This window comes from Myripristis murdjan, chromosome 3 (assembly GCF_902150065.1).
Source record: "Myripristis murdjan chromosome 3, fMyrMur1.1, whole genome shotgun sequence".
NCBI lineage: Eukaryota > Metazoa > Chordata > Actinopteri > Holocentriformes > Holocentridae > Myripristis > Myripristis murdjan.
In genome coordinates this window covers 27,657,634-27,725,425 of record NC_043982.1, presented here as the reverse complement: position 1 = coordinate 27,725,425, position 67,792 = coordinate 27,657,634, and the positions used below count along the sequence as shown (strand labels likewise).

The 67,792-nt window shown below is 39.1% G+C and overlaps 2 protein-coding genes across 2 annotated transcripts; one reads left to right on the top strand and one right to left on the bottom strand.

Annotated features, from left to right (window-relative positions):
• Window positions 1-2,592: 2,592 nt before the first annotated feature.
• tacr2 (tachykinin receptor 2) lies at window positions 2,593-8,829 on the bottom strand. Its single transcript, XM_030048288.1, has 7 exons — window positions 8,813-8,829; window positions 7,867-8,027; window positions 7,319-7,614; window positions 4,538-4,732; window positions 3,084-3,234; window positions 2,776-2,895; window positions 2,593-2,673 (listed from the first exon to the last, which is right to left on the bottom strand). The coding sequence occupies exons 2-7, from the start codon at window positions 7,999-8,001 to the stop codon at window positions 2,593-2,595; spliced, it is 978 nt and encodes a 325-aa protein (XP_029904148.1). The 5' UTR covers window positions 8,002-8,027; window positions 8,813-8,829.
• A 7,199-nt stretch (window positions 8,830-16,028) lies between these two features.
• Window positions 16,029-59,773, top strand: tspan15 (tetraspanin 15). Its single transcript, XM_030048713.1, has 8 exons — window positions 16,029-16,165; window positions 26,948-27,133; window positions 27,599-27,673; window positions 36,497-36,592; window positions 49,089-49,205; window positions 54,682-54,732; window positions 56,722-56,838; window positions 57,875-59,773. The coding sequence occupies exons 1-8, from the start codon at window positions 16,076-16,078 to the stop codon at window positions 58,040-58,042; spliced, it is 900 nt and encodes a 299-aa protein (XP_029904573.1). The 5' UTR covers window positions 16,029-16,075; the 3' UTR covers window positions 58,043-59,773.
• The last annotated feature ends 8,019 nt before the right edge of the window (window positions 59,774-67,792 follow it).

The following is a 67,792-nucleotide window of genomic DNA, read 5'->3' as shown; positions in this document are numbered from 1 at the left end:
CCAATACAAATATATTAGATCAAGATGATCAAATTGTTCTGAAAAAGCAACACAGGTTGCTGTATTTACATCATGACTCTATTGTATATACATGTAACCATGACACAAGGCCTGCTTTTTGCTGTTTACCAAAGCACACTGCCAGTATATCAGCATATTTCACATCAATAGATCGCAATGTTCAATTTCACAGCAGATTTATCTAAGTAGCAGCACTTTGACTTCATTTTAACTCAACTGTACTGTACACTGAGTGTCAAAAATATCACACCATACATGAATCAAAGAATATGAGCAACATATGAACGCACACCAGTATATGGAGGGAGAATATAACAGTACAGCATTACAAACAACCAAACTATTACAATAATAACAATTAATTTCAAAACCAGGTTGACCAAGTCACTGACTCCATGGGATGAGATTCTTACCAAACTTAAGGCCACTCATTTTGTTGAAACCAAATTGTCAGTTGGTGTATAGTTTGACTCGGCCTGGGATGGACTGGCGACTAGAGTGTTTCTCTGTCTTCTGCTCTGCGCTGGGTTAGGCTCCAGCCCCTTCGCAACCCTAATTAAGATAAGCGACTATATAAAACTGATTTGTGGATGAATGTATAGTGTCACACAATATATTTTATATCTTGTGTTCAGTCAGTGTTGAGTAAGCCCTGGCGAGAGAAGGCCACTCTTGGTCCTCTTGTGAAAAAATGAGAACTCTTCCTCCAGACATGTTTTACAGTCATAAAAGCAACAAATAAGCCATCTGGTGGCAAATACAAGCCAGAGCTTTCCAAATAGTTTACTCTGTTGTAGTAATTTATAATCTGCAGTTCAGTGGAGCTGGTGCCTTAAGGTGACATTTCATCAATTATTCTCCCCAGTCATATTACACTCAAAGTTTGAGCTATAAGCCTATTACATGTGGCTGATTACTCATTTTAATTAAAGTAATGATGGTGTACCTTCTGATAATCAGAGTAGTGACATTTACTGTAGCTGGACACTCATAAAAAAGGACTACTCCTTGTTTAATTTCAAGAACTAAAGTACCGATTGTTTTCACTTGGTTGTCAGATACATAAAAGTAATTTTGGTTAAAAAACTTGTTATGTCAGGATGTTTTGAAAAAAGGCATTGCTTTGGCTGACCCTGGACGAACTAATGGCACACTTGGCTCTAACTTGTAATCTCTTACAAGGGTAACAAACCTTTTTTTTCTCAGTAAACTAAACAACCAATGAATACCTTAAATTCCCCACCTGGTGATACATACTTGTTAAATGAATAAATACTAACTAAAATAGAAAATATCCCTTTAAATGCGAACCCAGACAGGATAAAATATTTATCTAAAAAGACTCTGAGTCCTGTGTCCAGGTTTGTGAGAGGAAGGAGACATAAAGAAACAAAACAAAACAAAAAAATCAATAATGTTAAGGCTTGGTGCTGATGCCAAAGGACTATTTCTTCCATTCTCTGCTTTGAGTTATAGTTACAGTTACACAGTTATAGTTGTACTACTGGATGACAATATCCACAATTTATAGTTCTCCTCCAGAGGACAGAAGGAAGTGGGCATGAATAATGGAAAGGAAAGGACAAAGAAAAAGCTAGATGAAATAATGAAGGACAGAAATTCAATGTAAAGACTGAGAGAGAGAGGAATGATGGATGGAGGTGTGTTTTGAATCTTCACTGTCTTCATATGTCCGTACCTCCAAATCTGCCCATTAGCAGCACACAGTAACAGCACCAGATTTGTTTCTCTTGTTGTCTCTTGGCACACAGGTGCAGCCAGTTACCACTGACTTTCTTCCATTAATAAAACAGGATGATCATGACTGGATTACTCTGAATTCTCTGCATGTCCGGTCAGGACGACATGAAAGGAGAAAAGATAAACATCCATCATGTCATGTCATAGTCATCCTCACAGTTTCGTTGAAATAAAATTAACTTCTGGTCCCAAGACAGGACATATGGATGATGAATTTCCTCCTGGATTTCCACATGAACGGGTGACACCGTGGTTTACTGAACTCTGGTTGGCTGTCAGCAGGGTTTGCTCTTTCTTCATTTGCTTCTGTCATACATACAATTAGTTGTTAACAGCTATGCAACAGACTCAGTAAGTCTGACTGCTGGGGATTTTGTGTCCTCTTCCCTCTCCGGTGTGTGGTTGTTGTGCGCATCATGGGCTTTTAACAACACCTGTTTTGTGAGCTGTATGCTTGTGTCTCTCTTTGTGTTTGGCTGAATGCTGAGTGCTGTGTTTTCACTGATGGTAGTGTTTGTTTTGATGGAGGCGTGCGTGTGCGTGCTTTCGGTGCGGTAGCTGCGTGTCATGGTGACCCGGAAGGTGTGTGTGTGCTGCAGTTCCATCTTGTCCTCCTGTGACACACTGATGAAGGGACACCACGCGAATGCATGACGAAACCCAGCACGAAACCTAGAGAGAGAGAGAGAGAGAGAGAGAGAGAGAGAGAGAGAGAGAGAGAGAGAGAGAGAGAGAGAAAGAGAGAGAGAGTTTACTAAAGAATTTATTAAAAGGGAAAAAAAAGAATGTATACATATATAAATCTTTCCTTTACCTTTGGTTTAGACAGCAGTAAATGATAGGATTATACATCGTTGAACTCATAGCTAACCAGAATATGGCCAGGTATACCTGACAAGGAAAGTAAAGATTACACGCTGTTAACAAACAAACAAACAAACACTTTGGTGTAAAAGTATTCAACGGCATAAACAGACAGAAAGACGGGCCAACCTGTTGAATGTAGTGTTGTTTATAAATGTCTTTGTTGAATGATCCTAATATAAAATAGATGTGGTACGGCAGCCAGCAAAGGGCAAAGGTCATCACCACGACGACCATCATCTTCACTACCTGTGTGATGTTGTACAGACAGCACATGTTAGCCTAACTAGTTCTACAGATTTGTTGTTACTGTAGCACAGCAGAGTTCAACTAAGCTCAGTTTAAGTCACTTGTACTCAGTGATCAGTGCATTTTAAAAATCATGGCAATGACTACAATGTCTTGTCAGTGACAGTTAAAGTATAAAAGTTTGTTACTTTTCTCTTAGCTGTTATCTGGCTGTGGTAATGGTCTTTTGCCTCTCCGGGAATGTGGCCACCCCACAGCGTTCGACCAACCAAACTGTAGGTCACCAGCATCACCAGCAGGGGGAGCAGGTAGATCAACAATATCACTGCCAGCTGGTAACTACACAGACAGAGAGAGAAAGTGAATCAAATAACCATTCACACAGATATTTGGAGCAGGTAAACTGCAGGCTAAGGTCATTTACCTGTCATATTAACATGAGTAACATGTCTTTGTGTTTATGTGTGCACTTGCTTTGCATGTCAGGGTGTAGTCACGTCTTCTGGTGTAGATATACCCATATGGGATTATGTATATGTATGTAGCCCAGGGGAGCACAGAGCAACTAATGAAGATTTGTCAGTGTGTGTCCATCTGTTTGTGTACATGTCTCTGCATCTTGAAGCAACTTCATAGTTCCCCCTCTATATTTAGTCAATTAGACAGTATAAGAGGGATGATTTTTTTTCTCCTTCTATTTTAATTGGAAAGGAGATCCAGCCAGTAGCATCTGCAAGAAACTTCAGCATACAGTAGTCGCCTTGCATCAGGAAGAAATTACCTAAAGAGCTTTATTAGTTCTTCCACGAACAATTGTACTACACAAAAAAGGGTACTGGGACTTTTTGTTTTCTATATGGGCATAATCTGCTTTGTTCATGTTTGTTCATATGGCAAAAGTGTTATTTTGTGAGCTGTTTGCTGCATGAAAGTAAAGTAGCCCAGGGAAGCACAGAGTAGCTAATGAGGCTATTTCACCATCATGTGGACTGCTGCCCAGGTATCTGTACAACCCAACACTGTGCCAAAGTAAAATTTTGCTGTAAGAATGATTCTTATTTGTTTGGAACAATGAAGTTCCATTTGAGTTTGTATATGACAATTTGATTCAATTTGATAGTGTGCCAAAATTTTTAAATTGTACATCCATTAAATTAACACATGCAATAAAAAAAGTGAAATACTGAAATGTAAAAATATTCAGACAATAAAATCAGATAACCATTACTTATTATCATACAAAGCTGCAAATCATGGTATTCTGTTAGATTAACACATGTTTTTTAAGAATCATGAATGATTAAATTAAGTGAATTTTATATGAATGACTAAATTAATTTCATGGTTGTGGGTGTCCACAAGTATGGATTGTATAAACAGTATTATATCTTTAAGTGTGTGTACATGTGAAAGTATCTGTGTATCCCATGTTAGTCGGTGTGCTAATCTTTAGTCAAAAGGCCAACCTACTCCACAGACAGTTGTATCTCTCTGAAAAACACCTTTGCTCCCTCAACTGTGGAAAATCAATCTACTGCACATGTAATTGTGTAGTGTTGGTACGTTGTTGCCCTGAATTACATGTCACACTGGCTTCTGTCTCTCTTTTGTCTTTTCCTTTGTATTTCCTTCTCTCTTGTACCTGAGTTGATGTGTTCCTCCATAATCATCTGGCCAGTCGACCATGCAGACAGTTCGAGGATAGTAGAACCTGGTCACACTGTAGTAGCACTGAGGGAAAGCCAATGCAAATGCTACAACCCAAATCACACCAATCACAACCTTGGTGGAGGTGGAGGAGAGGCGGGGCTTTAATGGATGGATGATGGCCATGTACCTGTAAAAGAAACAAAGGGGTTTATTCATTCACAAGTGGCTGTCTTCAGCAAAATAGTATGCTTACCTCTGTAGTAAAACAAGTGAATCAGATCAGATTTTCTTCCCTGTTTAGGCCTCTGTGCTGAAATCAACTTATTTTTTCCTTTGTTATAATTTCTATAGATCCAGCTCCTTCATTACCCATCTGTTCATTCATCCATTAGCAGAATATAATATTTAAAAAGTCATTGTTAAAATAAACAAGTTGAAATTGAAATGACTGAGAATCTTGTCACTTGAGGTAATTTAAATGATGATTTTATCTTCCTTAAACTACCTCGTGTTATGTAAATTACAATTTGAATGATTGCATTGAGTGGACAGTACATGAGACTAAGGAAGTTGCAATGTACAGCCAAAGTAATATACTCACTTTTCCTCCCTATAGCTGTGTGCGCGTGTGTGTGTGTGTGTGTGTGTGTGTGTGTGTGTGTGTTTGTGTGTGTGTGTGTGTGTGTGTGCATGTGTGTGTGTGTACTCAAATATATCTCCAAAGATTAGTTGTGGTTGGAATAGTGATATAGATCTTTATTATCTTTGTTATCAATTATATTTTTGTATGTGGACGATCTTCATGATGATGAATCTCGATAATCTAGATAAATGAACTGTGCAAATGCTAATCCAGTCACACTAGGCCATACAAACTGCGTAACTGATAATCAGTAAAAGTCACATATTGGTATCAGATACTCTCTGGTGCAGTTCTTCAATACATCTTCTGATGCTCCTGAACACATCTTCAGTGATGTTTCCTGGGGTCATAGGGTGTTTCGGGTCTTGCAACATCAGACACCCTCGCCCAGGCGACCCAGCCGCACAAGTGCACAAGTATAAGAAGCCAGAACATAAATAAGGTCAACTAGAGTGCATAGAAAGGAGCATCAAGTGGTCTCTTTTGTCCCCACTAACTTAGATAGCTGCTGTGTAAGATGTCATGCAAATGATCAAAATGTGTGGATACTGCTTGACACTAAGAAAGTTGCAGTGTTCAGCCAAGTGATGCCTTTGCCATGGCAACACATTGGCTTTCTGAATTTAATGCAGTGAGCTGATGCTTATTTGCATAATAGTGCTTCTCAGTATTCCAGTAATCTTAAATGTACCAGTCAAGTGACTACTCAAAAATGTTACTTTGAATAGATTAAATGGGAACAATCTTATTTTTAGCTCTTTTACTGACTGTGTGTGATCATGAGTAAAAAGAAACAAATCCTAATATCATTTTACTTTCTTTCTTTGATTTGTATTAGAAAAATTAAGAATGCCTACGTAAAGTCAGAGAGCCTTATAATGTCACAAACCGAGAACTAAAGCGGAAGAATTTTTCAGCTATTTTTAGCAGATGTTACACCTGTGCTGAATGGAGCGGACACCTCATCCATCACAAAATGTGCTCTGGGCCACATGTCCACATGTCATGTGTAATAGAATAATGAACTAGTGATAGCATGAACTCCTTCTTCTGGAAGAATTGCTTATCTTTAATGCATTAGAATGTGCTGTAGTGAAGCCAAAGTCCTTCTTAAGATGAATGACACCTGTAAGGCTGGTGTCTGCCGACACCCCCATATCATCTCCCACAAAAGTAAACTGTTGAAAATGATCGTTTTACACAACATTTCCTGTAATAGTAACCAGAAACTTTGAGGATTTTTTTTTTTTTTTTTTTTTTATTAACCGGGACGCTACAGACATTGGTATAGCCTTATATGATTAAAACCAACACTCAGTGGCCACTTTGTTATGTCCACCTATATAATCTAATGCAGTCCAATGCAACAGCTCTGCCATAAATTTTTAACTTTTAGTAAAGTTTCTTCTGTTCAGTCTTTGTTGACATTGTGGAGAATGTGTAAATTTAATTGTACATTTATCACTGAGGTTGTAGTTTGCTGAGATCTTGTTCTGGTCTACATTATATTGAGAGGTATTTCTAATTTTTTGCCCTCCTTATTTATATACATGAAGGGCACAGAATATTAGAAACACTTCACAATAAAATGTAGTCCAGTACAACAGCACCACTAACTATGAGCTCAGTGCCAAACATAAAATTGAATGAACACCTCTATTACTGTCACAAAAAGAAAACCTTAGCATTACAGGCATCATAAAGGTAAACTTTATGATAGATCAGTGTGTTGGATTGTATTAGACTGTACAGGTGTACCTAATAAAGTGTCCACTGAGAATCAGAACTTTAATTCATTATAAGATGACACTGTTATGATAGCAAAAGTGACATGACATGTCACCCACAGGTCTTATTTCAAAGTTAATCTTTTCATTTGCTTATAAAATGTGGTTTCTGTTCCCGTCTGGAGGGATGATCCATCTTTTCAACCTGATTGTTGGGATAACAAAGCAGGGTTCAGCAGGGTGTTACAAGTAAGGGGGATAATTTGTCCCATTAGCTGACACGGGACAGGTATGGAGTGCTGAAGGGGCCACTTTTATGCCACACTGGGTAGCCTATAAGGTCATATGAGACGTAGTAAAATGACGCACAGTTTGTGAAAGCGCTTGCCAGCCAGTCTCTTACCTGTCCACTGATATAGCAGCCATGGAGTAAATGGAAGAAAACATGGCAGTGATGGGGAAGAAGTTCTGAAACCGGCAGTAGCCCAAGCCGAAGTACCAGTCGTTGTGCAGCGCGTAGACGAAGTTAAAGAGCGTGTTGAAGGTTGCCATGGAAACATCAGAGAAGGCCAGGTTGACTATGAAGTAGTTGGTTACAGTTCTCATGCGTCGGTGAGCGAGGATAATCCAGATTACCGTTACATTCCCAGTGACAGAAATCAGAATAATCAGGGAGTAGGCTATAGCCCACAGAGCCACCTAGGAGAGGAGAGTTAAGCAGAAATACAAGCAAAAGAGATAGGCTTATTAGTCTTGTTTTGTATTGTAAATTTTCTTTTAATTAACTTTGATACATAGGTATCTATATATTTTCATTAATTCTTATTAGTGTTTCATTCTCATACATTTTTTCTAAGATACTTTCAAAGGTGAACTGGGGGAAAAGGCTCCCCTTAATTCCTCTCTCCCACTGCTCCCTCTGATTGTTTCAGGTTTGTTTATTTCTCCCACCTGCCAGTCGGGTTGCTGGAACTGATTCTCAGTCGTCTCGTTTCCGTCCTCCAGCCACTCGGTAGTCACTGATAACGGGAATGAAGTGGCCTCCATTTGTCGCTCACTGTTTTGCGCAACACTTTCAGCGTCCATTCTCTCACTGCTCACCTGCTGATGGTCTTTAGACCACCCAGAGACAACATTTTGCATTCTATTTCATTTTATTTTATTTTATTAACATATGCAGCTGAAGACTGTGAAGGGCGCTTCCATCTGATAATGATGTCTGAGAAAATTATAGGGTGTTTTCCGGTCCCAGATACAAGGTAAAAAAAAAAAAAAAAATCATAAAGGCATATTGTCCCTACTGTAGAATGCAGTAAGAGACTAAACTAGTATGCTATAGCTAAAATATTATTTGGCAACTCAAAACAAATAAATAAAGACAACAACATAAATAACAGTAACAATAATAAATTAATACAAATTAGACTTAATGTGAGGGTACTCTTGTGAGCTGCCTTGCTGAAGCTACTTTAAGTTTCAGATTCCTCTTAAGATTAAAATATGTATGTATGTATATATGTGTGAGTATTGCTGTGCAGGTTTATACATTTAGGCTGCGTGTAGGCTGCTGCTGGCATTTGGCTGAGCAACAACACAGCAAGCCAGTAATCACACACCTATCACAATTAATGACAAGTAGCCTAATAATTCTCTAACGACAGTCTGATGATGATTTTTACAGAATGTTTTTCCGGTCTGTCAAATGCATCTACAAAGTGCACTGTCAGTCTTGTTCGATCTAAACCCATGGGTATATTAGGTGCGCTGATCTCATTCATCAGCCTACATCTCAGGTATTACAAGAGCAGCAGTAATAGCGTGTAAATCAGCTGATGAACAAGTGGGTATAACTGGCCAATATCTTATTCATCTTATTCCCCTGTGTTATATGGCTTACCTCTGGGTTGGCGCGCCGGGCTCGGGAGTTTTAAAGTTATTTTAAATAGTCCAATCCATATCCGATTTCATTTCTGCGCAAGGACAACCACGAAAATTCACCAGTCCATCCGCAGGACATCTCTCTCTCTCTCTCTCTCTCTCTCTCTCTCTCTCTCTCTCTCTCTCTCTCCTGGAATGTGTAACTGGTCTAGTAATCGCTAAGAGTGACGGAGACAGACAGACAGACACGCGAGCGCTCCACTTAAGTGCGCGCGGTGCCGCTCCAACTCCATGGACAAGGGCTCGCGGGTAGGAGAGAGCGAGAGAGGGGGAGAGAGAGAGGGAGAGAGAGAGAGAGAGAGAGAGAGAGAGAGAGAGAGAGAGAGAGAGAGAGAGAGAGAGAGAGAGAGAGAGAGCGCACAACAAACAACAGCAAACATTCAAACTTAACTTTTAACAACAGCAACAACCTGATACCTAAAATACACCTGAAGAACTTAAGCAAATCATAGAAACAGAACACCAGCTGAGATCTCCAGTTATGTCTCTTAACAACCACTTTGTCACTTTGTTTATAGGCCTATTCTATAAAAGCAACAAGCACTAATGGTGGCGTGGCTGTACACTTTCAGTAATGATATGTAAAACATGGTAATGGCACTAGATGTGACGCTTTCAATGTTGAGGAAGTTTTTTTTTTATGACTGGTGCAGCATGCCCATTACTGCAGGCACAGGTGTTCTTTTTGAGTGCTGTGTGTGTGTGTTTGTGTTTGTGTGTGTCTGTACTCAGATATATCCAAAGACTAGTTGTCGATGAATGATTGCATATGGATAAGAGAGGCAAATAGAAAAAGAGAGCTAAGTAAAAGAAGACACCCAACAACAACCAAAAATTAAAAGTTAACCTGACAAAAAAGTTCATTTCTGAGTAATGCAGCAGCTGTGAAATCTGTGTGTATGAGCAAGGAACCAAGGAAAGAGGAGTGCAAAAGAGAGATCGATCAACAACAAGAGAGAGAGACAGAAGGTGAGAGAAAAACACAGACAGACTGAGTGAGATCAAGAGACAGACTGAGATCATGAATGTGGAGGGAGAAAGCAACACCAAGTAGAAGAACCAAAACAAAACACAGGAGAGATACCTTTAATCTTTGTAGCTTCCTTTAATCTTTTCAGTCACCAATTGCCTGCACTCCTGCAGTGTGCAACCAAAGAGCTTTTACGGTGGAACACATTCAAATAACCATTACACTTCATAACATGCTCATTTTCCCTGTCTCCTCTTCCCTTCTGTTGGAGAGTCAGAGAGTAATATACAACCGAGTTTTTCAGCCATGTAGATTTGAAGTAATGAATCATGATTACATGGTGTATCCCTTGGCCCTCTGGGACATCCGGATGACTCTCTCAAGAGAACTCTGATTGTCTCCACATTTTCACTCAGGTGCTTCCCAAGGGTGCTTTCTTAGAACTGCAAGTAGCTATACTGACATATTCTCATTGCTTGTTTGGGTTTTTGCATTAATATGCACTTCTTTATATATGTATTCACAAACTTACTATATGCTACATAAAGTATTCATTAGTGTGTAATGTATGCTGTGTAGTCAAGTGGTGATTGCGTACATTATTAACAGCAGACCATACAGAGTACAGTGTACTCAAACAGTAGGCTACACCTTCCATGGCTATACCATGCTGTAAATCAACACAGATGAAAATCAAAATTAGCTTAGTTTTATCTGTTCACAATTCTATGAGTCTAGTTATATACATTATGGGCTTATATATCAACCTGTAACATCATTTGCTGTGTCATTCCTGCTTATTATGCTTTATTTTTTTCATATTTCTGTAGCACATTATCCCCAGCCTTTATTAATTAATTAATCATAATCTGCCTGGTCAACCCATTTATCATACTAACTCACCAACACTACAGATAAATCCTTTTACTTTTTTAACTCTGCCATTTACTTTGCTGGGGTCTGAGAAAATATAGCGCAAAGACAAATCCACATGTTGGTGGATGTCATTGCTCCAGATCAGGCATGATTTAAAAATTGTCTTGTAGTATCGATAGCACTGCCCAACTAACTAGCCAGTCATATGGGCAAGGTGCCTCCCAGTCCCACCTTGTTATTTGAATTGGTGAGCTAGAAGTGCTGATGTAGATCTGTTAGGAATTTTCTCTCCTGTCTCACAAGACTTGAATGGTCTCCAACACATTTAGAAAAAACATATTTTCATGAAAAGACTATAGTACAGTGCATGATTGGATTAAAATGGACTTTTATACAGCAAATAAATACATATATGTTATGTCATCTTCAGATGTTTAGGCTGCTACACCACCGACATCCTCGGCCAAGGCCATCTGTCCTTAAGTGCTTTGCCCTCTAGCTCAGTTCTCTCTCAAGATGCTGATCAGTCACTGCATATTGGTGGTGGGTCTCCAGCTGCCACTCTCTTCTCATCCATACCCAACAGGATGCTCACTCTGCAGCCGCGGGGATCTTCTGTACTGCTGTTCTGTCACCCCTAGAGCACTGAACATCCGCCATGCGAATTATGCCAGAAAGCCTCAGCATCTCACCTCAACTGGGCATACCCATGTTGGCAAGCTTTTCTGTCGGCAGTCGGCCATCAAGGTGTAATTCTTTGATCTTCTCCCATGGGCTTCCTCATACCTCTCTTGGCATGGTAAGTTCTATGATGATGATTTTCTTGGTCCTGGGTATCTACAGGACAATGTCACGTCTCTGAGCTGTTAATATGAAGTCTGGGAATGTAATCTGCTCAGCAACTTGATCAGCCAGCATTCCCTAGTCTTTTGCATAGCACAGGATGCCCATGTTTTTCCCTTCCAGCTGTTTCCCTGGGTCGTGTCCTTCTCTCACCAACACCATGATCATAGGCTTCTGCTGGTTGCTTTGCCACTCTTCTTGCGTTGCATCGCCCGCACGATTGCAAATTCACTGAGGACCTGGTCATGCCTCTAAGTATATCTCCCTTGGTTTAGGACTAGTTGGCAGGATATTAGCACATGCTCCAGGTTACCTCTTTTATACACAGTTTGCAGTTGGGGTTGTCTGCAAGCAACCATCTGTGGAGGTTTACTGGGGATGGAAGGGTGTCATAGACAGACCAGAGGAGGAATTGGAGCTGCAATATAAACCTCCCGATATCAGCAAATGTGAGGGTGTGGCTTTTAGCCTGCCATCTTGTCCATGTGTCCTGGCACTACAAGCCTACTGCTTTGGACTGGCGCAGCTCCTCTTCCCTTGCTCTGATTGCTCTCTGCAGGAGGGTTCTTCTTTTAGCAGGGTTGGCCCCTTTCTTTGACTGGTGTTAAGAGCTCCCAAGCCCCTGTCAGCCCTGGCATCGGACGATCAAGCAATTTCTTTGTGCCTGAGAGTGCCTTCTGCTTGTGCCATGGCTCTGGTGCAGACCACTTCCTTCCTGGCTTGGCCTTGATTCCTGCCTTGTGGACTTTGCCATCCTTTGAGTCCTAGAAGGTCATGATTAATCTGGTCTTGGCCACTTTGTAATCCTCATCCACGGATGTTAATGGCAATTGGAGTTTTGATGAGTTGCTGCACAGCCCTAGACTTGTGAAGCTTGGTGGCACTCCATGCCATCTCTGTAGGCACCTGCTGAATAGTCTCCACTGCACTTAACCCTGTGTCATACAGTGTTAGTGGCCAGATGAGTCGTGGTAACAAACCATGTTGGTAAATCCACACTTTGAATGTCTCTGGAAGCCCCTACCAGTCAATATTCCACAGGCCTTCTCCCACCTGTTGCGTCACCTTTCTGATGTTATTTTGGCCCCCCAGCATGTCATCATACCACCTCCTGAGGCACTTGATTGGGTTCCTCATTATTAATGGTATTGGTTCCACCTGCACCATGAGCTGGAATTGTTGTGTCTCCTTCCCTCTCCTGATGAACAAAGCCCGGACTTGTGTGCTTTAAATGTCACCCTGGCTCATGTGGCTGCTTCCTAACGTGCTGTTAAAATTCATCTAGCTTGGATGTGTGTGATGTTTGTGATTGTTACATCATACATGGATCCTCTGCATGGTGGCTATCTAACTTTGAATGTCTATTAGCAGCCCTCTGATCTTACTTTCTCTGGCTTTTATGATTAATTTCACGACATTTTGCTTGATGAAGGTCTACAACCAAATTAAACCACATTAAATGTATCACTGCAAGTTTGACAGTGTGCGAGAGTTTATTTGCAATTTTTGTCCTACTACTTGTCCCTCTCTTACAAATCTGTCTCAAGAAAGAGTTATGCGTTTTTCTGTTCTGATTGGATGAATTCCATCAAAAAATATCTCAGAGATCTCTGAAGATCGGGCACTTATTTGGTTCATGCACTTATCTAGTAGATACAGAATTATTTTATTTGCTGAGTAAAATAAACATAGAGCAATTGCAATGGTGACACTTGTGCAATGACATATCAGCCAAGGATGCCGATACATATGAAAGGCAGTAAACTATAAAATCACTATATGCTTTCACAGTGTGCACAATGAAAATGTGTTGAGATGGGATTTTATAGTGACTAGTAGCTTTATTAAAATGTTTCTCCTTAAAACAAAAACAAAGTGTTTTAGAACAGTCAGGAGTTTTCAGTGTTGATATTAGCCTGGTGCTGTTGATAATCTCTTAGTTTGCTCTCTTTCTCGTAGCAAGAGAGAGAGTCTTTCCATCCATCAGTCCTCCTCTTGTTATATCTGTTCACCCTCCTGCTCTGTGAAAATCTCTCTCTCTCTCTCTCTCTCTCTTGCGGAAAATGCATGTGTGGATAAGCTTGTGTGTGTTCACACAGAAAAGAACGGATGGCAGCAAAACCTGCTGACTTCAGCTGAAAACAATCTGTATTTTTGCTCTGTTGTGTGTGTGGTCAGTAGGGGCCTGGGAAGGACACAGTGAAGGGCAATGGCAGGGAAGACGAGAAGGTTTCATCAAGTTGCTGTAACTTTTAGTAACAGATAAGTGTGCTCTCCCAAATGTGCTAGAAGATCCTCCATTCCTCCTCCATAGAGGAGGAATAGAGGTACTAACAGCCAGGGTCCCCAAATGGAATGAGTGCCCCGAATATGGTGAACTAAAATGCCTTTTGCAGTCCTCAGGTGTAAATTTATAAATGTTTTATATTTTTGTTACAAACTACTCAGGTTTTATAACAAGGTTTGGAGTGAATTACACCTCTTGATTGAGCGTGAATGTGGTACAACCCCCTTTTTGGACTTTTAACCTGCTCTTATCTACCAATAGTGGCAAAAACAGCGAGAGAGATAAGGAGAAAAAGAAAGAGAAACAGTGGCTTGGATCTAACTGCATGAGAAATGCCTCAAAACTCTGATAGGAAAGGCAGAATCTACAATCTGTTGATAAATACAAAGAAGACATGCACATTTGCCTAGTCAAATTTAGTTATATTTATTGTATAGATACATTATCTCTCAAAAAACAATGTGGAATTGTTTCACATTCATTCAGATGACAGTTGGTATCACATAAGGCTGGTGTTATATTGGTGGCCTGTCTGATCTGCTGTTCTCCTGCACCTTCGTCAGCTATTAACCATTAACCTGATTTTCTGTGCATGGATAGCACTACCGCTATCATTATTATCATTATTATCATTATTAGCTTTATATCATTATGATTAATCATGGAACAGACATGAACTGATACACTGAATCATTAGAATGGAACATGGGATACACATGTACTGATACATTGTATATAAAATGTATCAGTTCATGCATAGCCCATACAGCTAGAGAAAACCTGCCAAAGCCATTGACTACTGTGAGACAGCGAGAAAAAAAGAGAGTGCAGTACAGTCTTTTGGACATCAGGGGAAGTGCTGAGCACTTGCTAAACAGACTATTTACCAGTCATTGGGGCTAAATTCTCTAAAACAATGACTACATTTGATTCCAAAAATTTATGAGTAACTGGACTATGATTGTTATCCCTACATGGCCCAATATTCATTCATTCATTCATTCATCTTCTAAACCGCTTATCCTCACTAGGGTCACGGGGGGTGCTGGAGCCTATCCCAGCGCTCATAGGGCGAAGGCAGTGAAACACCCTGGACAGGTCGCCAGTCCATCACAGGGCATGGCCCAATATATCTTGGTAAATTAAACTAATTTGCATTAAGGTTGCCTGATCTGCTGACCACGTCCCTTAAACCACCCTGTCAAAACTCCATGCCACCCTTTGCCACTAAAGGTAAAAATTCTGGACATGCTACTCAGCAGCACCCTTAACTGGCCGGGAAGAGGCCATCTCTCTCTATGGTGCTTCTCAAGGGTTCTTCCTTTTTTTCTCTATTATCTGTGCTTTTCCCCTGCTATGAGGGTACCAGTCAGGGGCTGTTATCCTGTGTTTTTTTTTTTTTTTTTTTTTTTTTTTTGGAAATTGTGTGGCCACAAAGCCCTTTGAGACTGTAACACCTGTCCCCAACACCACAACCCCGTTCAGGAATAACTGGGTATGAACATGGGGAGGGTGAAAAAGCAGGAGAGAGGAGAGGTGCCTTGAATCACGAGTCACCCATGTGCCATGGATTCATAATCCCTAAGCTACAGTCCGAAAATGGGTTGACTGAGACAAACCCAGTCAGCTCTCGTGTGTCAACAGTTAAACACAATTTCTTCTTCAACTATAAATATTACAACGCATCAGTCATTCCACAGAAGTGCCAGGGGACCTATGTGCAACTCATAACAGCCTTGCTGTCTCGTTTCGCTCCAATTTCCGATTTAATTTCGCTGCAGATGCTTTATGCCCAAAGTTCAGCACAAGTCAGCAATACTGAAGCAGACGGCGACTTGGCAGCTACGGCGCTCTCCCCCCTCTCTCCTTTTCTCTTCCACCTCCGTACCCCTCTTGAACAACCCATCCGCTGTCTTTCATTTTATCCAGTCAATTTAACATGAAGAGAGCTATTTCTGAATCCCCTCAAGAGGCATTTTAAACTTCGTTATTGTTTTCAGGCCTAACCTTTTTTTTTTTTTTTTTTTTTTTTTTGGTTTGTTTGTTTTACGCGATGACCATACCCATCCACCTCACCTCACAGCCCCTACCCTCCTCCCCTTCCCCACCACCTCCTCCAGCAGCAGCCTCCATCCATCATCCCGGCCCTGCTCTTCCAGGTGTGGTGACGATGACAACGCGGAAGTGGGTTGTCAACAGCGCAGGGAGCCGCTGAGGTGAAACTGTCAGCGCCCAAAGCAAACGCAATGTCCAACCACGACGAAGTCCGATACTGTCACAGGTTTTCCTACTGTCTCCTCAAATTCATCCTGTTCGGCTATGCCATCGTCTGGTGGGTGAGTATCGTCTGTGTGTGCTGAGGTGAGAGGTTTTATATGGAGACGCGGCGCCGGATAGAGCTGCTGCTAGTCGGGCTACGAGGGGGGGAGGCTGTATGTGTGTGTGTGCATGTGTGTGTTTCTTCCAACGGGACAACTCACGTTTGCGACAACAAAACACACGGAAAAACGACGAAAAACATACGACGAGCCATTTCGTCGAGAAACAGCGTAAGAGCTGATAGCGCTCCAAACTTTATGATGTTGAGTTGTGTGACGCTGCGCAGTGAAGCCACAGGTGTTTGTGACTTGCATAAACACTGGAGTGTGCTGAGTAATAATATTCTGCTGGCTGGACTGCATTACACCACTGTGATAAGGGTCTGGCTACGTCCTGTGCGGCCACACCCTCTTCTGTGGAGTTTTAACTTGATTTACCTGTCCGAGATTGGGAAAATGGATGTAAAGAGGAAGGAGAATCAGTTGTTTACAGTCTTTTTCTCCAGGGGTTTTCCTCACCAACTTTATGTCAGTGACTGTGTCGGTCAGGCTGAATTACAGGATGAGTCATGGGTCTATTTGTGGCAGGACCACATAACAAGAACAAGAACAGCAACCAGCCTTTTTTTTTTTTCTTTTCTTTTTTCATAATAGAAAATGAAATGACATTAAATTGTGTATTTCAGATAGCTGATTTTTTTTTTTTTTTTTTTTTTTCAAGTTATGGTTTCATACCTATAGTAAACATTCAGTCCACAAGCCCTCTGTGTGCAGTGGAGCCCATTGGTGAAGACATGTCCTCTCAAAAGATGAAGATGATTGGATTTTGATCTTGTTAAACTAAAGATCTGGATCTTGTTAAACTGAAAAGTAACAAACAGCTTTACAGTGTAACCGTTTTGTTGGAATTTCTCTTTGACATCAGCTTCCAGTCAAGTGGTGGCCTTGGTAGTTTTGTCACTGTATCACCATTTACAGTTCAGCTACTGGAGCTGGTAGCATTACATTCAAAAGATACATCCAGATCTTCCAGTATTAAAGCATATAATAATAAAACTGGTTATTTCAGAAAAAAAGTTAGGTGGTGTGGAAATTTCTTCCTGCTTGCCCTTCAAGCATTTGTAATTATCAGTGCTTTATGTTATAGGATGTGTTCATCACTGTTTACTGTTGACACAGTGTGGTTTAATTTCTATTTGGTATCTTTTCATTGTTGTGGTGGTAAGACAGCTGTTGTGTCTTGTATGTTACACTCTGCCAGCCTCTTTCACAGGTAGTGAAGCCTCACTGGATTATTTCTATCTGCATGGATGGCCAAATAATTACAGTGAGCCACTAGACGACTCCGGGATCCATTATCCATTGTGCTGGGCATTGCTCTGTTTTACTGTTATAACACAATCTAATGTTTCTGTTCTACAGTATTAGAATACTTCTGCATGCATTTGCATTTGCTCCCACCATTTAGGCATTTAGCAGACACACTCACCCAGAGAAACTAAACAGCAGCCATTACTAAGGGGTGCAAGGGCTAAAACAACAGGCCTGCAGAATAACAGCAGAATATGCCAAAAAAAAAGTGTTTCCCCTGAATATTCGTAAATCATCAATAATATAAAAGCAGTAGTTAGAGAATAAGAGTCAAGCAGAGATGGTGTTTTATTTTTGTAAGACAGGAACAGTTGCCAGTAGAGGCTGAGGTGAAGCGTTCCCCTAATAGAACACTTATTCCAATTTATTTACTTGTTACATGAATTAGTGAGTAAATACAGGGTCAACCAAAAAGACCATTATCAGAGTCGTGGAAAGAACTCTATAACACTACCTAATAGGGTATGAAATTGCTTGGTAATGGACACTCTTGGCAGCCAAACAGACACTTAGCACACAGGCTCAGCTACAAGAAAGCAAAGTCTAATTGCTTAAAATGTCAACATTAAAAAGTGCTTTCATCCTGCATTTGGGCCTAACATCTAATTTAAAAATGTCATTATTATGAGGTCATTTTGTTTGTCTCAAAGGATTATTTTTTAGACAACAATAACTGAAATTAAGGAAAAACATTTGATTCAATGAGATGTCATTTGTTTCACCAAAGATCTTGAAAATCAAGTTCAGCATCACTCAAAGAAGACATGCTGCTGGCTCACATATTTCTGCTTGTGAAAAAAAGTAAAGATAGACATTCTTTGGCCAAGTAGCTGCAGCAGCTGCTCTCTCAGACAACATAGCAAATTCCATATTTCTGTAGACAGATGGCCGATTGACATGCCACTTAGAGCGCTAAGTATTATTTATTTGCTGCCTCTCAGAGACATTTGTGAGATGTTTATTCATAGAAAAAGAGGGAGAGAGTGGGAGGGGGTGCAGAGAGAGAGAGAGAGAGAGAGAGAGAGAGAGAGAGAGAGAGAGAGAGAGAGAGAGAGAGAGAGAGAGAGAGAGAGAGAGAGAGAGAGAGAGAGAGAGAGAGAGAGAGAGAGAGAGAGAGAGAGAGAGAGAGAGAGCAGTTAGTAATGGGTTTATTGTGAAGAATGAATGCTGCCTTGATGGTGCAGTAAGTGAGGTAAAACAGTTTACGCATTTCTATATCGCTCCTACAGTATGCCATTTGGATTCAGTCATGTTAAATAGGCTTTTTCTCCACATGCTGCCTCTGAGGAGAGTGGTTTGTCTCAGTGTGATCCTGTCAACAACACAGAGCAGTTGAGGGCATATTATCAACTCTGCCTTGGAATACAGACGGCATGCTCACCCTTACAGCATTAGACTTGTTGAATTCTGTTGCAACCATAAGCATCAATTCTTCAGTTTTTGATTCCACACTTTCGTTGTTTAGGCAACTTTTTTGTGATAGAAAACTGTCTTTAAACACTGACTCTGTTGCTGCTTGTGCTATGGAATAAATTTAAGCCAAGTTATTCTCATTCTTGGATTGTCTCATTTCCTTGCAGTGGATACATTAGTGGTAAAACAAACCTCAATCCCAGTTATAACAAAGGGCGATGATAAAGTGGGTAGCTTTTTTGGCAACAGCGTACAGCAGCATTAGCTGAGGAAATATCCCAGCACTCTTGCACTGATTTTTTTTTTTTTTTTTTTTTTTTTTTAGATAATGCTGCTTGAGGCTGAAGGGAATGTGGAGTGGTTTCAGGGTGTTCACCATTGGATGTGTTCAAATAATTGTTGTGTGCAATGTATGTGCAATATTTTTGTTATATGCAATATGGATTATGGGCTATTTATTGTTGTGATTGGTACAGCAGGTGCTGTTTTTTTGTTTGCATAAAGCTTTACTGTTTTACTGTAACTGTGGAGGTATTTATGCGTGCAGCATTGAGGCCAAGACAAATTTCCTCACAGGGACAATAAAGTATACTGTATTGTATTGCATGGTACTGATAAACATATTTTGTTCAACGTTTATCTCTGTCTCACTTCAGATCCCTCTGGTATGTCAGCTGTCCCTTTACATTTCCCTAATAATTGACATGTAGATTATTTTCTCAGACTCTCTTGTGGGTTTTTGTTTGTGCGTAATGGATCATCCTTCATTCTGCCTCAGTGTCACTAGACAGGATGTTGGTTTGTTAGAGCTAAACTGCTGATGGTGCAAACAGTCCAGCAAAACTTCCTGTGTGTTCAGTTGGAGGAAGTACAGAATGCAAAGGAGACAATAGGTTTTTCCTGCAAACAGTGGAAAATAATTTTCCATGTGCAAGGACAATGATTCTATGTAATTCATCTTGACTTTACCTTATATGACGCGTGTCAAACTCGATCACTAAAGGGACTGTATTTTAAAAACGACAGTCAATTTGAGGGTCAAACAGGGCCTATATTTATCGAATGCTTTTGACCCAGAGTGGTCATTATTTTGATCAAAATATGTCCTGTGTCAAAATAATGTTTTAGACACAAGTGTGACCTTTAAGTGAAACATTCCTCCTCAAAAATGTCTTGATATAACATAAAACAAGGATGTGTAAAACCAAACTGATTAGAGTGGGAAAGAGTCCACAGCGTCATTCTTTTTTTTCTGGCATGTTGTATCTGCAGGTGTATCCTGAATCCTTTCAAAGGACTGGCACAAATCCTGGCATCACTGGCACACAAATCCAGCTACAAATTAAATTAATATTTTTATATTAAACCAGTAACTTGGTTAAAGTATTTTAAAAGTCAGACATCAAAATAGAGGCATGTGACTTGTGATCGCAGAAAACAACCTCTGACCTGGCTGGAAAAACAACTGTTTACCACTTTTCATTGTGACATTGCTTTTGGCTGGCTTGTCAGTGAGCTAGCTAATAACTAATAACTGAGCTGCTGATGAGCTCATGAGGAGGAAGAGGTGGAGGAGGGGTGGGTTCACGCAGGTGTTTCATGGTGGTGATAGTGCAGGACGTTGCAGTGTATGCTGGGTTTTGTAGTATCTGTGTTGTATAAAGTAAAAGAAAAAGAAAGTCAAAAGTCATCTTGTGGCCCAGATATAATTGTGCCTGTGCCTGTATAGTGTTGGCTGTGACAGCTCTTATATGTTTACAACATGATGAAACATATTTTTGAATCAGTTTTGCCGCATAGTCATTTGCTCCCATAAAGTTCCAGACAGCATATAAAACAACTCAGGAACTTCTAATTTGGTGTGTAAAGGGAATCTGTCACTGTCATTGAGAGGCTGTTAATTTCAGGCTATAAACTTTTATAATTTACAGGAAGTGCCAGTTATCAGTTCATGGTAAAGCTCCCATTTGGGAACGCCACGAGAGTCCAGATGAGGTAGTCTTGACTCTGCTCTGTGTTTCTGTTTTTTCTCATTTCCTCTCCAAAGTAACCTTTTAACTAACAGTCAACCTTCTCTGCAGCTTTATTCCCTGTTAGTCACAACAAACCAAAGCAAGATGCTTCCATCAGGTATAGTCCATAAGGGAAGACAGAAAATTAGCTAAGGTCCAATCATGCTGGAATACAAAATAAACTACATGAAAAAACAAACTAAATCTGAGATAAAAGCAGTTGTCTGCTTACAGTTTCCTCGCTACAGTTTTACTGCATCCAAAAACTATTGAGAATTTTAAAATACCGGTAATACCTTCTCACAGAATAGTGTGTGGATTTTGGAGTCAAAGTAATTCAGATGTAACTGTACTGTAAGTTATTACATTTTAAAGAAACTGTTCCTAACTGTGAGTGCAGCTCTCAACTTCTTGTTTCACTTCAGTTCATGTGCATGCGGTTATCTCCCTTGTTTTAACCTTTATTTACCTGGAGGAGGTTGACTGAGCTGAGCACTTTTTTTTAAAACAATACTCCTACTGATACACTCTCATACGGTTATTCACGCCTGGCCAGAACAAATCTTTGACTACTGAGCAGTTGTAATTGGACTGTAACTGGGGGTTAGGTGCCTTGCTGAAGGGCACTTCAGCATTTTCTGTTGAGTGAATGAGCATTTACTCATTCATTTCCATGACCAGATTCTGCAAACTAGTGGCTTTCACTTGTATCATATGCTCTTATCAAATAAATGATGCCCTGTTTGGCAGCCTATAGTGGTCCTTTTCACACTTTGTTGTAGGGGAGCAGAAACTTTGGTTTGTTTTTCCTAGAATTTTTGTAAAAACATACTGTCTCAAGGCTAATAGTCTATCATGATTTATCTCAGCTTTAACTCGCACCACTTTACCAGAGCATTGCCATATTTTAAGTTGATTTGAAAGGGCTTTTTGCAGTATTTCCCAGGGTTCTTTATGTAATTCTCCAGAAGTTTTTAGAGACCCATCATATTTTTATATACCACTTTGAATAACATCATCTTATTGCTTTGTTCTCATTGGCTGTGCCAATCTATTGGAGATGACAGTGTTATATTAACCTATTCTATGTTTTGTTATTCAGTAAAAATGATGATTCAAACTGGTAATGAATGCTGAAGTGTCACTTAGTGGGGACATCCTCACTAAGTGACAAATCTATAGGGCTCTGTTATATTTTTCATAATTTGGGGAAAAGTCACTGATGACCCTCTGGTTTTATCTTACATTAAGTGTTTTGGGTCATCTAAGCCTGTTGTCAGAGCTGTGTCTCTTCTCAGGTACATGACCTGGTTTCAGAGCTGCATTTGAGTTTCAGCAGTGCTGCAGCAGCATTTAGTCAAAGCACACAGGCAAAGAAGTTGGACAAACAATGTAATAGGTTACATAATATCACTTAACCTTGGCCTAATCGCCTGGAATCGTCACTAAGAGCCAACTTTAGACTGAGTGCATGTTTGTAAAGCACAACTACCTGTGTCATTCCTATTATCACAGACATTTTGGCCAAGATTTGTGTAACAGAATCACATTGATTCATGAATCAACTCCCTGTGATAACTCATAAATGTCAACCTGTTTTATAGTTGGCAGATGTTGTGAGCTGCTTTGTTTTAAAATGTAAAGTAAATGATTTGAGGTGCTCCCCCACCCTCCTCTTGGCTGAATGAAAGTGTCTTAGGATGGGCGGGCAGACAGCCAGTAGCCAGATACCACAGCAGACAGCAAGCAAGCAGGGACATGTAAGGAAAGGCAGCATGGTGGAATATAAACAACACCAGGGCACTCAGAACTCACAGATAATTACTGTACACCACTTCCTTTTATTCTTCCTTCCTTTCCTCCTCTCCTCCTTTTCTCCTCTCTTTGCTGTCTGTCTGACTTTGGAAAGGCTGAAGAGAGATGGATTATGTTTTTAGTAGGCAGACAGCTCTTAGTAAAGAGAATGAATGCTATAGAGAGAGGTCTGTTTGCAGTAGCAACATGCTACAAGCATACTGCTCCGCCTCATGTGTGCAATGCATTTTGCCCCAGGACAGATCTCAGACGACTGAAGAGTAGACCGCTGTTTTCTCTGGGTAGCTCTTAGATAACTAGTAGGGAGGCACCAATCAGTTGACCACCGCTGGTAATTGTCCATTAAATGCTCTAAATGGATCATTTCTGATTGGCCAAGCATTATTTCAGCTGCGTGATCGCATTATAGATATTTATGTTCATGTTCCATTTGACACTAATAAATTCTGTTTTTTAATGGCCTAGTTTTAATTTTTGAATTGTTGGAAGTGTAGCAGAGAGAAAAATGATTTCCTTTCCTCCTTTCAGAATAAAATGCTTTGACTGTTTGATTATTGTAGTTATTCATGTTTTTCATGTTGATCATCACTGATAGTGCACATATTTTCATTTCTGACTCTGTATTATGGATTTTAGAGTCTGTATGATTAGTTTAACGCACAGCCTGTGGTACCTCAATGAAAACTGTTTCACCTGATGGCTGCTCATGGCCAGAGGTGAATGAGCACCTCAGTTATTGAGCACAAAATATTTGTGGTTGGATTGAAAACTATGATGATGATAGGCTATTGAAATTTTACTGTATGTAGTTTCTGTGCATTGTTCCATGATGTGCCAATGTAAGTGGAAGATTTGGGTAAAATGCATCCTGCTCAGTCGATGGCACTGTCACAAAATCAGAAAATGAAATTGATCCCAAAAACTGCTGTTATGAGCTCATAAGGTGTATATAGCTATACATATATATATATATATATATATATATATTTATTGTTGTAATATTTTGTAGGATTAATACACATATTGAGACTTAATGCACATTATGTACATACTTTTGGTACAATTTTATAAATAATACACACTCTTTAAAAAAGGGTTATTGTATTTCTGATTCTGATTCTGATAGATAAAGTAAATGTAAAGCATGTAAGTAAATACCAGGATATTTTCTTGAAACATTGGTGTAGTTAAAAATATAATAATGGTCATTCAAATAAAATACTAAAATGTAAGTACCTCAAAACTGTACCTGAGGACAGGGCATGAGTTACTTTGAACCCTTTGTAGGAAGGAAGGGAACTTTCCCTTTTGAAAGAAAATCAAAAGCAACAGTTAGTTTTTGGATTTTTACAGTTTTCTGAAGGATCGACACATTACATTGGGCACGTGTATAAATGATTTTGTTTGTTTTTTTTCTTAAGCTGCAATCTTCTTTTCCTCACTGGGTGTGCTGTAACTAGTTGAAATGTCAACTAAATCAATATTAAAACAAAATTATTACATTTTACTTATGTTATATTTAAGTTAAAATTACACTGCTGAGAAATTAAAAGTGCAGTTGTAAGCTTATTGAATTGACTTTCCGTGGGAGTATAATATTTAATTCAATAAAAAATCAAATTAGGTATTTAATTTTTCTTTTTCCAAGCTAATGTAATTTTTGGCCAAGTCCAGCCACTCTGTGTACTTAAATGTAATTAAATGAGGCTTGATGAGATATTTTCTAATATTTAACACTCAGTTACTTCATCATTATGTTCTTTGGTCATGTTTTGGATTTTTTTTTTTTAAGTAATTCTGCCATTTTTATCCAGCTTTCATTTGGGACCAGGACATATTCATGAGTAGCATCCGAAACTTCTTTATTGTTAGAGAGCCAGTCATGATTTAAGACCTTATTGGACGATTTATTGTCTGCTTTTGCTTGGCCTGTGTGTCCAGATCACAGGATTTTTAGATTGTGTTCCAGCTGATGGACTGTGCCGCTCTAAATGTCTCTTACTGTGCTTCTAGTTGATAGGTGGCTGTATCCTGGCCATAGGGATCTACGCTGAGGTGGAGAGACAACGCTATAAAACACTGGTCATGTGGCCTCAACTTTAGGTTTCTTAAATATTGTATTTCACTCTCTCTCTCATCAGAAACCTGGCTCAATAAAACATACCAGCACTCGTATCATATTTAGGCCCGAACTAAACCTGTAGCCTTGATGTTGGTTCATTTGTGATACTGACCTGTTTATGTTGGAGTGTATAATGTGTGATTAGCAGTGTGCTGCGGCCCTACAGTAATAACGATGTAATAAGGCCTATTGACTGTTAGAAACCGTTCCTCCATACAAGTGATTTGTCTTGCTTTTCAAACCTTGATGAGAGTATTTTGATGATATCGATAGGTGATAGTATCGATATCGTTAGTTCAATTCCAGTTTTTCCCCTTTTTTCCAACTCAATGCCTGGATTGAGTTTGTCTGTCACCCAGCCAGTGACCCTGTTTTGTGTCTGAGCTTTAGTTTCTAAATGTTTCTTTTGAGTACCACATTATCTTCTTACTTTGATATGACTGCAGGGGCTAAACCCTCATATGCTAGCTACATCTAAAACATGATTCAATGCAAGTGTTCTGACCTTTTTTCAAATCTCTTTATCTATAATTAAAAACAGGTAAGATTATTCCTTGAAACTTCTGACCTACAGCTCAAGCAGTAACTCAGAACCCAGAGTCCTGTGAAGTTTTGCATCTGTACGATAGAGATAACATGAGCTATGACCTGTGTGTTTAACCTTGCTTATGGATTTGATAAATCCAACATTGTGATCCTTCAGAATCCTAATGATGTCGCACAGGTTTCCAGGTAATTTCTGAACTGCAGTTTCTCACAAATTGGATTCGTGCACACAAGAACAGCTATTACTCTGTTAACGCCTGTCTTTACGCCAGACCCAAACTGTTTTAATGTTGGTTAGAGGTTGTTAATCAGATTAATGCAGCCCACACAAGACCTCTTCATCACAGTTCTAGACAAATTAGCTGGTAAATTAATTAATCAGAGTTATCAGAGCGCTTTAGTAATTAGTCTATATTGTTTTATCTCCACCAAGAACTTATTTTATAAATTGATTTCTGCTGCACCAAAACTAATTCTGAGCAGCTTTACTAAGTGGCAGTCAGTCAAGTGATTTAGTCATTTCATCTATAGACAAAGGCTTTCTTAATACAGAACAAGAACATAAACAGAAATTAAGAGGGGGGTGCGAAAAGTGTTAACAGGTGGGTTATTTGGAAGACAGATGCCCAGGTGGAGATAAAAAATGAGAGATTATTATAGCCTACAATATTAACAATTTGGCTTGCTGATGGCACGACTGGAAAAGTCACAGGGTCAGCAAAATTGACAGGTTTCATCAACAAGACAGCATGAGTATTGTCACCAGATTTCAGCTGCACCTGCATGCAGCTCATAAAAGACAAAGTCACATCACAATAGAAGATCCGCTCTCCTCTATTCAAGTCGATGTGATCATGCCTCGATTATAGACGGTTTATTATTAGAACCAGGCCATTCGTCTTTTGGCAGCCCACAGTGCCCAGTCCGCTCACTGCAAAAGTGACTGAATTTACCACCGCCTTGTAAAGAATTGTGCAGTCACAATTTATACAATCGCCTGTTTAAGTCTACTATACAGTTGCTACTATTACTGCTACTACTTGTACAGTTAGTATGGATACTGTTGATACTACTAGTACTATTTCCACTAACAGGAGTAGTTTTGTAAAATGATCTAAGCAGTTAAATATTGTTTGAGTAATGGCTTTTAAGGCTTTCATGTCTGTATCTTTATCCATGGCACTTTATCAGTGCACCACTACCTTCATTGTCTCTTGTTGGTAGTATTCTCTGTAATATTTTAGTAATTTTAATGATACTTCAGGCTATAAAATTTAGAAGTCAGATTTTTTTTTTTAAGTAATTCTGCCATTTTTATCCAGCTTTCATTTGGGACCAGGACATATTCATGAGTAGCATCCGAAACTTCTTTATTGTTAGAGAGCCAGTCATGATTTAAGACCTTATTGGACGATTTATTGTCTGCTTTTGCTTGGCCTGTGTGTCCAGATCACAGGATTTTTAGATTGTGTTCCAGCTGATGGACTGTGCCGCTCTAAATGTCTCTTACTGTGCTTCTAGTTGATAGGTGGCTGTATCCTGGCCATAGGGATCTACGCTGAGGTGGAGAGACAACGCTATAAAACACTGGAGGGAGTATTTCTGGCCCCAGCTGTTATCCTGATCCTTCTGGGAATCATCATGTTCATCGTTTCATTCATAGGAGTGTTGGCTTCGCTAAGGGATAATCTCACTCTGCTGAAAGTGGTGAGTTTCTATTCTATTCTGTTTTATTCCAAAGTATTCTGTTTTGTTCCATGCTGTCCCATTGTATTCTGTTGTATTTTCTTTTGTGTAACAGAAGTCAATACATTACTCACATTTGTGATCTGTTTCTATTACACACACACATACACAGACACACATACACATACTCAAAGTGTAATAGAAGACTGTGTGTGTGTCTGTGTGTGTGTGTCTGTGTGTAAATGAGAACTGATTCCTCTCCTTAGAGTTTGAGAAAATGAATGTTTTGTGAGTTATATAGATACCTGTTGATGATTATGAAGACAGTTTGGTTTGGGCCCTTGCTTGTCATTTTCACGTATGTGACGGTATTAATGTTGTACGGGGTATGCTTTTTGTATGAGCTTTGAATGAACTTGAGGGTGCCTGATTGTTGTGCTTGATTCATCAGATCCTCTTGCTATCTTTTCTGTGATTGTTCCTTAGTTCATGTACACCCTGACAGTGTGTCTGCTCCTGGAGCTGCTGGGAGGAATCATTGCGCTGGTCTTCCGCAACCAGGTGAGCCACCTGAGTGCCGATCACACAATACTTAGAAACGTTCCCACCTCAGCAACAAGGTGGGCTGCTATGCCATGTGGAACTAGTCTTTCACCTCTTGTGGTGGGGAAACAAAATCACAACCAAAGCGTGATAGTATCTGATGACAGTGTCTGGTATTGACCTGCTGAGAAGCAATCCAAACCTCACTGATAATGAATAATGAAGAAACAGGTGAATGATATGGCTGAATTTGCTACCTCATTGATACTTGTTTGACTAAACAAACATCAGATATTACACGCCTGTAATGAAATATGTTGTAGTTTTAGAGGTATGTGGCATTAAGTGCAGGATCACCCTCGTATATTGTGACGGACTTACGTTTTCACCTTTTTAAAGAAAAGTCCAGTTGACAGTGGCATTGTAAATGGAAGAAGCAAGAATAAACACATTATTACAATTGAATATATACTATAAAGAATCATTTGATGAAAGTGATTGGTAATTCACTGACACAAGGTTAAGCATATTCTACAAAGGGATAAAAAATCATCCATGAAATGTCATATTTTGTGTGCCATTTGCCATTTAAGTGGTTTCATTTTCATATATGAATTCCATTTTATCACATCCCTCATCAAATTAAGACTCTGCTGGCAGCACTTTGGAACATGATTTGCTCATATTTCCAGTAAGGCCATGTTCAGAGACATTTTAATGTATTCATGGTTAATCTGTTTAAAGAGCAGAGTGGATTTACATCTGTACAGTATCATATGCTGATGGAAATAGTACTTCCTTTGCTTGTCTTTGTTTCAGTGCTGGTGGTAATACATTATAAAGCAATGTGCTGCTGTACTTTTACTTTTTTTCCTTTATCAGGGTAAAGTCACGCCTTGCCTTCGAGCCATGGAAGAATATTAGAATTAGCAGTAGATCAAGCCAACAAGTATTAGATGCATGTCTGAAAGTCAGAATTAACATATGCTTTCAAGTCCTCATGTTTGTATGAGGGAAGTAGCTAATTGATGCATTTTTTTAGGAGCATGAAATGATGGCAGTGTTTCCTGTTGAAACAGTTTGAGTGGGACATAGTGCAGGGAAGGATCATTCACATGTGTAAACCAATAGGACAGACCAAACCTTAACCCTAACTAAATAGGCCATCAGTTTGGGAGAAACACACAATTTTATTTGAAGTTATAGGTGGATGAAAGTTTAAAGATTTGTGAAGGTTTTATTGGTTAAAATTTTAATTTAATTTACACCCACTAGTGCAGGATCATGTCAGTATTTATGATACTCTGTTGTACAGGAAGTACAACAGTCGTGACATAATTTCAGGATACTGGAACAGACATGATATCTTTCCTTCTGCCTTTAATGTGGTCTCAGGCCTACAATATTTATTGGCCCAATGTGCACAACTAGCAGTCATTTTATGGTGAAACACAAACGTAATCTTACTAATTACTTTGATAGGGAGCCATGAAAACAAAATCTTTTTTAAGAAAAGTAACAAGTGAACTGTAATTTATGTCTTTGTCTTTCTCTCTCTTCATCTCTTTATTTTTTTTATCTTCCTCTAATTCTTTTTTTTTTACTGTCTCGCTCCCCCTTTCTGAAATAAAAGCCAATAATGTTCCCACACATACTATTACAGCATGATCTCTTGATAGATATGACCGAGTCTGCAGGAGTCTGATTAGATCTTACAGCATCCTCAGAACAGGATTCAGTCATAAGAATAAAGGAGGAAGGCAGGGAGGTAGGAAGGAAGAAACAAAAAAAAGAGCATTTGATCAGTTGATTGTCGGATCATTTGATCAGTCATTTCCAACACAAAAGGCCCAAACACGCTAGAAGTAATAACTGTCATCTGTGATCTGATGCCTCTGTAGTGCAGTGCAGGTGGAGGATTTGAACTGTCATGTACTAAATCAGCTTCTTATGCTAGTAGACCAGGTACAATGCTAGCTGTAGTGCATTGTGTGCATATTTTGTATGTTTGCTAAATTACTTGGGTGGGGTGCCGTCATTGTATCAGATTTTTAAGAATGATTGCCTTCGGTCAGCGGTGCAACTCCAGAAATGTCATCAAGGACAGACACTTCAGTGTTGTGAGATCCTGTACTGACTCTAAATTTTCTTATTGATGCTTTAAAATTAAGAAAGGTTTGGGGCAATTTGTTTTACCGGTACAGTTAACATTCTTACCTATGACAAATGTATTTTGTCTCAAATTATTAATTTGGCTGCCTGGGATTATAGATCTGATCGATGAATGAACTGTCACTAACTACTCGGGCCACTCAGCCAATGAATCTTGTTACCATAATGAATATTTTGTGACCAAAAATCTCTAGCCAGTTTTTGTTCAGTATCAGGTAGACATACACTACTCACAAAAAGTTAAGGATATTCGGCTTTCGGGTGAAATTTCAGGATGAACGTAAAATGCATTATAACGTTTACAGGTGAACTTAATGTGACCTTCTGTAAACTTTTGAATGCACATGTCCAACTGTTCAATGTTTCAGTACTTTTTGCACAAGTTGCTGTTCTCTAACAAGGAGTTTAACGGCAAAATTCACAACAGGTGTTTGATCTATGAATCGACCAATAAATTTCCTGGTTCAATTAGAATTGGTATTTAAACAGTCTTCCTCATTATGCTGCTCACATTTTGACATCATGAGACCAAGACGACACCTAACAATTGATCAGCAGCACCTCGCCATTGCGAGGCTTCAAACAGGATGTTCTCAGACGGAAGTGGCCTCTGAGCTTAGAGTGTCACAGAGTGTCATCAGCAAGTTGCAACAGAGATACAGAGAGACTGGAAGAGTCACAGAAAGGCATAGAAGTGGACTTCCTTTGGCCACATCCCACACTGATGACTGCTTCATTGTGAACAGTGCCCTGCGGAACCGGATGATGAATGCCACTCAACTCCAGGCACGTTTAAGGGAGGTGAGAGGCACCCAAGTGTCTCGTCAGACCATTCGAAACCGTTTACATCAGCATGGTCTGCGTGCTAGACGACCTGCAAGGGTACCTGACCACACCACCAGGCACAGGTGTCATCGTCTTGCATGGGCCAGGGAGCATTTACGCTGGACAAGGGACCAGTGGGCCTCAGTGCTGTTCTCTGATGAAAGCCGATTCATGTTGAGCAGAAATGATGGCCGCCAACGATGTTGGAGACGTCAAGGAGAGCACTATGCATCAGCCACTGTTGTCACCAGACGAGCCTTTGGTGGTGGTGGTGTCACTGTGTGGGCAGGTGTGTCTAGTCAGTACAGAACTGCCCTACACTGTGTGAATGGTACAGTGACAAGCCCATACTACCTGAATAACATCATTAATCCAGTCATTGTGCCCCTGCATGAACAACACAGGCCTAATTTCATCTTCATGGACGACAATGCTCCAGCTCATTGAGGTCGTATCATTAGGGAACGGCTGCTGGAGACTGGGGTACCTCAAATGGAGTGGCCTGCACATTCTCCAGACCTGCATCCCATAGAAAACCTATGGGATCAGCTGAGTCGCCGTGTAGAGGCTCGGAGCTCTGTACCCCAGAACCTCAATGTCCTGAGGGCCGCCCTTCAAGAAGAGTTGGATGCCATGCCTCAGCAGACAATAAGTCGACTTGTGAACAGCATGAGACGTCGTTGTCAAGCTGTAATTGATGCTCAAGGGCACATGATAAGTTATTGAGACACTGACATTTTTTGTTGTGGTATACCCACCACTGTTGTTGGCTTTTGTTTCAATAAATTGTTTGAGATGAGGAAATCACCAGTGCATGCTTCTACTTAAATGCCCTACTTTCATGATATAATATCACTGTAGCGTGAACTTTTTACATTTTCCGTAAATTTCACCCGAAAGCCAAATATCCCTAACTTTTTGTGAGTAGTGTATACATAGTAATTAATTTTGTGTTCTCAGCAGCCATTTTTCACAGTGAAAAACAGCCATTAGTGTCCTATTCATCTCCACCAGTTCACTGGATTCTAAAGCTTGATTTTTTAAAAAAGTTTTTATTGGTTAGATTTTTAAATTATGCTGTAAATGTTGAAAGTTGTTTAGTGGCGCAGTGTTTAACCATCTTCTTTAGAGGCCAAAGCATAAAACCTAGTTTGTGTCTTGACCGGCTGGTAGCTGCGTTTGTTAATTGCCTGCTTGGTGGCACTTGGCCAGTCAGCTGCCCTTGAATCTGCTAATAGGTGATTTGTGATGCATGATTTGTCCTGTCTTGATTTCTGAACAGACTTTTCAGAGATCATCCAACAGCAAAAGCAGGCTGCAATGTCAGGTAAAGAAAACAGACTAGAGACTTTATAGAAGCGGAATCAGATATGTTTCTTCCTCTAATACTCTGAAACACATATAAGCATATATATCATAACATAACATTTGATGACAGCAAATATGCAAATGGGGAAAATCAGCCCCTCTAGGAGAGCTGTACAGTGTTGTACAAGTTCACACTTCACAAGAACGAGCTCAAAGTTGAGTTCTCACAGATTAAAATGAACTAGTTTACGTTTTTTTTTTTTCCTGTTTTTCTTAAATGAGCTATTCTTAAGCCTGTACTTGCCCTCTTGAAGGCACACGCCTGGACAGATGCAAAGTATTTAATTTGATGAACGATGGGTTTTCGACCTTGCTCAAAGGCTGCAGATCTCCTACAGTGTAGCCTGGTACAAGTTTGTCTGCTTGTTCTTGGGAAATGAAGTTCACCGGTTTCTTACAAAATGCTGTGAAATGGACTTTGGTGAAGGAATTTGTGCAACTGTTGGCTCATGGTTTTACCCTTTGGTAATAATTTCTCGTGATCATCATTCACTTGTAAAAATAGTCACACTGAGTTTTACAGAGAAGTGTTAGTGTCAGTGACAACATGTTAAAGATTATGGGCCCTATCTTGTGCCACCCGCTACCCGCTGCCACTACCCGCTACCCGCAAATTGCGGATTTAGGAACTTCCACTATCCCTAAACGGTATCTTGCGCCCACGCTACCCGCTATCCGTTATGCCGACTCCGTCATTTGCGCCTGGAGGTGTGTCCGTGGGCGTGTTTCATGCGCTATCCCTAAAATTGCTATCTTGGGCACACACTTTAGGGATAGCGGATAGCGGGTGATCCTTACCACCCGCTATCCGCTATCCCTAAAGTTTGGGCTGTTAGAGAGCGTGCCCAGGCGGCTTCAATGCGCCCTGACGGAGCCTCACCACGCACACGGTCGGACTGATACCGGGACGCTGTCAGAATGGACTGAGTGTATTACTCATATAGACTGTTTAGAGGAAAGACTGTTTTAATTGGACACTTACGCCAGCACGTTTTATTGTTTTATCATAAGCCAGCAGCTGTGCTATATTTTTTATTTTTAATATTTTATTTGCCCAATCTACCTTGTCAATAAATAAGTTTACACATAGTTCCACCTCTGCCTATTGTGTGTGTGTGGTGTGGCCCGGGGATTTTACTCAATCAGTACAACCTTGTGACACGTCCACTTGGACACATGTGGCTCCACCTCCCGAATTAACTCACCTATAATATAATATATAATATGTATATAGCCAACTTGCTTTGTCCTCAGTTGAACCCCTGAGAAAATCTACCTCCCTCTCTCCATCGCGGGTTTAGGATTTAGGATTTAGGATAGCGCAGCCTGCCCTTAAAGGCAATGGCACCTGGCACACTGATTGGTTTAACTGGCGTAACGCCCAAAACACGCCTATGCATAATATAGCGGGTAGCGCAGGTGTTTTGCGGATAGCGGGAGGTGCACAAGATAGCAACTTTTACGGGGGAACGCCTCTTCCTAAATCCTAAATCCGCAAATAACGGGTTTAGGGAGTCTGGCGCAAGATAGGGCCCTATGTATTTCTCTGAACACCTCAACATACTTTTAAGTCTTCATGTGGACTTATATGTCCTAAATAACAAACTAGTCTCATACATACATGAAATACAAGTAGGAAGAGATAAGTGACCTTCCTCTTAAGCATCTGTGAAGCATTGTGACTACTCAAGCATTACAGATTAAATTGCGGCACCTCATTTTGCAATGCAAATCTCTCACCAAACTTTGCTCCTCGGCTATAAAATAAGTTGAGATAAGAAAGAAAACATATTAATGACATTGTGAGTTAAGCTTTGGCTAATGATGTTTCTTGCATGACATCCCCTCACTTTCTCTTGCTCTCAACCTTTCATTTTTGCTGTCTAAATAAAATTACATTAAAAAAATAATCTATGAAAAATGTCTTTCTCTCAGTGGAAAGCACATTAGTGTAACACAAAAATACATTAGTTTTATATTTTTGTGCAACTGTATGATTTAAAGAAGTTTCTTGTAGATGTATTAACTTAAAAGAAAAAAACACAAGTCAAATATCTGTCTTCCATTTTTAATGGTTTTATTGCCTTTTCATTTACATGAATATTGTAAGGCAACATTTGGATGAGGCATTAAAATGGCCAGTATCTTTCTGTGAGTCAGTTTTCAGGAGTTAAAAAAGATGCTTTTTAATTGATGGCTATGCATTTTTACAGAATAGATTTCAAATGGATTTTACTCAACACGTAGGCAAACAATGCCTGGTCCATAGAAAAAGGGAAAAAAAAAAAACACTTGAACTTGAGATGTGAGGTTTTCAGGAAACATGCTGACCTAGAGGATGGTTGCTGATCCGATCACATGACCAAACGAGTTTCAGTATTATGGTAGAAACTGGCCTTGTATCAGCTACTCTCTCATTACATCTCAGTCAGTCTATTTTTTAATAGTCTTATTGGTGAATGTCTTTGACTCTGTGGGGAGAAGCTTCAGTATCTAGTGAGTTTCTGCGTCTTTTTCAATTATTTTTCTCATTTCATTTACATGTTTATTACATTAAAGTTGAGAAAGTCAATGGCCTGAGAGATTACAGTGATTTGATTTAGTGTAACCCTTTTAGTGAGAGTCATATGACAACTTATTGTAACGACTGCGTCTCTTTGTCAGAGGAAAAGCTTCAGATGACAGCAGGATATACGGTTTTAGTTTAAGCACAATACAGACTCAGTGTCTCATATTTCATCTCTTCATCATTTTGCTGTCATCTCATTTACATGGATATTGTGCTAAAGACAGCGGTGGCATGAGCGATTACAGTGGATTTTTAATACATTTTCAGTGTTATGGCCTTATAGATAGACATTTTTATATATGGATGGATTTTTCAGTGCCGTCTCATTTCCATGAACATCCTGTGAAAGATTTTAAAGACGACAATACCATGGGAGTTCACAACGAGCTCTTTAATTAGAATCTAATATCTTAATGCTGACTGTCTCATGTGTCCTATAGGGAAACACCTCAGTGTGTTACCTCATATATCCACCAGAGATTGTACTTTGGGTTTTAAAATAAATGTATGGGCAGTGGCTATATAGATTCAAAGAAACGACCTAATATATTAAAGAAGAGATTATCAACTCAGTCTCTTCATGCTGAGATTGAAAAAAAAAAAAAAAGAAAAAGAAATTGAGTAGCAGTCTCATTTTTACTACTAATAGTACTGCTACTACTACTACTACTACTACTAATATAAGTAGTAATAGTAGTAGTAGTAGTAAAAAAAAATCATTAAAGCTGATGTTTTGTATAATACTCTGTAGCTCTCAATATAAAAGACATTTCATCACCAGTAACCTTTCTCTCTGAAGAGTCAGATGTAGGGGGAAAATGTTTTTAGCCACTGATGGTTATGTATTTTTGACAATATACAAAATATGATATTCATTATGTGTTTGTTTGGTATTTTTTGTACATATGTATGTAATATCGATATATATTGCATCTCTGCTATCACATTATGTTCTTCAGCCATTGCTTAAGTTGCCCGGTTTTACTGCTTTCAAGTCCTCATGTTTGCATGAGGAAAGTAGCTAAGTACCTGATGGCTCGGTTACTCCGTGCTTGAAAGGACAGTCAGAGTTTTTAACAAAAAGGAATGGGTTTTATGAAGAAAAGGGACAAACCAAATCAGGGGAAATTTATATGTCTGAGCTCAAACTCTGGTCATGTGATGATCCATCATCTGGCTTGAACTTAAAAAAAAAAAAAAAAAAGCCTCCAAAGCTCTTCTCACCCAAATGGGCAGTGAATGACACTAATGTGACAGATGTAGAGTGGACTGGAGTAAAAATATACCGCAGAATATGCTTAGAAATTCAAGTAGTGGGAACACTCTTGAACTACTGCAATCCTTTTAGGAGGCCTTCATCCATTTTCTTTTGTAGTACAAGGTAAAAAAAAAAAGAGCAACGCACTTTGCCAAGCAGGCTTCATTAGGTTCTTTAAGAGTGCTTTTTTTTTTGCCCTCTTTAAATAGTTTGATTGTGCTCTGCAAAACCTAGAACCTTCAGAACTAACTATTTGTTGGAGTAAATGAGTCCATCCTAAAGTTGGAAATGTATGAATAGCATACACCATGAATGTATTTAAGTTCCAGTTGACAAATATTTATTCTTAGTCTCTGGATATGAATGATACCTTTGCCTAACATGACCCCACTGCACCAGATTGTGACTGACAGATGTGAGCTGTCAAACTGCCCTGTTTCAATATTCCAGTTCAGCGGATCAGTCACCTTGACTGATCGAGGCATTTCCTGTGTAGGCTTGCCCGACTTAACACCTCGACTGTAAAACAGTTGTAACATGTCAGTTAAAAGAAATGGTTGATTGAACTTGCCATACACACACACACACACACACACTTACACACTTACACACACCTGTCTTATCATTTCTTTGTTTCTCCCTCTCACAGACGATGCATGTGTTGAATAAGAACATCCGTAAAGGCATGGAAAACTACTACGACGACTTGGACTTCAAAAACATCATGGACTTTGTGCAGAAGAAGGTAGGCTTAGGTTACCTGCCTGTTTATCTCTCTTCTTTACAGTCCAGGCATTTTACCCCAAAATGTGGGTCAACCTCACACAAATTGCAACAACAACAACAACAACAACAAAAACTCTATGGATTCGGTGCCGTGAATATTTTTTGAATGAGAAAAAAAGTCCCAAGGAATGATATGAAGGGAAAGTTTTGAAATTTGCTTAAATGTGATCCTACCAAAAATGCCTTTTTAGCCATATCTCTGTGACCGTACAAGCCTGCAATCTTGTACATGCTAGATTTGACTATGCTGTATTTATTTCCTTGAAACAAAACAAACAAACAAAAAAAAAAAACACATAGAGTATTTCAGTGATGACATTTATCATAGTATTTAATATTTATTATTACTATCAGTGTTGGGGGTAACACGTTACTGTAATCACATTACATTTGTCTGTAACGCATCACATCACATTACAGTTCCAAATCAAACAATTGTGGCATTTCTCTCGTTACATAAGTTCCTCACTTATCTGTATAATAGAAAAAAATCGTATAATGTGTCTTCATGCATGATCGCGCAGCAGTCACCTGACCTCTCCTAACCTCACTTTGGCTTGAGTTCAAGCAGGAGATAGGACAATGGCAGAGCAGTCTACAACTTTTGAGGGGTGGACACATGCATATTATTTCAAAATGCATAAAAGGAGAGCAGTGTGACGGTGAAGTGTAAACTGTGGTCAGGCCAGAAACAACTATCCACTGCTGAGAACACAACATCAAATGGGCTGGTTTTCACTTTCACATTGCTGTTGGCTTTGTGGTATTACTTTATTAAAGAGTATAAAAAAAATATCTTGTGTATGTCTTTCATATCAGGATGGGGATTTGTGCTGATACATAGGCATATATGAGGTTTAACATTATATATAATGTGATAATGCATCTCAGGTAATGTTGTGGAGTAACGCATAAGTAATGTGACGATTAGTGTGAAGAATTACTACCCATAGGGCGTAACAAAGTAAAACAATGCATTACTTTTTTTTAAAAATAACACGTAACGTGTAATACATCAACTATTATTATTATTAATAATCTCCCTTCTCTGGTGCTTGGACTAAGGCTATAAAACCTGCTGAAACTGGTGTAGCAAACCTTGCAGTAAATGAACATGATTATGCAGATAGTAGGAGTTTCCTGGACTATGCCAGTGTGTCTAAGTTCTTCATTTTAAAATGTATTTACATGAACAACTAATGATAGCATTCCTCAGCAATTTACAGCAGCTGAAGACCTTTACTTGACTGTTTTGGTTATAACTTTCTGTAGGAAGTTTGTACAAGTTTAACATAAGTTACATACTGGAACTTTAGCAGGACTTGTTTGCTCAATTTGCACACAAGAAATTCTAGTTCCACAGTCACCCACGTTGTTGTCATCATTTTATCCTTGTGGTCTGCAGCTGAACAGTTTATAGATCTTGGAAGGAACATAAGGTTGTGTTGTGTTTGTGTGTTTGCGTGGTTCGAGGTTGTTGATGAGTGTTAATGAGTCCAGCTGGTGACACATATTGCCTTGGCTTGTAATTAAAAGATAAAAACAACTGTTTCTTTGTGGGGGCTGGTTGGTGATTATACAGGGATCTTAGGTGTGTTTGAGGGGTTTTAGTGTGTGTTGATTTTTTTTTCTGACTTTAGCAAGGCCATACTGTACATCTGCTGGAAATGAAGTGTAGACTGCTGTGCTGGTATAGTCTGAAACACTCAAATGGTGCAGAGTTGAATGTGTGCACTGAGCTCTTTAGTGTTTAGAGTACATTTTATCTCACCACAAATGATTGTTTTTGTTTTGTATTTCTGTGTTGATGTCTGTGGGTAGCAAGTTGACATCTACCTGGAATACCATCTCGAGATCTCTCAGCAAGTGGAAAATTAACATCTGTTCAAGTGTTAATAGGTTGAATGTTCAACCTAAAAGCTTTTATAGATGATTTCAGAAGCGATAATTTTTGTCAGACTGATGCTCTAGATGAATCCTCAGACATTTTAGCCTGGCTCATTCGAAGGCCAGGGGTCTTAAACTTTTTTAAAGGAAGATTCAATCATCAAACACTGTTTAAGTGCATAGCCTATATGCCCGTTTTACTTTGTGGTTGGGTGCTGTTTTGTTATTTTTTAGTTTATTTTGCCTACAAGTATAATCTACAAGACTACCGAATTCTGTTTCTTTAGATTCTTCTTATTAAATGGATGCTACTTGTAATCTGTATCACATCTACATAAGTTTGCGAAGCTATCAGGGTTTAAACTTCCTTTAACTGTAGACACAAATGAGAAAATTAGTCTTACATTCTGGAGACACAACTCATTGAAAGATCTCAACATCATCCTACAGTCTTATTATGTGAGGGCTAGGTAGAAGACTTGTGACAAATGTTAGCCTCTAGTCCATAAATTTAAGAAACTGTTGATTAAGGACAAGCTATATCTGACCCTGTGTGTTGTTAATTTTAAGATGGGCATCTGTCTTTTCGCCAGCATAGTTGGCCTTTCCATCTACCGCCCCTCACTTTGTTCTAATGGAGATTTGACATTTTATTTCTCTGTTGGGTCCGGCAAAGGCTGCCTTTGTCTGTAACTAGAACAGAGAGTAAGTGCTCTTTTTTCAGACAATAATACTTAACAGTTCATCCAAAAATAATCACAATATTGACCACTGCAAGGTCCATTTACAAAAGCTGCAGTTTTCCATTAGAGGGGAACTGCAGCCCTGAAGACTCACCCCCCCCTCCCTGTGCACACCTTGCCTGATTTTATTGTGAGGCGCATGCACTGCCCAGTTGACATATTTTCATATGCTCCAGCAGAGATATAAAAAAAACCTGTTTCCATTTTTAAAATCAGTATTGATGTTGCAATCACAACACTCACAATTCGAACAGCCTGTATAATGGGATTTTTTTTGTCAGTACCATCAAGCCTCGCTACACTGGAAACAACAAAGCCACTCAGTCAGTCAGACAGAAACCGACATAATTTACTCAGTGCTAGATTGTTTTCCCACACGAACATGATCATGCATATTTATTAATCCATTTTGAATTAATCACAGATGGCATTTAGTCTATAAAGCTGTCAAACAATCAAAATTGCTCTGTCCATACAGCAATAAAACCTCATTCATGCAATCTTAAGATGCACAATGAACAAAGTAAATCTTCTTGGGTTTTTCTTCCATGTGATATTCATATGGCTCTTTGTTCTTGTACTCGTCCAAGAACCAGGTAAGACTGGAATTCATGGTTTAGTTTTCTGGTACAAACCACATAGACATCATCAAACTTCACCACTATTGCTGCTAATGGAGTGTGAGTCACAGAAAAAACATGTTTCATAATTCATGGTCAACCACCTTATCACATACCTGTAACATGAGTACAAAATGGGAAATAGGCTTATTACAATCAAAGAGGAATAATGAAAACCTGCATTACAGGGGAAATATGTTTGACACAGTTAAAACAAATTGTTGAAAACAGTAAAGATAGCTTAAACCAATAAAATCAACACAAGTAGGGGCAAGTTCATCAAACTGCGGAGTTAAAGTGTTTTGGATTAGAGCAGTCTCGGTTGAAGCACGCCCAAAGTGCTATATTGCCCTTTGAGAAGACCCACTCAGTCAATCCAGCTGTCTGTTATTGACACCTGACCTCGTCTAATAGGCCTGGAGAAGCCCTAATCAATTGGTTTGGTCTATAGAAGGTGTTCATCCATCAGATAGGGGACTAGCTTAACAAAGCTATTGGCAGGAACAGTCAATCACACACTCTGAGCCACAGATAGTTTGGTCAAATTGTACTATGGCTTCCCTGTTGCTGGCCCTGTCTCCAACCAATTCTTTGCTGAAATTTAAATGTCACCATTATTAGACAAATTTCCCATATTCATTTTATAGTGGGTGGATGTAATTTTCATTTTTCTTTCCACATCTACACCTGTTGTAGTCACTTCTTTTGTTCCACCTGCACCTGCCTTTTTTTTGTCCAAGGTGCCCTTTTTAGATTAAAACGTCAAGGCTGTCTTCAAGGAAAGGGTATTACCAGTCATCTTAGGCGCAAAAGCAATGAGTGTGAATTCATTTTCCCACCAGCTCAACAATGCACATAAAGTCTTGATGATAATACACGGAGCATTAGCACTGTTAATGCTACATGTGTGTATATCTATCTAGACATTGAAATGTGACTGCGGTGATCTCATTACTTTTGGCCAGTCCAGAGGCATTTACCTGAAATGGACTGGGGTGCCTCATCCTCCCAGTTTTTCCTAAGACTATAAATGGGCAGACTTCAAGCAGGCTGTCACTCAAAGTCAGGGCAGGCAAAAGTGGTGAGTGGGTGGGTCACATGATACGGCCTCACCCTTTACCACACTGTGTATGGAGAAGTGACTAGCTGGCCACATGAATGTGCCTCGACAAAATAATAAGATACGTGCTTCCTTGTTTACATATAAAATGAAATACATCTAGTTTAGCCTTATTTTTATGCCATTAACTATATGATTAGTTTTGGAAGATGGGACTTGGTGAAAGGTTGCCTGCTTGCATTAGCCTTTTTCCACTGGGCAGGACAAGCCATGTGTTGACCAGTTACATGTTTAACCAGCATCACTTAGCAGATGTTTGGTTAAGTGCTGGTTGTGGCTCCATCATGCTCTTACTGTAAGACCATTAGAAAAACCCTCTTTGGTGAAATGTTGAAATCTGTGTGGCTTCTTTAGGTCGTACCATGCTCAGCAATTCATGTCACAGTCTATTTGTTCCCAGGATGTAAAATGGGAACTAGAATCCCCCAATTTCCCTATACAGATTCCACTTTAGAGTGAAGATGGGTTTGTTAAATATTTTTTTAATTATAAAAATGCTCCTGCCCTTGTCTCTCTAACACAAAAATTGTCTCAAACCAGTTTGTGCATGGATAGCAACACTGTCAGTCGGTCTGTCACAGAACAGATAGCCATCACTTAGTTCGGCAGTCAGCTGCAAAATTGGTGGTCAGTCAGCAGGAATGTCATATGAAAAGCCAGCTGAATCTGATGGCTCACCCAGTAATGGACCTTTGAAAACAGCCTGGAAAAGCTGATGAGTGGCAGGAAAATAAACATCTAAAAAACAGAGCAGAAAGAGCAGAAAGACAGAAAATGGTTGTGAATTTGAGGCTGGAGGGTTCGAAGAGCCACACTTTGAGTTGTAGGATCTGATGTCATTTGGAGGAGAGGTGGTTAAAACAGCGAGGAGGAAAAAGCATGAAAAGAGGATACAACAAACAATTCACATGTGCTGAATTATACTTTATTTTAGAATGAAGTCAGTGAACAAAGGGCTGTGTAATGGCAGCCATCACTTGTGTACAAAATGGTTGCTGACTAATCATTCTCTTTCTGTATGTGCCTAGTCAAAATGGCTAAGGAAAAGAGAGAAGAAAAGAGAAAAATCCAGCTATACTCTGGAACAGTGATTGTTAGCGGACCAGGCAGGAGATATCATTAGACATGCCTGCTTAGATGCTGCCATATGATTACCTGGTCTGTCTAGTGTCTAATAATCATAATTATGACCACTACACAACAAATTGGTGCCCAGAACTCACTGCCTGCAACTGTGGGGGAAACAGAAAAACCTTAGAAAACATAAATTGATATTTTTGAATTTTGTGCTGCTGTGTTTTTCATAAACATTTTAGCTGAAATCGTTTGAAAACAACATTTAGCTTTAGCCTTGACTCAACTTTTGGCTGTAAAACTTTGATTAGTTTTTCATCGCCATGAAAAAAAAGGCACCCAAACAGTGGTTCATTTAACACTGTTTAATCTGCCACATCTGGCCAAGATCCTTTGTGATTGAAGTGTTGCTGAATAAGCAAAAAAGAAGGCATCAAACCGATGTCTATTTCCTTTTCATGCAAGTCCTACCACTCAGATCAAGCACATGTCTACTGGGGCTGCCACCTGAAAGTCAAAAAGTCAAGTCATCAGTCATAGACCTCCACAGTCAACTCAGAAGATGCAGTGCCGCCAAAGATTTTTTTTTCTTTTTAGCTAGTTACTGGTCATTGCACTATAACAATAAAACAAGACATTAGACATAACTACAAACAAAAAACAGAGGACAACAAAACAAAAGTTGATGCCGCTCACAGAGTTGGTGAAGAAAAAAGGACAACCGTTTGCCAATGCAATCGAAAGCAGCCAAACAGATACTGTGCACCATCAGACCAGCTGAGGCTAACAGTCAATTTATTGTATTGAAAGGCCCCAGTGTCTGCTTTGTAATCACTGCATCCTTGTCATCATCACACATACAGAGCCTATGTGGAATGATGAAGTACATGCACTTATATTTTGCTCTTCTCTCGAGGGAAAACCCACCAAATCGACAGAATGCTAAATCCATTATCTAATTTAGACAAATGGCAATTGAAATCTGATTCAATTGTGGGTCAAAAGCAAACTTTACACACCTAGTCCATGAGACAGGACAAAAGCTCCAAGAGGACTCATGCACATTGAAAAACCTGCAAAAATATATTCATTTTCCATGGCTGGTGCACCGAAACTTTCCAAAATAAATGTATTATTGCACATTAGACAGTATGCAGGAGTCTTCTTATAATTGAAATCTGACTGAAATAAAAAATAAAGCCAGAACAACATATTTATGGCCAAGCAGCAAACCTTACTCAGGGTACAGCCTTTTTTAAAATTCCTAACACGCCGAAATATTTTTAGCAGTTTTTCCATTTAGCTGTAAACACATTCTGATGTAATAGGAAAGGTGTTGTTTTATTTTTGGATTAAGAACCAACAGCTCTGGACAGTAAAAACAAAATAATTATTTTGACCCACTGCCTAAAAATGCTGGTCTGTGCATCCATGTACTTCTTTCTGGTCCTTCTGGTCTACTGGCATGATGTCGGCACACCGATCACACTGAACTGGCAGGGCAGTCTCATATTTATTCATATATTCATTCTCTCTGTGTATTTCTTGCTATCTCTCTCAGTGTCTGGCCCATCCTTGGTGCTTCTCCCTATCTCGCTTTCATCTGTGTATTGTCTCCTTTCCCTTTCACTACTCTCTCTCTCTCTCTCTCTCTCTCTCTCTCTGTGTTTCTCTTCATCCCATTAAAATAGCTGTCTCAGTGAATGATTACACAGCACAGCTATTATTATGGCTCTTGGGTTCTTATGTCAGTGTTTATTGTGTTGTATATGCTCCAAGGCAGCTGTGCAGTCAAATTTAACCTTAGGAACAATATAAATCAAACAATGCTGGTTTCTTTTTAAACTCTGGATTGGGAGTAAAAATAAGTCCAGCTTTTCCTTTTTCCTACAAATATGAACAGTAATAGTTCTACATGAACCTGGGCTATATTTTGAGAGCTTTAAGGTAATCCATGAACCAGCAGTTTGAAAACAAAGATCCTTGTCTTAATAGGGTTACCACATAGCCACTGTAAAGGAAACCAGTGTAAAGGAGCATGCTGCTGTGACCATTGATGGATATGAGCAGACTTAATATAGGTTCCATTGCAGCCTGGCTTCTGCACCAATTTTACTAATGACCTTGGTAGAAAACAGCGGAAACAGAGTAGCCAGCTTCCAGAAATTGCCTCTATATTCAGATGTAGGTTCACTAACATTAGGGTGCAAAGCAGCTAATGCATTTTTTTGTTTGTTTGTTTATTTGTTTTACCTCAGATGCTCGGGCTAAATGTGCAAATGTTTCTTTTGAAAATAGTTTTTTTTTTTTTTTTTTTTTTCAGTGTTAAGAGTAATCCATCAAGACTGGCACTCCCTCTCCCCAAAGCACCACTCGTAATTAGAGCGCTCTCTGGTCTGATCTGATATCACTGGACAGGAAACCCTCGGCTTGCCTGACTTGCTGGTGAAGATGTCTAGATCTTGCAGCAATGAAAACAAACATTCCAAATGGCTAAATCTCTTCGCAAAAGTCTTTACACCACCTTTCCAAAAAGTTTGCACTGTATAGGCCACAATTATTTGGATTAATTGATGTTGTTGAATGTATCTGAAGTGAGCGCAATGTTTATGTCTAATTGTCTCCTATAAATATCCATTATGTGTCCAAAATAAGATTTGCATATCATTTACGTATAAATGATTATGTTGGACACATAGATGGATTTTTTTTCAACTCATTGAAAATGAACAGTAAATAGCATGGCATTCTGATTTGGCTTTTCAGCGGTGAGGCACGCACTGTTCTGCAAACCTTGAATGAATCTGATGTCCTGTCCTGCGCTACACTGAGCACTACACACACCTCTAGACAAATAACTGTTATGTCGGTGTGGCTAACTCAAAAACAAGGCACAGACAGTCAAGGCAAGAGAGGAGAGAAAAGAATTACTTGGTTAGCACAGTAAACTCTAACTTAACTAGACTAGTTGTCAAAAAGACCTAGAAACTGAGCACTTTTTTGGTTAAAGGAACCAAACCTTTCTATCCCTTGCTTACCCAGTTTTGACAACAAATTGGTTGTTTTACATAAAAAAGAACAACAAAGTGCATGCAGTTGCATAAACAGGCATGACCCTAAACGTAACCCCTTTTTATTGCTAATGTTTATGCAGCGCATCATATTTGGAAAGTTAGTAACAGTGGAAGAGAACGGTTTTCCGTTTCACCATGTTATCCTGTTGTGTGAAGAAATGTTTCTCAAATGTCACTGTCCATGTGTGCATTGAAACTTTGATGTTGAGTAATGCTCAGTGATCCATACTTTTCTCTGTCAGATATGATTTCACTGTTAGGCTGTACCTCTCCAGTGCCTCTCCATCCCAGGGCAGCACCGACTTGTGGGAGACACACGTTCCTGCCTCCTTTGCAGAACGTCATCAGCAGTATATTGTGATCCATACAAGAATGGCTGAAGAGTTGAAAATGTATTTTGTGCATCATGTTTTGAGTGTAGCATTTTTCTTTGCAACCATAACTACTTCAGCTTTTAGAAATAATCAGAGTTCATGAGATAAATGGTTAATAACCCTGCTTTTTGAAATTTAGGGGTTGGATTGTGTTTACTTTCATTTCAACCAGCTGAGGATGTTCCCATACCATAATCAGCATTGTTGTCACAGCACACATTTTCCATGTGTGCTGTGATTGGCCCGCCAAACTGGATGGTTAAGTTAAGACATTAGGTATGAGATGGTTAAAATTAGGCAAGGGTTTGCTATTTCGTTAAGTTAAGGGACTCCTGGAATGTAGCGGTATATGTGCATGAAAAAAAAAATACACGTCAAATATTGATAACAATATGGTTTGAGAGGTTTGTCATACAGTGTATAACCAATTCAATGATGAGTGGGAGGAAGAGCTCTGCTGCGTCATTAGCAAAAGAACTGTGGTTTCTATTTACATTTTTAGTTGATTGAATTGACCACAGTCCTGGTTTCTCAGCAGCTTGATGTCTGAAACAGCATTTAGGCCATGCGACACTGAAGCTCTTATGACTATAAGGAAGGATGCTTGAAGCAGCATCTAGTCAACACCAACGGTCTCGGCTGAAACCAATAATAATTACATTCTTTTAGACAGCTTCCAGGGCTTTTTTTTCATATAATGTTTTCGGTTTACATAATTGTGCTTGGTTGTTTGGTGTGGCACTATTGTCTGTGCATCTGGGCATCCATTTGTTATTTGGGGCCATTTGTGTTATTGATTAACAGGAGACATTTCTCCTTTCTAAAGCGGTGTGGTGGCTAAGACAGTAGAGGCTTGTCATCGGAAAAACATAAACCTGTTAGGATTTGAACATATCCTTTGAAATGCAGGTAACATGAATAATGGTTCAATAGTTAATAGGTCATGGTTCAGTAGTTTCAGACGGCCTCAACAACATAACATGGATGACAGCTACTAGAAAATGCCCTTCTTGTATTGTTGGTTTGCTGTAGTTTTTTTTTTTTTTTTTCTGTTTTGACCTACTCCAGCAAGAATCTTAAAAACTGAGGAAGAGTTTTATTTATTTATTTATTTATTTTTATGTATGTATGTATGTATGTATGTATGTAGACCTGTCACGATAACAAATTTTGCTGTGCGATTAATTGCGTCTGAAATTATTGTGATAAGCGACAATATTGCGTAACACTGTGTTTTTAAGACCATTTTTATTGTTGTTGTAATTTTGACATTTTCAGACCATTGTTTAAACTTATATTATGATAATAAAGGCATAATGATGCAAGTACACCCTTTTAAAGAGAAATAAACATTCATCAAACATTTTTATTCAAAAAGAATATTTAAAAATGTAACAGAGACAAAGGCACTTGATGACAAGAGCGTTCCCTCCGTTCATTGCGCTAACGAACCAACTCATCTCGCTGACAGACGACACACGACAGTGAACGCTCTTGTCGTCTGGTCTCTTTGGTAGAGAGAGACGAGGAAGACAAACACGCATGAATGTGGCAATTAATCGCGGTCAGAAAAGTTACCGTCTTCATTTAAATTTACCGTGCAATTAACCGACTTATCACATATCGCAGCAGGCCTATATGTATGTGTGTATGCATGTATGTTCAAAAGACAGACGAAGCTGTTCACTCACTGTAGAATAAAACCTGGGCAGTCTCTTGAAAGTCATGATCGGTGGGCTGGTCCTTTCATACCATTGACACTAGCTGCTGTTCCTGTTTCTGATTTGTCACCACACATACTGTGTACTGGAGATTTCTGGAGATTATGCTCTATGCACAGATCTGCTTAAACCACAAAGGCTGAAATTTTAAAAAAGCTGGTTATTATGAACAACTTCACAAAATGATCTGTATGCCTGGACATCATATTATTTATATCATGAACAAGTTTGATTTGATGCAATACAGTGCTCTTTTATACATAATGGCCCCTAAAACTGAACCATTGAATGGGAAATTAAAAAAAAAAATAACCACATGTGCACCACCTGGCAGTTGGATTAGTCCATGTCATTTGTAGAAAAGGAGGTTATGAGACAGTTTATAACGAGACATACCTAGAGCACACAGCCCATGAATAGTGAATAACCCGAGTAGAAGCAGCTGGAGAATCAATCTCATCAAAAAATTTACAGTTCTTAGCTGTATTGATTTGTTTGTAAAGCCTTAGTTGAAAACGACTGCTATAGACTGGGCTGAAAGCAGATGGGCAGCAGTCCAAGTTCAGAGTCCTGCATATTCACTGAAGTGACTTGTGGTTTTTAGTATGTTGGGGGAAACACAAGCATAGTGTTGGAAACCAGAATCGCTGAACACAAGCATAACAAAAGAAATCGTGATTGCAATGAGACTGTTGCCTGTGGACATTTTCATGCCATGCACCACGACCACTAGTTGAGAGCTCAAAAATGTGTTTTTGGGATGGAAATGAGGGATACATATCACTGTCACAAGGCTCTCATTGGATTACTTGGATTATTTTGTCTCTTACCTTCTTAAGCTGCAGACATAAAGTTGAGGAGGTGAGGGTGTGAAGTGGGTAGAGCAGCTACTTTCCAGGCTGGAATTTAGACAGCAAAGACAAAAAAGGTGGAAAACAGCAACATGACCAAGCCCAGCAGCCTGGTCTTGGTTTATATAATTAGGGATACAAAGGTCTCCATAAAGCACAGGTTAGTTTCATGATTGTTAGTAGATGCTGAAATTGCTTAGTGCAGGTTTAACACAAAACAAAATAAGGCAAAGTCAGTTCAACTAGGCTTCCACAGCTTCATGGAAGTCAGCTTAGGCATCCGGAGCATGAAGAGGTTTGAAAACCCCCTTGGCTTAACTAACAGTTACATCAGAGGATGAATCGGGTATACAGCTATCCAGTCCTGCTACGATAGTTATGCCATCATGTGCTACATTAACCCCTTTCTTAGTTATCGGATGGAATGATCAAGGTGTCTTTTCTTTCTAACCCGAGCCACTGGTTACTTTATTGACTGTTTCAGAAGCTGCTTTTGTAGCCTGATGTCAGCTCTGATCACAAAACTCTTACCTCCCTGAGTACAATAGCTGTCTACAAATCCACAGTGTGTAACCTGGCTTTCTAATGTTCAGCCTCAGCTGCTCGCTCTGTTTATCAAAGCTTAGCCATAAAACAATGATCCTCAACCATGTGCCCGTAAGGCCCAAGATTTATGTAGGTTTTCATTCCAGCTAAACACTACACCAGCTGCGACTGCTGTAAAAAGCTTTGACTTTGATAGAACAAAAGCAACACACAACACATGCAGCATAGTCTCACTAACAATAGTCTTGTTAACGATGGCTCATCTGAGCCCAAAATGCTAATGTCAATATACTAGCACGTCAGAAAAAAAATCTATTTGTCTCTTTCTCTCCCATGCACCCCCCTCCCCCCGCCCCCCCCCTTCCTTTTTATATTTATCTTTCCCTCTCCTTGGGCTCTCTCTCTGTTCTTCTCTCTCCTTTCCCATCTTGCTTCTCTCCACCAGTTTAAGTGTTGTGGAGGTGAAGATTTTAAGGACTGGCAGGTCAACATGTACCACAACTGTTCTGCACCTGGTCCACTAGCCTGTGGCGTTCCATACACCTGTTGCATTACCACTAAGGTAGGTGTCGCTACTTTTATTATTTGTATTATTTGTATTATTTGCAGCAAAGCAAATTTGTTGGGTAATTTCTACATTCAGAAAAAGGAGCCCGCAAATCCTTCCATCCCCATACTCAACCCTCAATATTATGACATAATCATAGCCTCGAATTTAGAACACAAAATTATAGATAAAACCTCCACCAAGTGGTTTACATTCCATTACAATAACAGTTCCTCCTGTTTTTTCTTTGGTGCATTTTTGTGTGTGTGTGTGTGTGTGTTAGGTGTGTGTGGAGCGGTATTTGCCTTTCGGCTTTATTCAGTAGTGACAATAGAGAGAGGGACAGGAAAGGCAGGGGAGAGAGGGGGGATCACATGCAGCAAAAGGTTTGGCTCAGAATTTAGCTGTAGGCGAGCCATGGGGGCGCTCCTTTAGTACTGTGATTAACTATTCTCCTGAGAACTCTTGAGGTTTTTTTTTTGTTTTTTGTTTATTTTCTTTTTTAAGAGAGTTGATGATATTCAAAATAATCTGTCTTCCATGTGACCTTTCTGTTACTGGTAGCTTCAACCTGGAGAATAATTAAGACTCCCTTGTTATCTTTAAAAGACTTCAGAAATATTAAACTGTACATGAATGTCTCCCTGCCCTCTAGATGTTGCTCCCACTAAGCTGCTCAAAGAGCTCAAGAGTTATTGACTCTGTGTGACCTAGTATTTGGCTATCATAAACAGTTCCCTCAACTCTTGCTCAGTGCTTATTTTAATAATGCTCTTACCTCACTGCTTCTTAAAAACCTACACTTGACTCTTCTGTCCTTACTAATTTTAGACCTATCTCTAAACTCACATTTTTATCCAATGATTAGACAAAGTGGAATATAACCAGATTTATAGCTATGTAATCAGAAATAACTTGATTAATAACTTGTTTTTGCCAATTCACAGCACAGAAAGCTTCTTTGGTTTATCAATGGCCTAACTTTACCGGCTGATTCAGGACAATGCTCAGTTTTAATCCCTCTTGACCTTAGCACTGCTTTCAATACAACTGGCCATGCAGTTTCATGGATCTCCCTCATCATTTAATTAAATCTTCTTTTATCAGAGCAACATTTTTTGTGTTTGTTTAAGCAGAATTATTTCATCTCCAGTGAAATGAGGTGTGGCATAAATCAAATACGCTGAACACTTGGCCCCTTTTTATTCTCTTAGGCTATATGTTAGATAAACACAGCATCGCTTTCTGTCATTTTTATTTTCTGATAGTTAGATGATACACAACTGTATCTACTCATAGATCCCTCGGATCCCACTTATCTATTACCCCTTAAGCCATGTTTTTTCTGACCTAAAATACTGGATGTTCTTAAATGCTTATTTGTTCCCTCTTCCACTACTAACACTATCTAACAACATTTTGGTGTTTTAGCCATTAATTTGAAGTCCTCATGCCAGAAATTTAGGATTATCCTTTTTTTTTTAGCTTCAGTATACAGATGAAAAATGACATCCTGTCTTGCTTTTGCCATCTTGGTTATCATTTATGAAGTGATGAAATATATCCTAACCAAAAGAGAGATATCCACAATTTTATTTTTTCATGCTTAGATCACTGCAGTTCTTTATACACCTTCCCTCAATACGGGAACCTTTTCCCATTTACCATTTGTCTGAAAAGCAGCAGCCACACTTTTAATTCAGACAAGAAGATGAGAACACATGATCCCAGTCTTATCCTCCTTTTGATGGCAAACCATTAGTTTTAGAGTTTATTTTAGAAATTAGTAATTACTTTTAAAAGCATGGCTCCGTCTACTTCTCTGTTTAATCGCGGAGTTTTCAGCCCCGTACATCCCACAGTGTAGCCTGAGGTCCTCAGGCAAGGCCCCTCTGGCAGCTGTGTGGGTTGAGGCTGAAGTGCCAAAGTCATCATACTGCCTCTGTGCGGGCATTTTGTTATCTGTGTTCTGTTTTCTGTGCTTACAACATCCATTGCACGTCTGTCCGTTCTGGGGAGGGATCCCTCCTCTGCTGCTCCCCTTAGGTTTCTTCCTGTTTTTTCTCCCTGTTAAAGGGGTTTTTTAGGGAGTTGTTCCTCATCTGAAGTGGGGGTCTAAGGACAGAAGATGTTGTATTCCAGTAGAGCCCTTTGGGACAAATTTGTAATTTGTGATTCTGGGCTATGTAAATAAATAAAATTGAAGTGAATTGAATTTTACTTCTGGGGCCTCATTCTTTTGGAACAGCCTGCCTGAGAATATCAGGCTGGAAAACTCAACGACTGCCTTTAAATACCTTTTGTAAAGCTCACCTTTTTTTTTTTTTTAAAGATATGCTTCAATACTTGATTCATTGTCTTTGTGCTCTGTTTCTGTATTTATCAGCCCCTTTTTTAATTCCATTTTAATTTTATGTTGTTTTCTTCATTGCTAAACTGATGTCTTTGTAAAGCACTTTTTGAAGAGTTATATAAATGTATGTATTATTATTTTATATATCTAAATTATTTGAATTCTATATATGAGTGAATGTGAAGTTCAGTTATGAAATACATTACTGCTAAGATACACGCTCATTTACACGTAAAATGCTGCAGTGCTGCTGTTTCAGTGTCAATAATGTGTGTAAACTGTGAACACAGATAGCACAAGGTGTCTTTATGTGTGTATGTGTGTGTGGTATGTTTTGTCCTGCAACTGATACTGTTTAAAGAAAAATGGTGAAAGGGGTAGTGTGTGTAATGTGTGTGGTTGTGCAGGAGAGAGAGAGCAACAAAAAGTGACGGTGAATTTGAGCGGAGCAGAAGAAAGCACTAGCAGTGAAATTGTCAGTCTGACAGTAAATATATAGTGCAGGCAGTGGATGATTTGAGCAGGGATCCCTGTTCCCAGTTCACCAAGTTGCTCTGCTTACTGCCTAGCAACCTGACCAGAGGACCAGTGGAAATATAAGTGAAATTATGCCATCTCTGTCTGTTTTTGACAGGATGACAGGATAATGATGGCAAGGTATTCTACTGTACTTTCTGTTGAGGACCAGTCATGTTCTCACTTGATGCTGGGATTTTCTTACCTCTCTCCTGCATTGTGTTATTTACAGCCCCAGTATATTGGGGTGAGGATATGTAAGGATGTGTTAAGACCACAGACTTCCATTGAAGTCACTGTAAAGACATCTGCTGGTGTCACAAAGACCCAAAAGACTGTAGTGATTTGAAATGTAGGAGGGTGCTATATCACATTGGCATCAAATTCCTTTAAAATGAGCTTTTCCCAGGAAAAACAGTTTGGTCAAAACAGTTTGTTACAACAACAGTTTCCTACAACTCCCTTGTGCATTGTGATGATACATTTTTCTGACTAAAGCAAATTTGTGACCCATAATGAATTTGAATACTTATTTTGAATGCTGGCATACAACAGAGTTCAACTACAGACATAGGAACTGTGTCTGGTCTGCCTACTGTACTTTTTTGCAGGAACAAAAGCTGTAGGTGTAGCACATTGCACAGGCCATGCTGACATTGATGAATATTGCATGAATATTGCATAGGCTATAAATCTCGCACACCATCACCTTCGAAATGCCTTTATTTAAGCTGATAACTGACACGGTGTGGGATCAAAATACATGGAGCCGTTGCTTCAGTGTAGTGGGGAGTGTATGGTAGGCGGTGTCTGCATGTTGTGACGTTGACTTTGAAATGACTCTGTTGCAAACTTTAGACACTTTACATCATGGGGTAGATTAAGAGAGCTGAAAGATCTCATTATGGGGGAGCCATACGTAAATCAGCCCTCCGCGGTTGTCCAAACCCTTTAACCAGATTAGGGGCATACTCACAAGATGTCATCACATGTCTTGTGTACTTGTGCTGTAGTTATTATTTGGCTGGGTCAGAGCACTGTTATGAGATATAACCGGGCTCACTGTCCAAAGCTCCAGGAGTAGCTGGCAGAGGGGATTGTTGCCTTTGCTCGTTTTTTCATTGTTGACTCTATATTTCTCAGTGTATACCAGTAACAGAAGCTAAATGATGTGGCATGTTTCGTTTCGTCTGCATGTCTCTCTCTGTCTCTTCCTGTTTGTCTCTCATCTCTCCTCTCACTCTCTCCTCTCATTTCCCTCTGCAGACTGCAGGTCCACTTGTCTCCTCTCTCTGCTCTCTGCATTTTTTAGCATTCAGATTATTAGCACACCTCTCCCCATCTTTCCTCGTCTTTCCATTTTGTCTGTCTCATTTTCCACTTTGACGCTTGATTATATTTCTCTCTTTTCTTCCTTTCATAACTAAAGACAGACAGTAGGTCTCAGCCACTCTCGGCCAAGGGTACAATCAAGAGGGATTAAGGAAAATAAAAATTGGTCAACCAGGTTGATTAGAAAGCTAAGACTTGCACTGTAATTTAATTTGAATGTTTGCCTCATGTTATGCCTTCTTTGCTGCTGCTCTCAAGATGTGTATTGTCTGTATGTGTACTACTTATGCTAAATGTCATTGCCTGTGTCCAGACGTATTTCCTGCAAGTACCTGTAATGAAGGTCCTTGTTACCAAAAAGTCCCATTTTTAAAACGATAATGAGGGGTTAATTTTTAATCATGTTGCACCTGCTTATGCTGACAGAAATTCTACCTCTCCTCTTGTTGTCTGAACCTTTTTTATGATTCATACAGCAGTAATACCATTAAAAATGTCAAGAACAAAGTTAATGTAAGTTTTTCAATCGCTTGATAGGACACTCATTTCCACCATTTCCACCCCCTACACCCTACCCACCACCCCTCTTCCGTCTTGTCTGTCATTCTCAGTCTTGTTCCCTCTTGGCAGCCTGGCAGTCTTTGTGGCTCCGTGTCAAGGAGATTGGTGGTTTATCTTATTTGAATACAGAAAAACCACAAGCTCAAAGTCATCAGGTTGCTTGGATGACCTCACCCACCAACCCACACACACACACACACACACACATACACACACACACACACACACACACCCACACACACTCACACTCAAACAGATTTTTCACTAACTTTGTGACACACATTCCCATTTTCTTTAATTAGAGTCCTCAGTACTTTTGTGATCAGTGTTCAGCTTTAGAGCCAGATGACACGGTGACAGGATAAGAGAGAGTTGGTTCGTGTGTGTGTGTGTGTGTGTGTGTGAGAGAGAGAGAGAGAGAGAGAGAGAGAGAGAGAGAGAGAGAGAGAGAGAGAGAGAGAGAGAGAGAGAGAGAGAGAGAGTGAGTGAGTGAAAATGTTTCAGTGTGTGTGTCTGTGTCACAGGTAATCTGGCTCTGCTTGATGTGCCCACACAGGTCCCACCTCTAAACAAAATTACTCAGTGCTTTGACATTAAGCTTGGCTCTTTCTGTCAGCTCTTTGAGTCCCCTTGATACTGGGAGCTGCTCACAGGCGTCTCAGTCTTTTTGACTGATCATTTGTCTTTGTCTTTGTGTGTCCCTGTCTCTTTCTGTCTCTCTCTCCCCAGCCTAATGAGGTAGCCAACACTCTCTGTGGGTACAAAGTCTTGAATAAAGAGGTAAGGCTCCTATGACTCACCGTTATGAACTCAAAGACCTTTGTTTAATCTCATAATGGCAGAGATCTCATCCTCCCATGTCAGCTGAAATGGAGGAAACTATATTTGGTGTGGTTTCTCCCCCTTTAGATAGCCATCTTTTTATTGCAAAAGATGGCTTTTGTTGAATTCTTAAAATGACATGTGCGGTCTATTGTATGTTTTACATTATACTATTGTGCAGTATGTCAAGTCAAGTTTAGTGTTGAAGCTTTTCATCACAATACATGTCTGAAAGGACTTTACAGAGACCAAACCTGTATTTGGATATGACAATCGCAAAATAAAATATTTACAACATATATACAGTATATATGATACAGTGAAATCACTGGGTGGAACATGTGTTTGAAAATGAGGAAAAACATACCAAGTATAAACAACACACAGAGCAGATAAATTCAGCAGACAGACCACAATGCACATTTAAGCTGGGTCCCAATGGTCAGTGCTATTGTTGTCAAAGTGTTGAGTGTAATTAAATCGTGGCTGCATTTTATTTTTATTTTTATTTTTTTTAGATGAGGGTAACTAAACAATGTAACTAAAATGTGGGCACAATTCTATGAATTTGAGAGCTTGAAATGTCACATTGAGAGCCCCCCCAAAAAACGCACAAATTAGGTTTTTCTGACCTCGGTTTAGTATTGCGTGGGCATGATGACGGATTTCCTGTGTACAAAATAAAGTAAGAAAAAGTTTCCATGGCCTCTGCAAGGCTCCATATGTTCTTGGTTATTATGACAGTGCCCAGTTCTTTGATGTACATAAGGGACAATGAGGTAAATTCGACAGCAAGAGACTAGGCCTGGCTGATATGGGCAAATAAATGATCATGATATTTTTGACCTAATACCTGAAATACCTCAATTGATATTGTGATGATATTATAAGGATGACTATTGGTGCTTTTATAAGATAGTTATTCACAAGAGATTAGTTAGTTAGTGCTGATGTGGGTATGATGAACAGGTAGAGGCACATAGTAAAACAGAACAGTCTAATGAGAGAAGTACATCCTTTTCCTGCAATAGAGCCTTTAAAACCAGGAAAAGTCAGCACTTAGACAGAGATACAGTGGAGTAGCCTGTGCACTTGTATCTAGCATAAGCACAAAATGGTGTACCACTTGTGTGGCATTGTTTTTTCACTTCAAGAATATGCTCATGTCTGTTAAATTACAGCCACTGTTCCAGCCTCCCCAAAAACACCAGGTAGAAACATGCAGGTTCATCGATCTCCTTTCTTGTGCAGACTGCCGACTCCTCTATTTATACCCACCAGGATATAAACAGAGAAGAAATTAGTGTGGTGCAGGTGCATCTTGTTTGCTAGTTGGACCACTCATAGCTGTCCACCTCCCATCTGGTGTTTGATCCCCTCCTTCTCATAGCACTAAAGCCTCCAGTCATTTGTCACACAGTAAACCTGTACACTGGCCTCCCTATAGCATGCAGGTGTCCTGGAGCCTGGGTGTATGAGAGAGTCTAATATAGGAAAAAAAATATGCAAACAGGAAAATTCTAGTTACCTTTTGTAATAAAGTAATATTAATAAATGAATTATATTCATCTTTACTTGTTTTATAAAATGCAATGAAATTATGAAATGTATGATCTCAGACTGTCACTTTTTTGCAGTTATGTATGAAACAATTACACAGCTATCTTCAGCTATTGCAAAAATTAGTGGATAGTGGTTTGCAGCCCTCCATATCCTTGCTTTTTCCGACTTTTCCAAGTTTTGTTTGTCTTAGGGTTGAGACATGTTATAGATTATCCTTACACCAGGTTGCACTGATGTTTTTTTTTAGATAATAACTAATCCAAACCTGTGAAATTACCCACTATAGAACACCATGGTGTGGTTGCCTTTAGCTGTTTTTAATGGTGACTATTATAACTGTCTAACTTTGACAGAACAACTGACCAAGTACTTTGTGTCTCATAGCGTTTGGACGTGATAAATATCATCCATATCAGAGGCTGTATTGATGCCGTCCTCCTCTGGTTTACTGACAACTATAAGATTATGGCTGGGCTTCTGCTGGGAATACTACTGCCACAGGTATGCACACACATCAGCTATTAAGTCCACAGGTAGACTGCTGCTGCACACATCAGACCTCTCGCTCTCCTGCACACATATACACACTACACAGATTCATAAATGATCCAGGGGAGTCAGTTTCAGAGTTTTATATGCTGGCCAGCAGGTCAGCCATCTTCATCTAGATTGCACTACATCTGGTGAAGGTGCTAAATGACTGTAGGTTTTTTGTTTGTTTGTTTGGTCCTTTTTTAATTGTGCATGTTTGAAATACCTGTGTAAGTAACCTTAATAGGCCGAGGTCATGGCCTTCTTGAAAGATCATTGTAAAGGCACAATATTGTGTGACAAACACTGCTGTAAAAAGTCATAAGATCCTGCTGGACACAGTGAGTGAGAAAACTGCACTTTAACTAAAACATTAACATGACCACTCCCCACAAACCAATTTACAAAACTTGCAGGCCTACCTCATCGGTTATCAGCTTATTTCATCATCATGACGTGAGCGGCTTTCCATTCCACAAATTGGCAAAAAAAACAATGATGTAAAATAAGCCTAGACAAAGGTTTGATAAAACAAAATGATGCATGACATCTGTAAGGCAAAGACTGTAATGGTCAATAAAACACTTAAATCAAATAGCTCATTGTAGAAAAATTATAAAAAAAAAAAAAAAAAAAAAAACTGTACAGTATAATGCTTTGCTATTTAACAGTCACAGAGTTGTTGCAGAATCATCAAATGTTATCACCAAAGTGCACAATTTGTTATCAAAATAATATACTCACATCCACACAAAGCTTTATTAAACCTATTCTGAATAATAGTTACATTATATGTGTGTTTTGATTTACCGCTACAGTAGGCTGGGCATAGAGAAATCTCATAGAAGTCACGGTGTTAACACTGTAAACAGAAAGGAGAGCTAAAGCTGCAGCTCTTCTTGTACAAAACAAATGGCTGCTGTGTACTACTGACAAATTGTGTAAATTGTGCCAAATGGTTATAACGTCTTTGTCTGTCTCTGTCTCTGTTTCTGTCTCTCTCTAGTTCTTTGGTGTGATAGTCAGTTGGCTGTATATCACCCGTGTTGAAGATGCCATCAGTGAGTATGGCTACTACATGGATGGATTACTGGACCCCAATGCACAGCGAAGAGCACCCAAGCAGCAGGGCCGTATGGCCAAATGGTGCAAGTGTATGCCCGAGTTTGACTAAAGAAGACAAAAATCAGTAAATGGACTCCAGCTGACCTCACTTACTCAGTTATTAAGGCCGTTCAAGTTACTTAAGGTAGCTACAGCCATCAAGTCCTCCACTGAACTGTATGCTTATGTCGCGTTCATGTCATATGGCATTTTCCGTAAGTACCATCTGCTGACTTGTAAGTAGCACTCACATCGACATCCAACTGGTGATTGCAATCAGGCATCTTGTATTTCTCGGAAGGCTCTGATATATTTGACCAGGCAGCAAATACACCTGAAGTACCTGGAAAATAGCATCTTTATTATCAGTCCCACCCCACTATTAACGGTAAATTAACCAGTCTCACCAATTTAATGATGCTTTTATCCTGCATGCCTTTTAAAACCACAAAACAAGTCTGCCTATTGTATAAATGAACATGTTTCTTATTAAATTTGCGTTTTAACAGTGTTAACTTTTGACATAGACTTGAAGAATTGTAATGTTGGCTTACTTTCGAGTTCAGCTTTCCACCTGACATGAATGCTTGCAAGTCATAGCGATGGGAAGCCTTCCTACCTCTACCTTTCATCTCATATGACATAAATGTGACAATTATACAGAACTGTTGCATTTTTACCATACTGCAGAGAGGAATTACTGGGTTTTTTGTTTGTTTGCTTTTTTTTTTTTTTGGAATAAGAATTTGAACTGAAGAATTGTCCAGCGATTAGAAAACACAGACTTCAGTATATGTTTCTTTATAGCATTTAAGAGAAAAAAAGGTTTGCTGTGGCTGCTGTGCTACTAATGCAATTCAGTACTGATGCAGGAAGGGGAGACTATTGTAAATAAAGGCTCTTTTAGATATAAACTGTATTCTGCATTTAGCTGCATTGTGCCTCAACCAGCCTCAGGGAACAGCTTAGAAACCAGTCCAGACAGTTCTGTATCCCCATAACCTCTGTCACAGCAGAACTGGCAGAGAAACCGGTCTGATCAGCACAGAAACATGTCACACTGTGCCACAGTCTACCGCACTGTGTGACATTTATTACATCTACCTTATTTGTTCTTCCTGAAGTCAGTTTAACCACTACTCCATTCCTGGAGGAAAACATCTGAACTCCGATGTACAGTACTCCTGGGGCATATCCAACCATTACTGTTGCCAAAACCTGTGCAGGTTCCTTAGTTGTTTTTTTGTTTTTTGTTTTTTGTTTTTTTTGTTTAAAAATGTTTCGAAATGTGTGTCCCTTGAAAATCATTGGGAAAACCCTCATACCCTCAAACCCCATATTTAAATCATACCCGAACACTGTGAAATGGCATCTAAACCACTGCTAAGTGCCCATTGAATATATATGACTTGTCTGTCCCATTTTTATTAACAGTGCACTGAATAATCTCAGAGGATTTTTTTTAACTTGTACAGTAGCCTATAAGGTTGTTTTTTTAAGAAATGAAAAAAATCCATTCTGCTACTAGGAGTTTGTCTGTCTCTTGTAACGTATAACAAAGATTATCAAAGCCTTATTTTTTATGCTGTTGTTGAATTTTGGTCCCTTTGGTCCCTTTTCAAGAACTTAGCTAAACTTTCTGGTAAATAAGATCTTCAGTCAACTTAGTAGTATGATTTGAAAATATGTACTCATCGCATTTCAGTGTCAGTGCTTTCAGGGCTATCAACAATGAGTCAGACTGATTTGAAAAAAAAAAAAAAAAAAAACAACAACAAAACAAAATAAACTGTAACACTTCTCAACTTGTAAAACTAATGTTATGCACTGCCATAACAAAAAGGTATCTCAGGGCTTCTGAATATATCACTTAGTGTAGGCTTATTATAGCTTAATCAAAAAGAATCATCAGATGTAAAACAAAACAAACAAACAAACAAAAAAATCAAATTCAGTGTGAATTTTAAGTTTTATAGAAGTGAACTTATGACATGAGGATTTTACAAGGACAATCATTTGATTTTTTTTTTTTTTTTTTTTTTTTTTTGTTATTCTACTTATTCTACATTTGTTTTGTTTGGTGTAAAGCTGGAAACAAAGACCAAAGTTTTAATTGTTATTGCTGTTGCTACTGATGTTTTTTTTTTTTTTTCTGTTATTCAACACTCTTCATGTAACTCCACTCTAATGCCACATTCTTTATGTTTTATACTTCACATAACTGCTGCCAAAACACATTTGCAAGTATTTTAAGCCACTTAATGCAGTCATAACTTCTCTTGGATAGGAAACAAGGCCAAAAATGTTTGGTTTCCACCACAGGGCCAAACAGGACATAACAGGGTTTACATACTAGACTTGTTTGCACTGGGTGGGTCAAATAGAGGTTGCCAGGGTTTTATCATTACTGGCCTGGTTGCCACAAAAGGGCCAAAGGTCCAAATGTCTAATAATTTAGCTCACATTAATGATTAGAAAATTCCCTGACTGGGAATAACCAGGATATGAAAAATGAATCAACGGATTGATTCAACCCCAATGAACTCTGTTTGGCCCTGTAGTGGAGAATTGGCTTCTGAGATTTTAGATGAATCATCATTTTGACTGTAAATTGTGAGGTTCTTGGCTTGTGGGTTGAAGGAAAGAGTTTTGTGTATACATTCAAATGGTTGAAGGGTTTGTATATGTATTTTAGTTACTGTAGAGCCTACTCCCTATTGTTTATGGCTGCATTCAAATATAAACACTCAATCAGATTTAGTTTCGTTTTTTTTTGTTTTTTTTTTTTTTTTTTTTTAAACGCAAATTCAGTCTTTTGGTGTCTGTATGAATAAAGAAACAAAATAAACCCTCTCCCTGGTTAAGAATAAGAATATGTCGTAAGTGTGAAATGGATAAGTGCACATACCATCCCCACCTCCATTCACTTCACTTTGGTTGGACATTTTGTAAGATATTTGAAAGATGTTGTGGAAAATTAAACCTTTGATCCACCATGATTTCCTGGTGAGAGTTGCATATTTGACCAGCAGTGAAATGCAGCTTCATTGATTTGATTTGATAGAGGTAAACTAATGAGAAAATCCTACACATTTAACCTTACAGTGCCTAAGTGCTGATGTTGCCTTCATTTGTCCAAAAAAAAAAAAAGCCAGTCAAACCAGCTGTGTTCTCCAGCCTCTCTAAACAGCTTTTTAGATTATCCAAAGGACAATGTAGAAACTTATTCTCCACAATATGAAGTGTTCAGTTACAAAAAAGAATAAAAGTTTTTTTTGTGCAGCATTTGGAGAATAGACATATCCAAAGTTATCTCAATATTTTTACAGATTTTCTCCACTTTGTCATTCACTCCATGTACACCGTTTGTGGGAAGCTTTCATCCATAGTACTGTACCCCATAGCAGAAAGGGTGCATACGTTACGGAAAGTATAATGATGGCCTTAAGTAACTGGCCTAGTTAGCTGGTACCATTCCCACTTCATTGAATTACACCAAACCACACTTGAAAAAAGAAGGTAAATGTTGTTTGCATTTTTGAGAGTAGAAAATAAAAGTCTTGTAATACTCTCTGATGTGTTGTTCCACTTTGTCTGTAACCCTGTAGGGCAATATTGTGTGTGTGTGTGTGGGGGGGGGGGGGGGGGGCTGTGGGACTAGTGTGTGCTCCAGTCCTGTTAAATAAATGATGGTTGTACAGTACACAGTGTTTTTGCTAGACCAGACTACATTCCTTAGACTCCCGTTGTCCTTAAAAAGGTTAGAACAGAGTGCCAGGTAGAGTCTTTGCTTTTGATATAACCATCAAAATAAAGTCTACAGTCTTTGGCTGTAGTCGCTATTGTCAGACCTCCTCCATGGACACCAACAAGTACTGTATTGGATGAAAGGAAAATCTTATCTTTATCTTGGAAATTATAGAAACTGCCATTTAAAATTGGACGACAAAGTCAGAAAGTCTACCTGAGCTTCCATGTTAGGACACAATGATAACCCTCAACCTTTTCAACATGGCACAAAAACAAAACAAAAAAAGATATTTGTCAGCATGACTTGATGTTTTTTTTTTCTTTTTTCTGTGTTTGTCAGTTGTATTGTAGTTTATCATGCTGTGAAATTCGTCCGTTTTGCCAGAGACCCTGGATTATGGCACAACGGACTGTATTATCACATCCTGTGTACTGATTAATGGTACAGTTTTAGGTACTTGTTACCTCAGCCGGTGGAGTTGGATGGGGGTTATGTTTTCACCCCATTTCATCTGTTTGTTAGCAGGATATCTCAAATATTTATGAACGGATATAAGTCACAAAATTCATGCAAAATGACAAAACCGTGTGTAAAGTTTGGTCATGGGGCAAGGAGGAGCTGATTAATTTTTTTGCACAGTTATTCTAAATTACAAGAAACCAGATTTTGTTGCTGCATTGACTTATTTGTTAAACTTAAGGGCAGAGTCAAAAAATATAAATAAATTATCAGAAAGCCAAAGAGAACAACTCCAATTTTGTTTTCACTCAGCTGGTGGAAGATGTTGTCCCCATGCTTGCATCAAGAAGATAGGGCAGAAACTACATTCTATTCATAAAACATGGGAATTAATTTCAGCTTCATCTGTCCTAGGCTGCTACTCAATGCACAACCAGCGAAGCATGCACAATAGCTTTAAGACTGAGGCACAGGAGGCCTGACCCCTGCATCGGGCTGTATCGGCTACACACGGCTGACTAATAATAAGCTGACAGGTGGATTTATAACATCTCTAGAATACCTGGGTCAAACGCACAAATTTGGAGCTGATAAATCATTCCTGATTCCTGAATTATGGAATGAATTATTGATTGACTGACTTATTTCCATCTCAATTGCTTTTAGTGTTGCTACAATATAGGAAGAAAAAATGCTAGATATCCTGGAACGCGTTTTCTTCCTCCTCACATTTTATGAATTCATTCATATTCTGTGGGCTGGATGGGAAGTGTTGCCGTGCTGAATGTTGCCTGTGGGCTACAAGTTGAAAATAACTGCCCAAGCTTGTTGAAAGGAGTTTCAAAGAGAAATAAAGTTTTGTATCATCTGTATAGCAATCAAAGAAATTACACTTCTGAATGATGTGAAGTGGGAACGTATCGAGAATAGGATTGGACCCAGCATGGAAACTTGAGTCCCTGCAAGAGTGAAGGGCCACAGAGGAAGAGCAATTACCTTTATCAGGTGAAAGTGTTCAGCTGCTGAGATAGGAGATACATCAATCAAATGAAGATTTCCAACTTCGCATTGCAAGACAACACCATGCAAACAGAAAAGAGCTGGGGTATTTTTATTCACAGCATTATTATTATCTCAGCATTTTGGTTAAACTAACTTATTCAACTCCATTACCCATGAGAGTAGGGCTTGTGATGGGTTAGGGTTGTGGACAAGTGTGTTGGGGTGCATCTGTTGTAGTTTCTTTATTCTTCCTGCTCCTGCTGCTTTGAGGACTTTCCGATGAGAGCAGCCAATTAATATTTTACCACTCCCACCACCAAGGAAGAATAATTTTTTTTCCTACAACACTAGCAAGGAAGAAGTAGCTGTTATGAATGTTCTGGAAGGAGTGATCATGTTGTGCCCCACCAACACAATGCTCAGAATAACTTGTTTGGTCTCTTTTTTCCCTTCCCACTCCACAACCAGACACAGGCTTAGTATAATGATAAGCAGTGACGTTGTTTCTTTCTTTAGCTGTAATTTATTTTTTCCCACATTCTTCCACCGTCTCTTTCCCGCCTTCTTTCAGACCATGTGTTTCAGTTGTGGTGCTTATTATGGGTTGCTTTTTGGCAAATTCCCCCCTACACCACTCTTTATCACAAACACTTGTTCCCTGCAGCCTTAATCATGACAAAATTAACCATAGCCATTACTGAGCCCAGCCCTATCCTAATTCTCACAGCTTTTTTCCTTGTAATCTGTAAATTGTGCCATTGTCAAGACACCTGTGGTGATTTTTGCACACAAGTAGAAACACAGGAACACACACAAAAATATGTGAGACTTGCAGTGTAGGCTTTTACAAAGATACTGGGCACGGTTTGGTATGGACCGGTTACAAACTGTGCCCAGCTCGCTTCTCTCAGCATGGATAGCTAACCATGCTTAGTGCAGCATAACCAATCCACTTTATGATGTAGGTGCTCATTGACTGAGTTTACATTTACATCGCTTTTGTGAGTCCGGAAGGTCAATATATCTTACACACGCTTACTCTACACACAGAGCTGTATCTACCACTTCATCAGTGAACAGAATGAAATGTGACAACTGCAGCATTGCAAATATGGGATTTCATCTTTGAGCAGCTGCATCACTGCAGTTGTGACAGCAGTTTTTCTTTGTAACTTCCCTTTGGTAATTTGAGCAGGATGACAGGTGGAAAAAGAAACCATAATCGTTCACATGAGCCTGAAAGTGTGGAAGTGTGATGCAGAGTGGAAAGGGGCTAGACACATCCAAGTAAAGGGTTTGTTCTTTAATTATCCTCTGTCACCCATATTACGTTGTTGCACTGGTGTTAACATTTCACAGGAGGCATGCATACATGCAGACAATCAGGTGATCAGAGGCAGATAGAGATATACAGATTGACAGACTAGACACAGACAAATCTTGTGTCTGTCCTGAATTTTTCTAATGTTGCCATCTGACTGCATACAGCCTGTCAGTAATGTGACTGCAGGTCACAGACAGATGTTAAAATGACTTTCAAAAGTCTTTCAATCTGTCTCCTTCCCTCTGCTCAGGAAGGCCTCTCAAAGGTTTTGTCATTTATTATTCAAGGCTGACTGTGCTCAGCATTGCCCAAATGGCTCCTTTTTGTATGTATAAGCAGGTTATATGCAGAAATAGTAGGAGAATATGTCTTCATGTAACAGTTCATATAGTCTGTTATAAGAATTTATGCAACCTTTGACCCATACTACACTGTAGATCATCCAGGCACAGGCTGATAAAATTTACCTGGAGCATGAACTCTTACATACAGATTACATGCTGTGGACATAAAGTATGTTAAAATAATAAGATTATGTGTCTGCACCATGAAATAGATTATGTGGGAAAGAGTTTAGTCTGAGTTGGATACACCATTTTCACCTGTCCATCACATGAAAAGGTTAGCTAATGGTAAGTTGTAAAGGTTACCCTTCAGTCAGACTGCAGTCAACACAACATGTCACCAAATGTCCATGTACCTCCAATAGATCTGAGCAACCAGGGAAACATGGTCAGTGGGTGAACAGTAAACAAGCTTGTCAGCTGAGAAATATTGGTCACAGCTGAGCATCATGAACTCAAATTCATGATGCTCAGCATTCAAGGAAGCATTCAAATCCGATTTGAATGCTTCCTTGTTTTACTGTGATTTCAAGTCAGTTATCCCAGGCCCTCACTGCAAAAACTCAAAATCTTACCAAGATTATTTGTCTTATTTCAAGTTAAAAATGTCTTATTACTAGTCAAAATATCTCATTACACTTAAAATAAAACATGATCACCTCAGAAGTAACAATTGTCTCTTGTTTCAAGTGAAAATTTGCTTGAAACAAGTGAAAATTTGCTTGTTTCATTGGCAAAATTTGTTTCTTGTTTCTAGCTAATTTTCACTTATTTCAAGTGAATTATCACTTTTTCCACTGGCAAATTTTGCCAATGAAACAAGCAAATTTTCACTTGAAACAAGTGAAAACTGTCTAAAAACAATTTACTTCTGAGGTGATCATGTCTTATTTTAAGTGTAATGAGATATTTTGACTAGAAATAAGACATTTTTGACTTGAAATAAGACAAATAATCTTGGTAAGATTTTGCGTTTTTGCAGTGCTGGGATGAGATGACTTGCACACTTGTTTTTTATAATGAATAACTCCTTCCCTTTTTTCCCCCTGTTTTTCTTGCATGTTTGTCTCTAGGAGTACATTGAAATTAACTATCATTATTCAAACAAAAAGCAGTCATTTTGAAACTCTAGGTCATGCAGTTTACTTGGTTAGGACAACTTGAACAAAGAGAGAGGATTTGTATGTTCAGAAAAGTAGTGGTGTTGTTTACAAAATTAAAAAGAAAAAAGTACGAAATGAAAAATACCAAATAAAATATATTCACTGCCTATGTAGTTTCAAATTTAAACTGTTTAAAGTTGAATGAAGTGATGCAATAAATGGCATTTTGTGTCTTCATTTGATTGTGTTCTTATTTTTTACAGCTGTTAGAATGCAGGTGGCATGAAGGAAATGTTTTTCCGGTCAGTTTTCACTGATGCTGATGCAGCTGAACTTGGTCAGTCATCCCATGAAACCAAAGCTTTCTCAGTTCTTTCTTTGTTTGTTTCTTTCTTTCTTTCTTTCTGTCTTTTCATCTTTTGTCCTTTTCTTTGTTTCTCTTCCTTTCTTTCTTTTGTCTGTTTTGTCTATATTTTCCTCTTCCAATTCTGTCTTTTTCCTCATTTTTCCCCTCTCTCCTTCTGTGTCCTTTTCTTTCCTCCTTCATTTTGCTCTCTCCATCATCTCTTCTCTCAGCAGCATCACTTCTGGGCTCACAGCCTTTGTTGAGTTACTTCACTGCAAAAAAAAAAAAAAAAAAAAGAGAGAAAAAAAATCCCTTCATTTTTACTCAAAAAAACATCTTGGAGCAAGCACACACAGCAATAGAAAACCTGTACCTGTATGACAAATGAGAGAAAATAGCATACTAACACTGGCTGAAATCAGAAAATGGATCATCAAGTTGTACATGCTGTTATCAACATTGTTTTAGACAAAGACTCAGAGCAGCGTTGTGGTCTGAAGGCATTTCTGAGTGGAGCTCGCATGTTAAGACCCCTCTCAAACTGACTCAGCATAAATGGCACTAAGTGTCAGCACTGATCGATACTTTTGCAGATAGTTAAATTTGCTAAGTTTGGCTGATTTGCAACACCGTTAGTGTGTTGACTGAAAAAAGTTTTGTACCGACAGCCAAACAAGCCTCAAACAAATGACTATGAAATCCAACCAATGGCGTGATTATTGTTAAGTTATGTCTTATCTTGCTGTTGATGTATTATTTTGTATGCATTACATGTTTTCATGTATTCACAAATAAACTGTTGGTCTGTTTCAGTCGATCAATCTATGTGAGAGTGACACATCAGTCACTTGTGATCAGTTAGGGAAACTCAAATCCCTCCACCTACAGAAATCGGCTAAGGTGGAAGCCGTGGAAATGGAATATCATCTATCACATACAATATCTATCTGACTGTCGTAATCGTTTGTGATCCGTACACCTCTCTGCAAGCATAATGGCACATTTTTCTTTCTTTCTTTCTTTCTTTCTTTCTTTCTTTCTTTCTTTCTTTATGTGCTGCCACTTGCTCTGTATTTTTTTTTTTTTATCTACCATTCCAGGTGGGTCTGCACATGCTCCAATGACTTTTTGGTTAGTTCAGAGGTTCCTGTTATGTGTTATGGATATACACAAGTCTTGTAACTTATGCATTCCTTTAATCCTGATGCTCATGTGCTGATGGTTTTTGGGAGGGCGGGTTTAGAGTTACATGTGCTAAAATTGTTTTGGTTATGGTTCAGATTAGCTTGATGTAAGGCATCTAAAACACCTTGTTTAAGGTTAAGCAAAGACTCTGATCATGGTTCAGGTTGAGGTTAGGGCTAAGTAAAAGAAGTAAAAGAAACACATACACATTTACTCCCGTTCATCACCACGCTGTTGCAATGTTCCACTGGTTTCCTGTCATTCGAGTAAGGTCTACCTCTTGTTTCACTCAGTTTATAGAGTATC

Coding starts and splice junctions, on each gene's coding strand:
- tacr2 (XM_030048288.1), bottom strand. CDS start 8,001: ATGGACGCTGAAAGTGTTGCGCAAAACAGTGAGCGACAAATGGAGGCC. Junction 7,615..7,866: donor TCCAGCAACCCGACTGGCAG/GTGGGAGAAATA, acceptor CTCCTCTCCTAG/GTGGCTCTGTGGGCTATAGC. Junction 2,674..2,775: donor AACAACACTACATTCAACAG/GTTGGCCCGTCT, acceptor TTTCCTTGTCAG/GTATACCTGGCCATATTCTG.
- tspan15 (XM_030048713.1), top strand. CDS start 16,076: ATGTCCAACCACGACGAAGTCCGATACTGTCACAGGTTTTCCTACTGT. Junction 49,206..54,681: donor CCTGTTGCATTACCACTAAG/GTAGGTGTCGCT, acceptor CTCTCTCCCCAG/CCTAATGAGGTAGCCAACAC. Junction 56,839..57,874: donor TGGGAATACTACTGCCACAG/GTATGCACACAC, acceptor GTCTCTCTCTAG/TTCTTTGGTGTGATAGTCAG.